The sequence below is a fragment of the Manduca sexta genome, chromosome 22 (assembly GCF_014839805.1).
Source record: "Manduca sexta isolate Smith_Timp_Sample1 chromosome 22, JHU_Msex_v1.0, whole genome shotgun sequence".
Lineage (NCBI taxonomy): Eukaryota > Metazoa > Arthropoda > Insecta > Lepidoptera > Sphingidae > Manduca > Manduca sexta.
The window spans coordinates 2,550,135-2,622,223 of record NC_051136.1 but is presented as its reverse complement, the minus strand read 5'-3'; the positions used below and the strand labels follow the sequence as shown (position 1 = coordinate 2,622,223).

The window sequence follows — 72,089 nt, the reverse complement described above, 5'->3', positions numbered from 1 at the left end:
ATATTTTTTTTCAATAAATTACTATGTATTGTTTACTTTTGAAGAAATTGGGCTACTAAAATGATGGATCTATGTCTTGTTTTAAATTAATCACAAAATATGCAATAATGGCAAATATATCCTGATATAAATATCCTAAATATTAATATTAAGTAAAGATATATATAAAAGTAATTACAACAGATAAAACAAATTCTTAATATTCTCCAATTCTTTTAATTATTTGACAGGTTTTCTATAAAATTTACTTGACAATTATCATATTAAAAGTTAATGTAGACAGTATTAATTTTATTACCATTTATTTGTAAGCGTAATTACAGTGTAACTTTTGTGTTTGGTCGGCTTATACATTTATATGACCTAAATGATGATGTCGTACAATATAAGAGCTCTTTCTAAGTCCAGCATTCCTAATTCAATCCTTCCTATCTCTGTTTCTTACATATTTAAAAAGACTATTTTAATGTAAATCCACTAGAGATGTCTTCCGCTTATTCCATTACATTCCAGAATATTTATAATCTAAACATTGTACTCTGCATCAAATGAAATCCTGTATTTCTACGCTATTACATCTTAAAGAGTACTCAAGACCGCTGGCAAAAATACAAAATCATACTTGAACGTAACTCAGTTAGTTTGTGGAAACTTGGGAACCGTGTTTATATTACTGGCTACAAATCCAGCACAATGTATCTCTTATACAAATTGAAGTTAAAGTTTGCTATTGCCTCTGGAGAAATGTGACGTGACAAAGTGCCGTAACGCTTTGATGCGATGAAGTCCGAAATGTACTGGATTTGCTTGAATTTTGGGTTTTGGTTTGAACATTTTCATCGCGGCTTCAAATGGGAATGTCTGCGCTATGTTAAGAATAGCTTATGTTTACTGTAAACTGTGCCATGTGATCTATGAAACTTCCAATTATATTTAGTCGTTACGGTTAAAAAATATACTCGATTTATCCATATTTACATTTAAGTTAGATACTCCTTGTCGACTATATTGGAACCAAATCGTTATGTTATCATGCTTTAGCTAGTTGATTAGGATAATATAGGCCTGATTAGTAAAGAAACTGGTGCTTTTATAAGAAATAAAATCGAAGACCATCTTTACAGGGTTATTTTGACATTGCGTTACTAAATGAAACTACATACTTATCTTCTTGAAAATAACATTTTACAATAAGTTACTTGAACCGTGGTAGCAAAATAAAAAAGTGTAAGTTTCAAACAAAATTAATATACAAGAAATGTAAAAATATTTTTATGTCACTACTACTCAAATAGAATTCGTCGCCGCGGCAAAATCACACTTTCAGTCAGAAATACGCTCACGCACACCCCATATCCGTACTAAACTAGAAAATAATGAAAAAAACAACTAGGATTTTGGTGAAAATATTCCGTTACTCGTGAATAATTTTTGAAACAATGTTATCAAAGGTAGACGAGTATGTGTTATTAATTAACACAATATTAAAATGACCCTGTAAAGTCCAAAACATATCAAATGAAATAAATTTATTTTGCGTAAAATATAGTATACAGTATAAATTATAATTATATATAGTAAGTATAAATTATGATGTTAAATATCTTACATGTACATCATGTTTCACCGTTTCAACGGTATGCAAAAACTTTATATACGTACTTATAATTAGAGAACGTAGTTACGCAAATTACCTATTATTTAATAATAAAAAAAAATATGCTGCTTTTACAGTTGTTAGTCGTTATCTGTATAGTGCGCGATAGCCTAGTTGGTTGTGGAACGGACTGCCGAGACGAATGTCCGCAGGTTCAAATCCCAAGGGCACACACCTCTGACTTTTCTAAAATCATGTGTGTATTCTTTGTGAATTTATCGTTCGCTTTAACGGTGAAGGAAAACATCGTGAGGAAACCTGTACATCTGAAAAGTTCTCTATAGGAATTTCGAAGGTGTGTGAAGTCTACCAATCCGCACTAGGCCAGCGTGGTGGACTAAGGCCTAATCTCTCAGTAGTAGAGGAGGCCCGTGCTCAGCAGTTGCCAAGTATATAATACAGGGCTGATATTATTATTTATTATTATATATAAATGGTCTATCATGCTACTATCATCACAATATAATGCGTGACAACATTAAGTATGCCAATATTACTATTCAGGCCAAGTTCGATAATGATAACAATAATAAAATAATTAATATCCAATAGCAATACAATTACAAAGAAAGGACGAAGTTGGTGATTGTGCAGGAAGCGTATGGCACGAGACGATAATTATAGATTTCCAGTATCTAAGGAGGAAATGCCTCGCAGACCTGCACGTTTTAGTAGACTTACTGGCGTCTAAACAGCAGAATTCATTAACAATCCAAATATTGATGCAACGTGCGGATTATTTATTTTATTTACTGATTTGTCTCTAAGTAAAATCCTTTCTGGGTCATACTTGAAAAATTATACATTGTTGACGAGTTTTGCTGACCTTACATTAATACGAGATGAGCCGGAGGTAGGTGAAGAATCTATGCACATAAATGAAAAGGAACTATCGATTCTTGAATTTCTGTTACTTTATACACACTATGTGTAACTCTATGAAAAGGCAGATTCTATTTATTAAAAATCTTGATAGGATGTATTTATCTTATCTATATATATAAGAATGAATCCCTATTTCCCTTGGTCACGCCATCACGCGTGGACGGCTGGACCGATTTTACTATATTTTTGTTGTGTTTGTTATTCTCAGGAGAAGGTTCTAATGAACGAAAAAAGTTTTAAAAATGCGCGCAAAATTAGAAAATTTAAGAAAACTTAATGAAAATATTAATTTTATATAACTGTCAATTGTTTGAAATAACTGTCAGCGATTGACAGAATGTGCGCTGCAAATTCATAGTTAAGACGGGACAAAGTCTGTCGGTTCAACTAGTAATCTACCTATAATAATAATAAATATATAATAATAATATCAGCCCTGTATTATATACTCGCCCACTGCTGAGCACGGGCCTCCTCTACTACTGAGAGGGATTAGGCCTTAGTCCACCACGCTGGCCTAGTGCGGGTTGGTAGACTTCACACACATTCGAAATGCCTATAGAGAACTTCTCAGATGTGCAGGTTTCCTCACGATGTTTTCCTTCACCGTTAAAGCGAACGATAAATTCACAAAGAATACACACATGATTTTAGAAAAGAGAAAGTGGAAACAGAGGTGTGTGCCCTTGGGATTTGAACCTGCGGATATTCGTCTTGGCAGTCCGTTCCACACCCAACTAGGCTATCGCCGCTTAACTAATCTACCTATAATATAATCTATAAATTTTTCTGTATTCAATATTGATTTCTTATGAATATGCGAATGTTAGTCACTAAAATAAAACTATTTCACTTATTTTATCGATGAGATTTTGCATATAGGCTCTTTTTTATCCCGGTAATTTATTCCTATGGGGAATAAGGACATTTGTACCCGGCTTTTACACGGTTGACGCCGCGAGCATCGCCTAGTTGTTATATAAATTGCATCACAGAATTTCCAGGAATTGCTGGAAGTCGCGTACTTCAATTAGACTAGAGTGATGCCTGCAAGTGTCCCGGCACCATATAATATATTCAGGTGTACCTTTTGTGTGATGTGACTGGTCTAGTGTACAGTCAAATCAAAATCTTTATTACATTTATCTTATAAAAATGTTCAGTCGAGAATTATATATTTTTTTCAATAAATTACGATGTAGTCTTTACTTTTGAAGACATCGGGCTACTAAAATGATGGATCTAAGTCTTGTCTTAAAATAATCACTTAATATGCAATAATGGCAAATATATTCTGATATAAATATCCTAAATATGAATCTTAAGTAAAAATATATATAAAAGTAATTACAACAGATAAAACAAATTCTTAATATTCTCAAATTCTTTTAATTATTTGACAGGTTTTCTATAAATTTTACTTGACAATTATCATATTAAAAAGACAATATTAATTTTATTACCATTTATTTGGAAGCGTAATTACAGTGTGACATTTGTATTTCGTCGGCTTATACATTTATATGACATAAATGATGATGTTGTACAATATAAGCTCTTCCTAGGTCCAGCATTCCTAATTCAATTCTTCCTATCTCTGTTTCTTACATATTTAAAAAGACTATTTTAATGTAAATCCACTAGAGATGTCTTCCGCTTATTCCATTACATTCCAGAATATTTATAATCTAAACATTGTACTCTGCATCAAATGAAATCCTGTATTTCTACGCTATTACATCTTAAAGAGTACTCAAGACCGCTGGCAAAAATACAAAATCATACTTGAACGTAACTCAGTTAGTTTGTGGAAACTTGGGAACCGCGTTTATGTTACTGGCTACAAATCCAGCACAATGTATCTCTTATACAAATTGAAGTTAAAGTTTGCTATTGCCTCTGGAGAAATGTGACGTGACAAAGTGCCGTAACGCTTTGATGCGATGAAGTCCGAAATGTACTGGATTTGCTTGAATTTTGGGTTTTGGTTTTAACATTTTCATCGAGGCTTCAAATGGGAATGTCTTCGCTATGTTAAGAGTAGCTTATGTTTAGTGTTAACTGTCATATTGTAGGCTCCAAAATATCATCCTTTCTTAGATTTGATTATGATATCTCTCGTCGTCTATCCCGGAATCAAGTTATAGTTATGTTATGCCTTTAGCTAGTCGATTAGGATAATAAAGCCGTGACTAGTAAAGAAACTGGTGCTTTTAAATAAAATAGAAGACCTATACAGGGTTATTTTAACATTGCGTTACTAAATGAAACTACATGCGTATCTTCTCTAAAAACACTTTACAATACGATACTTCAACCGTAGTTTTAAAATAAAAAAGTGTAAGTTTCGAACAAAATTAATATACAAGAAATGTAAAAATATTTTTTGTCACTACTACTCAAATAGAATTCGTCGCCGTGGGAAAATTACACTTTCAGTTAGAGATAGACTCACGCACACCCCATATCCGCACTAAAGTAAAAAATAATGATAAAACTAAAACTGTGATTTTTTGGTGATAATATTCCGTTATTAATGAATAATTTTTGGAATAATATTAGCAGGGGTTGACGAATACGTGTTATTCATTAACGCAATACCAAAATGACCCTGTAAAGTCCAAAACATATCAAATCAAATCAATTTATTTTGCATAAAACATGGTAAATTATAATGTTAAATATATTACATGTGCAACATGTTTCACCGTTTCAACGGTATGCAAAAACTTTATATACGTACTTATAATTAGAGAACGTAGTTACGCAAATTACCTATTATTTAATAATAAAAAAAAATATGCTGCTTTTACAGTTGTTAGTCGTTATCTGTATAGTGCGCGATAGCCTAGTTGGTTGTGGAACGGACTGCCGAGACGAATGTCCGCAGGTTCAAATCCCAAGGGCACACACCTCTGACTTTTCTAAAATCATGTGTGTATTCTTTGTGAATTATCGCTTGCTTGAACGGTGAAGGAAAACATCGTGAGGAAACCTGCACATCTGAAAAGTTCTCTATAGGATCTTCGAAGGTGTGTGAAGTCTACCAATCCGCACTAGGCCAGCGTGGTGGACTAAGGCCTAATCCCTCTCAGTAGTAGAGGAGGCCCGTGCTCAGCAGTAGCCAAGTATATAATACAGGGCTGATATTATTATTTATTATTATATATAAATGGTCTATCATGCTATTATCATCACAATATAATGCGTGACAACATTAAATATGCCAATATTACTATTCATGGCAAGTGCGATAATGATGACAATAATAAAATAATTAATATCCAATAGCAATACAATTACAAAGAAAGGACGAAGTTGGTGATTGTGCAGGAAGCGAATGGCACGAGACGATAATTATAGATTTCCAGTATCTAAGGAGGAAATGCCTCGCAGACCTGCACGTTTTAGTAGACTTACTGGCGTCTAAACAGCAGAATTTATTAACAATCCAAATGTTGATTCAACGTGCGTATTATTTATTTTATTTACTGATTTGTCTCTAAGTAAAATCATTTCTCTGACATACTAGAAAAAATATACATTGTTGACGAGTTTTGCTGACCTTACATTAATATGAGACGATCCGGAGGTAGGTGAAGAATCTATGCACATAAATGAAAAGGAACTATCGATTCTTGCTTAAATATCGTTATAATGCGGTTCACAAAAACTAGATCTCAACTCCGGAAAATAACACCACATAAATCCCTAGGGAATTTAATCCAAAACCGCTACCCATGCTGAATTTCATTCAAATTTGTTACCAATGCTAACGTAATCACAGTGAAAATCTAATAAAACATAAATTCTGAAACACATTAATTAGCTCACAGTACATTTGATACCAATGGCAAAAATGGCACGCGTAATAAATTTTACGATTCAATTTTAAAAGCACCAAAAACATTTAATATGGAATGTACATTGACCGAAATATATGATCCGTGACAAATAAGTTTAATATCGATGTCGTTTATTTATAACATTGCTCGGGATCTCAAGTCAGATAGAGCCCGCGTAAAAATAAAATACAAATCAACGCGTGTTCTTCCAACTTTCAACAAGTTTAACAATCTTGAAACTTTAACCGTCAAGATCTTTATTCAAATCTTTTTTACATTAACAACTTGAAGCTTGACAACGATATCATTAATTTATTTTCTACTGAAAAGTTTGAGATTCTGCTTTAAGTATTCGGTAGATCAAATCTTTCTATATCTATTCCCTAATATAACAAGTACCGAAAGGCTCAAATAATTAGTCCTTCTCCTGTCTATCTCTGATTCAAACGCAAACCTGGCTCAAAAACGAAAAAAAATCTAACAGATATCCAATACAATAGGCACAAACAATGCCTATAAAAAGTAAACACTTCACCCACATTTAACATTGCAAATCGATGCGTACTTTCAAAGGTACAATGAACTGAAAACCTATTAACCGTGGAACACTGTGTCGGTAGGTGGAATGCGAGGGCTTAATATAACCATTTCGCGTGTGTTTCCATACTTCCGATAGTCGGTTCCATTACAGCTCAATTGCTCGGTGCATTTATGTGATTGTAACGATAGTTCAGTTGTGTTTATTGTATTCTTTCAGTTAATTTAGTCATAATATTGTTTGGATATTGTTTTGTTTCGTAAACAACTAGCTCTCGTCTGATCCTTCAAAAATTTTGATGAGGAAATTAGTGCAACTTATATGTGCGACGGCATAGTAATATCAGCCCTGTATTATGTACTATCCACTGCTGGTCATGGGCCTTTTCTACTGCTGAGGCCTTAGTTCGCCACACTGGCATAGTGTTTATTAGCAGTCTTCACATACCCCCAAAATTCTTATAGAGAGTTTATTAGATATACGGGTTGGTCACGATGTTGCCATTCAACGTTAAAACCAATGATAATTTACATATAATACACACATAACTTTAGAAATGTCAGAGATACTTGCCCTTGGGCATGGAACCTGATGCATTGATCTGGACAGTCTGCTTCACTCCCAACTAGGCTACGGCGCAAGTGAGACGCCATATCGAGCACAATTTCCAATTCCAGGAAATGGGCGTGTATGTTGCTCTGCATGGCACAGTATCGTCGTTATTAGACATTTGTAGTAGAGTACCTTTTTCAGTATAGCTTTTTAGTTTATCCTGAAATATGACGTATGGAAGCAAATAATTAACACCCACATCAGCCCATTGCTAACCGAAACGTTGCGTTAATCGACAATGAATATAGGGCAATCAGAAAAAAGTTCATTTGATTTGACTTATATTATAATTACTTATTTTTTAACCGACTTCAAAAAAATGAGGAGGAGGAGTAATTTTAATTAGACACCAACTCCAAAATTGGTATCCAATATATACCTGTTATGTGAAATTATTTATTGGTTTTGAGTGGTTTTTGAAGGCGGTTTAATTTTTTGTTAAAATTATTTTTATTTATTTAATGACGCGATGAGCATATCGCTCGCCTGGTGTTAAGCTATACGACCGTCCATAAACAGTAGCAACACCATACATAACTTTTAATTACACAATACTTCGGAGCACTCCATTGCGCTCGTCTTCCTAAAACATCAATGTTCATAGTAGCATCTTAGTGTTAAGTCTTAAAACTTCCAGTGATTACGCATGATTGTCCTTCAAACTGAAACTCAACAGGTTATGCACTGCTCCTTTCCCGTAGAAATAGACATCGCAATGGTATCTATCAAGACGGTCCCTCGTGAGAGACCTACCATCAGTCTCTCATTTAATATATTAGAAATTCCTTAATTGTTCAGTCAGGTTATGCTAGTAATGAAATTCTAATTCCAAACTGATTTATTGTAATCAAACAGAATTTAATTCTGGACTCTAATGTACACACTATAAATCCATTTAACCCAGGACTGAATCGAGGATTAGTTGATTTAATTCACATTATTCCAATCACTAACCACGTGGAAGTGAAATCATGAAATTGATTATCTGATAACATCAAAAAGCTATTTCGACCGGCGGTGGGTTAATTTGATAATCCTTTTTGCTAAGCTGTTTTTAATTAATAGATGTTAGATTTAAACTATTTGGTGCATAAAACCACTAGTGCAATGTCCTGATGATAGACTAGTTAAAGGTACAGTCAGCAACAGAAGTCGTTGAACATAATTTGTTTCCAATATTTCCTAATCATTATCATTTACCATAAGTTGCTGATTAATTTAAAAACAAAACAACTTGTCATAATTGAACTACAAAAGTAGCTGAACGCTGTCAAACCATTAACTGCTAAACATTACTAGCGACAATTTTTATGATCTGTAATAAATACAAATGTGGCTGAAATTAGCAAATTCTTTGTTTTATATGCAAGCTTTTTTTTCTATTCGTTAAATTGAACCCATCAAGCTTCAAGACACCAATATCGCGAAGCGCAGCGCACCGCGTTTTTTACTATCAAAACATTGCCGAATAAATACAACAGTCCAGGATGTTAAGATAAAAGTCGTGCTTTATATTTACCCTGGATAGAAAGTAGCGTATAGGGCTTAATAGTAATGTAGCTTCCTATTAGTGAAATATTTTCAAAATCGGTTAAGTAGTTCCTGAGTTTAAAACAAATTCGAACAAATAAACCCTTTAGGTTTATATAATAGTAAATATTGAAGTTATGAACCAGAATTAAAAATTTTTAAGTATGGACAAAACATCATAATATATTAGAAAGTAATATTATAACATTAATAGGAATAGGTTAATTACATTTTAAACATCCTATTTTATAGAGCACTGGCCGGTTTAAAAAACAAATGTGTAAATTCAAAATTATTCTGACAGGAGATTCTCCTCGAATTTTTCAACGTAAACGTCAGTTTATTTTTCATATTTTTTAATGGTGTACGAGCTTTTGCCCGCGGCTCCACCCGCGATATAAAGTTTTTCGGGCTAAAGTTTTCCCTTATAAAAGTCACGTTATATATTTTCCCGTAAGCCTATGTTCTTCCCAGGGTATCAAACTGTCCCCATACCAAATTTCATTTTAATACGTTGGGTAGTTTTTGGGTTTAACACGTTCAGGCAGACAGATACAGCGGGGGACTTTGTTTTATTATATATTTATGTAGAACTTTTTAAGAGGAACAATCCCGTCATACATCATTGTTGCATAACTTTAACCGTTTAAGCAGCGCACGCAACAGAAGCTCTCAAAACTAATAAATTTTGCCCGGTTTTGCAACATGTTTCGTTACTGCTCCGCTCCTATTGGTCATAGCGTAATGATATATAACCTATAGCACTCCACTAACAAAGGGTTATCCAACACAAAAATATTTTTTCAGTCAGAACCGGTAGTTCCTAAGATTAGCGCGGTCAAACAAACAAACAAACTCTTCAGCTTTATATAATAGTATAGAAGTATAGATTCAATAATGAGATTCATCAACTAATGTATTGTCAAATTATACAATGTTTAGCGACTTTTGTAACATTGAAATGATAACCTTAATCTGTACTCTTCTTTGGTAAGTGATTTATGGTCAGTTTCAATGTTCAGGTGTTTTGTAAATTAGTATTTGTTCATCGACTTTTGTTGCTGACCGTACTATAAATAAGTGATTCCTAAACGAATTTCGGCCACGGCGGCCAATCTTAACGGAGATCAGCCAAGTTCGCAGGAGATATTATAGTACACAACTGTGTGCGCAATACACAGGTGCACTCTGTTTCTTCACTCTCATAGCCCGGTGAGACGACAATCCAACATTACCGGAGAGATCAGGCGCTTTATGTGTTTTCTGAGGCACCGGAGTATCAAATCCTCAACTTCCTGACTCCGAGCTGCGATTGAGTAATTTTTAAGGCGGAAAATCTTAGTCTCAATATTTTCGCCTGACCTGGGATTCGAACCCAAAACCTTAGCGCGGTAGTGGTACACGTACCATGAACAATTACAACTACGCCACCGAGGCAGTCGAATTGTTATTATAAAAAAAACGTGAAGTATTAGATACTGTATAACAGCACATAATGACCTATAAACATGTCATTAGTAACATTAAACAAGTAATCAGACACAGATGTTTGTATTCTCGTAATAATAATCATATAATCAATATTCAAAATTGACCATATAATAGACATCATAATATAAAACTTATGTCAAATTAAATTGACAACCAAATTCTAATCTTAATCTAAAAATTAAGCGGCGATAGCATAGTTGGGTGTGGAACGGACTGCCAAGACGAATGTCCGCAGGTTCAAATCCCAAGGGAACACACCTCTGACTTTTCTAAAAAAAATCATGTGTGTATTCTTTGTGAATTTATCGTTCGCTTTAACGGTGAAGGAAAACATCGTGAGTTAACCTGCACATCTGAGAAGTCCTCTATAGGAATTACGAAGGTGTGTGAAGTCTACCAATCCGCACTAGGCCAGCGTGGTGGACTAAGGCCTAATCCCTCTCAGTAGTAGAGGAGGCCCGTGCTCAGCAGTGGGCAAGTATATAATACAGGGCTGATATTATAATCTAAAAATTTAATAAGTAATGCTTGCCCTAACATAATTAATTATTTTTCATTTATACACATAAAAAAAATTGCATATCAGTAAATTTGACAAAAGTTGATTAATCAGAAATTACTATTTAGGATTCTATACTTTACAAAATTTTTTGCAAATAAAGGATTTACTATTACTATTTACACTATCAAAATAAACATTAAAGAGCAGGACATAAGATTACAAACCTTTCGAAAACAATGAGAAAATCTTCCTTATTGATCCGACAAAAAATGGTTAATATTTTTCGCGCTTCTGATATTTTTTAATAAGTAATGCTATCCACATTCCATCAAATACGTCCTGTAAGTACCGTGGATGCGAAATCTAAGCTCTTTAAAGTTGCAAGCGCGTCACGAACATCATGACGTCATACACTCATTCCTGAGCCGGTCAGAATAAAAAAGGAACACCTCTTGTTGAGCTGGCTGGATTATTTTACAGGTTTTTAGATTTTGAAGTGTATTTCATAGTAATAATAGAGTTAAATATTGGTTTTTGATAAATGCCTTATTACGAGGAACTAAATATACAATTTTGTGTTGCTCTAGAATAAAAGGAGCCCATATCTTAATCTAGGAAATGGTCTATTTTCTAAATGTCACTCAAAACATTAAAAAGGTTCTACACTTTCTGCTCAATAACATTCATTCATCGAAACATCTTTTGCACCTATAGTATTAGTAAATACTAAGAAAGAAGAATTAAAAATGTTATGTTAAACATTCAACAAAGATTCTAAGAACGTACAAAGATTTTTGCATCATTTATAACCAAAGTAAAATATTGCAACCAAGTTAATATATTGATGACTTGGGAACCCATGCAATGGCTTGATTTATTGCTGCTTATAAAATTTGTTGTGACATCGCAAAATGATAAATTGCACGAATGAATTTAAAACGTCTTCTTTGGTTGAAGAAAAGTGTTTTGAAGAATCGACTTGAGGTCAGTACTTGGTATACTTAATATTAAACGCTTCTAGAGGTACCTTGTTTATTCAGATAAATAGAATGTCGAGACGGAGCAGTGAAATATTAAAATACACCTGAATTTTATCTGAATTTTATGATATCATTATTTTTATCATATAATTATTTTATTTTATATTAAGTATATATTTTATAGTATAAGTATATCTGTATTTAAGTAGAATGTTTGTTTTATATAATATATGTATTGTCTTATTTATTTTTATATACCTACACCCACATTGTCTCATCTCTGCATCACCCAAAGGTTGACTGTTAGAAAATGCCTCAGGCATTAAGTCCACCTGTATACATTTACTGTATATAAAGTTTAAATAAAATAAAAATAAAAAATATCAAGAATATACGCGATGATTTGTTTTAATTAAACATTTTTGAATAATGGATAGTAGGAACAATTTATTTAGATTTAGGAAATTTAACGGCTCGTAAAATCTTACTATTAATGTTATTATGAATGCAGAAATTTACGATGATGTTTGTATTTATGTTACAATTTAGCGCACACCCGACGTTAGACCACCCCGTGACCACGAAGGCTGCAGTTAGAAACGTCAGGAGAAAATTATAATATAAAAACCGCGATAAAATACTTTTATTTCAATGTCTAACATTCGCGTATAAGAAATCATTAAGTTAATGCATTAACAAACGGACTTATAAATAATTACACACACATGTATAATACTAACTTATATATAAATATACAGGGTCAATTTTGACACTGCGTTACTAATTGAAACCACATACTCGTCTTCACCTTTGCTGACATTGTGCCAAAAATCATCCATTAATAACTAATACTTTCACGAAAAATCCTGGTTTTAGTTTTCACATTTATTTATCATTTTGTAGTTTAGTGCAAATATGGCGTGTGCGTGAGTGTATTTCTGACGGAAAGTATGATGTTGTCGCTGCAATGAATTCTCTTAGAGTAGTAGTAGTGGTTTTAGGGCACGTAAAATTAAAATTACTTTTTATTAATATTTATTTTGTTCAAAACTTACAATTTTATAATTTTACATCTTCGGCTCAAATATTGTAAGGTGTTATTTCCAAGTAGATAACTAAGTGGTTTTATTTAGTAACGCGATGTCAAAATGACCCTGTATATGCTCCAGGATTTATTTATATAACTAGTACAGAACGAAATCAATAGTGTTAAATTTGAAACAGTAACTGCATAACATCGCAGATAAGACCCGTATCCTTGCCCGCTCGGTGTCTTCATCGGACGTTCACCTATTAATGTGGATTGGGTGACCTTAGCTCACAGTTCAGTCCTTGATAATCGAGCTAAACCTTACGATTGCGATTATTCGCGAATCGATTATGTGTCACAAACGAACTTATAATTGTTTAGTTTGATATGGAAAAATAATTATTCTGAGATATTTTTATTTCCACAACCAAATAGGCTATCCGCCGCAGGCTTATATTACCGCAGGTTCAAATCCCAAGGACACACACCTCTGACTTTTCTAAAAAATTATGTGTGTATTCTTTCTGAATTATCGTTTGCTTTAACGGTGAAGGAAAACATCGTGAGGAAACCTGCATACCTGAGAAATTCTCTCTAGGAATTCTCGAGGGTGTGTGAAGTCTATCAATCCGCACTAGGCCAACGTGGTGAACTAAGGGTTAATCCCTCTCAGTAGTAGAGGAGACCCGTGTCCAACAGTGGGAACAGTATATAATACAAGGCTAATATTATTATTACTATTTTTATTTCTTTCCACCTGGCGTCATATCAGCTTGCCTTTTTTTTCACTTGATAACAATCCAAAAATTACCATCAAACTAGACACATTTAATTCTTAGTGGAGTTATGCTTGCATTGATTTATCTAAAATAGCACTAGCGTATGCCGTTTAGTGGCTGAATTAGACAAAGCGACGATACCTACAATTTCGCCTAGAAACTCCGGAATAGAATTCCGAGCAACTTTCTCCTCTATTTACGGTGCTCTGCACTTCGTTAGACTCAAGGGAATATGAAATAAACATTATAGTGCGAACAAATGAAGGAAATTACTTAACTTCAAGTGACCTTTGAAGCTCTAAATCCTTTGACTGAGACGGTCGGAAACGTTGGCTTTAATGTGTTCCGATTTTCATGTATGACGTTATGTACGTTTAATTGTTTCCTTTAGTCTGTAATGTTAATTCCTTTGAGTAGTAGTTGGTGAGTTACAGGCCTGGTGATTTAGGTTTCAAGTCGAGGGTTCGATTCTTAGGTCTGGAAAAATTTGTGTGTATTTTTATATGAGCATACTGGGCCTAATAAGTAGTGTAGGGCCGAATAGTGCCTGACGAGATGATTACCCCACCCCAGTTGACATAAATATGCCGACCTGAATGAAATAAGCGTGACTTGATAGACTATTATACGCTGTGAAAGGTGACTTCGCTAAGTACTATTAAATTCTTAAATAACAGAGCATGAACTTTTGACGTAGACAGAGCGTGAACCTATGACGTAATTTAGGAAAGCATTTAGCTCTTATTAACAGAACAAAAAGACTCAAAATACACGCTGCTTTTTTAATATTTTCGTTTGTTGCACTCACAAAGGAGAGCAGGTATAACACTGGCCATATAGGAAGCTTTATGAAATAAGATCTCTTTATGTGAATACGGTGCACAAAAATTCAGAATCAGGGCGGAACTGAATTCACGGTATCTGACACGAGCGGTGTTTACTCCGCTTACAGTTGTGGCCAAGGAATGTGGGTGTACTATTTTATTTTCAAAATTTATTTCTACTGTAATTAATTTTAATTTCCAATACGTATATTCTTATGTATCACTGTTTCAAAATGGTTATTTCTATTGCAATTGATTATAATTGGTAATACTTATAATAATTTGTATTTATCACTGTTATATCTGACTTTCTTTTAACATAAATAATAGGATAGTTAGAGACAAAATATTGTGAAAATTCTAAAGATGATTCAATAATTTGTATTAAATTAAACTATCATAAATACCAAGTTTTTGATTTACACATTAGATAATGTTTATTCCAAAATATTGCACAGAAATACATTTAAATTCTAAAGATGATTGTGTTAAATTAAAGTCTCATAGATATCAAGTTTTAGATCTATACATTAGATAGCGTTTAATCCAAAATACTGCACAGAAATACTTTCATTCCATCAAAGACATTACACATTGCTGCGAGCTAAATCCGATGTTACAAAACTATTTACCACATTAAATCATAAGCCCAACTTAACTTCCTCAACGCAAACATTTCCACAAAAACCTTATTTCAAATAAAATGCATTCTACAACAATTCAATAGCAATTTGAAAGAGCATTGATAAAAGTTTATTGGAGTTCGCGGAACACTTGGAACGCATAAAAGTTTCAAATGATATTGGCCCCGAGTGTATAATGCCACGTATCCGAGCTGTAAGAAACAGAACCTGTTTAAATGGACCCCGACAATTAACTTCCAGTTTTATTGCGTGTATTCTGTTACTATTGTTATCTCTGGTATCTCATATTCGTTGTGTTTTTAATTTTCGTTTAAATAACAAGGATTTTACGTACCGAATTTTATTTAGAATAATAAATAATAATAATATCAGCCCTGTATTATATACTTGCCCACTGTTGAGCACAGGCCTCCTCTACTACTGAGAGGGATTAGGCCTTAGTCCACCACGCTGGCCTAGTGCGGATTGATAGTCTTCACCCACCTTCGAAATTCCTGTAGAGAACTTCTCAGATGTGCAGGTTTCCTCACGACGTTTTCCTTCACCGTTAAAGCGAACGATAAATTCACAAAGCTAAATTTATAGCTGAGCATTTATTTTTATTTTCCGCATTTATAATATTTTTTAAATTGACTTACATGTTTAAGCAAAACTGAAAAAAAAAACAGTTATAAACAGGCGATTACTCTAATAATTCATATCTTGCCAATATTTATTGTTTTATCGATACTTAATCATAGAAAAATCCAAATCGAAGATAACACAGTCCCCCATCGGAATGCGCTAAGCGTAGTGTTCCGGCTGAGCGACCGGAAGTCCGGCACACGGCGCGCTTCCGGCCCGTCACGCCGACCGGGCCCTGCGGTTGGACCTCTGGCGGAGCTTTTTTACAAGGGTCGCGGAGGTAGGGTTGTGACGATTTATTAGTTATCGATTATTGCAAATAGTTTTAGATGAGTGTTTATATTTTACTAGCTGACCCGACGGACGTTGTCCTGTTTTAAACTGTCAGAGATTTGTCAATATATTAAAGACCTAATTTAGTGCAGTAGTTTGAAAGTTATACGCGTACAAACATTTCGGTAATTAATTTTTATTTATATAGATTTATTCAATAGTTATACGATCGGATTAGAACTATAACATTATAACCAATACAATGGCTATGCTAATGGTATTCGCTATTATGTATAAAAACTTTTGCCATCGCAATATCGAGTGTTTAAGTAACAATAATAGTTAGAACTAAGTGGCATTACTCCAGCTCAGGTATTAATAAGTGAAAATATTCAAATGAAGGTCCTCAAAAGTTTTAGTAGTGACTCTTTAAATATAATAATGACATAGTTATAAAAATAACAATTTATTGCAAAGGATCCTCAAATTTCTTATTTTAATGCACTTTACATAATTTTTTTGTTATTGTATTAATCAATACAAATCACATACTCCAGTTTTGTAAACGATAATATATTTTATAGTGCTAAATACTTACCTATAAATATATTTCAAAATAATGTAGTGATATTCAAATATTGAAATTCTATTTTACGATTTTATTTAATGTTTTGGTATGATTCTGGTGATGCTATTATCTTATTTGATGTTATCGCCAGTTACGTACATGTCATTAACTTCCGCCCATAAAAGTTACAGGTTAAATATTATATACTGTATATTTTTGACTTACAAGTGAAAAGGAATATTTTAGATAAGAATTTATAATAACTTACAAATTAAAATATAAATATATTTTTTTATATCGATACTAGCATCCCACCCCTACCTGCGGACAGATAGTGGGCGTTATCCATTTATACGAATGTTCCGATATGTGGTTCCTATGTTTGCCAATGTCGGGACAAATTGAATGACGCTGCCTTTTATACGGCTCCTATAGTTTTTGCCCCCGTCCTAAATACTATCCCTTGGGCATAGAATAAATTATGGGGGGCATTTCTCTGTTCTAATCAAGTAATATGTTTTCGGCAACGTCATAGTTTTTCCCTGAGCGGATAGTATTGATATTCAATGATTAATATATTATTTTTGGTAATGTATATAAGTTCTTTATGCATTATCTAAAATAATGGATGGGCTACGCCGAGGAAGCGACTACTACGTGAAAGTGTAAATAAAGAAAAAAAAAATGTAAAATGTATGTTATGTGAAATTTATGTGAGAAGTAGAAATAAAGGCTTATTTATTTATATAAGTTCTAAAAATAAAAGCGTAGTTTCATTTAAAAAAATTTTTTTTAAACGCGTTTCTTTTATATTAAAAAAATGTTTATTTAAACGTAAGAATCTTTCGAATAAGTAACCTGATAAAATTGAATTATTTTTGATGAATTATTAAAATGTCTGATGAGGAATATTTGACAATAAAAAATCCGAACAGTGGCCAAAATTATTTTCACTAAAAATAATTTCTGATACGGAATTTTGATACTCTTGGGAATTCATTTTTATTTTGTTTACACGACACGTGATCGCCACTATACAGGGTGTGTTATATTAAAATGGAACACCTGTTTGAACGGGTTAGGGGCAATATATTAACATAATGAGGAAGGACTTTAAGGAAATACCGACACATTTAATAAATTTATAGTATATTCAAATGATTTGTTTGTAATTATTTAATAGATAATAGCAAAATTTTGCAAGTAATTAATAAAACGTTTACTTTCAGCAGTATAATGATGCTAAAGCTTGTAATATAAACTTAATGCTTTTAATATAATCAACATTACTAAAAAAATCGATTGCATTGTTTGCATTATTTTGGAACCAAACCCAGCTAAGCTATCCCCCTTTATCTGCTTCTTACTTTTTAAATTATAAGACTTTGCACTACATCGCATTTATCTCTCTGAAAAAAAAACTCATAATTCCTAGTGAAGGAAAAAGAAAACACCAAACGCACTGCACTCAACTTCCTTACACATTAAACATTTAGTATCATTCTGCCTCAGTGACCTAGTTATAATCCGTACGCGGAACGAGTAAGATTAGGCGCTGAAATCCTGGGTTCTAATCACGGGTCAGGCTAAAAATAATTGTGACTTATGCATCTTAAAAGTCACTCAGTCGCAGCTCGGAGTCAGGTAGTTGCGGTGTGATATCCCCGTGTCTCGGAAAGCACGTAAAGCAATCGGTCCTGCGCCTGATATCTCTCTGGTCTTGTCGGATTGCCGCCTCACCGGACTATGAGAGTGAACGAACAGAGATTGCACCTGTGTATTGCGCACACAGTTGTGCACTATAATATCTCCTGTATACCTGGCTATTCGCCGTAGAGATTGGCCCCCGTGCCCGAAATTCCGCTAGAAGGGATTCATTGATTGAAAAGAGTCATAGGCGGCGATAGCCTAGTTGGGTGTGGAACGGACTGCCAAGACGAATGTCCGCAGGTTCAAATCCCAAAGGATACACCTCTGACATTTTTTAATCATGTGTGTATTCTTTGTGAATTTATCGTTCGCTTTAACGGTGAAGGAAAACATCATGAGGAAACCTGCACATCTGAAAAGCTCTCTATAGGAATTTCGAAGGTGTGTGAAGTCTACCAATCCGCACTAGGCCAGCGTGGTGGACTAAGGCCTAATCCCTCTCAGTAGTAGAGGAGGCCCGTGCTCAGCAGTGGGCAAGTATATAATACAGGGCTGATATTATATATTATTAAAAGTGTCATTATTAAGTTAAGTTAAGTGTCATCGCTTATCAGCGTGTGTAGCGTTCAATGACTCCGTTCAAGGAAATCAAGGCCCGGACGTTTGTACCCATAAATATTAATTAGGGACCCTCGTGTTGTCAATGGCGGACCATTGTTGAGGTCACTTTATATGATTTTAAATAGTCTTTAAATAGATGTTATTAAGCGATTTCTGATTGATGGATGTCATGAAGGTAATCGGTCCGATTCCTGCTACGAAATTTTTTGTGATAATTTTTTGAGTATTAATATGAGATGTAGTTTTATTGTTTTTAATACTACTAAGAATTGATAATTTGGCGTGGTTATAAGACTATGTACTACTTTTCGAAATATGGACGAGTTGGGGTAAGACCGGATGGCAGGGTTATCCCGTTATTTGACGTTTAATGTTAAAGTGTAACTAAAACTAATATAGGGCCGAATAATTTTGCTAAAGTATAGACGGACACTTTAGCCTGTATTGATGGTATTAGAAAATTTTAGGTTTAGCAGTGATATTGAAACAACGGAATTACCCTCTGTTCCGGTATTACCCCATCTCACCCTATTAAATACTCAGTACCACACACTCATATCGATTTAGCAACGTAACTACTATGAAGTAAATTTTCTAAAACAAAGATTTTATTTCCAATTGTTTTCCAATTTTAAAATGTCCGACAAAATGATTTGTTGTTCTGGATTTCCCTTGAGCAATAGTTATAAAGGACAGCTGCAACTCGGAAATGTTAAGCCTTGATATACTGTAGATAGTATGTCGTCTTACTAACATAACTGTCGTTAGTGATGATTTTTTGGATGTTTTTTGATTGCCTCGGTGGCGTAGTTGTACCTAGGTTGCGAAGTATAGCCACGGCTCTGAGATCCCGGGTTCGACACGTGTGAGGCAAAGTGATATTGGTATTTTCTCATTATCAACCAGGAGTCTAGATGCCGATAAATTTGCTCCCCATTACATCACAGGACGGAACACGTGACAATATATGTGTCTTGGTTGCATCTCTGCTGTCTTTGGTGATGAAGGCGTGATTTGTTTATTTGCATACTTACGCTGGTAGTAGAATATATTTTATATCCACCCATGTTGCAACCACTATACACAACGTGTTTAAATCCACCATAGTAGCCTACGTAAGTGTGTCGCGTTCCGGGATCAGCCTGTGTATATCCGACTTCAACAGGCTGGCAAAATTATGTCGACTGTCGTGGGGTAATCATCTCTCGTCGTCGACATTCTATTGGATCCGCTCCACTTACCATCAGGTGGAGTGGGGTAATGGTTTATAAATAAAACAAAGAAGGATTCCAGGATGAACAGAGATATATATTACGACAGTGATGTTACAAGAGCCAACGACACAGAGAGAGGGTAAAGCTAGTGAATTTTTTTTTTGTCAAAATGTCATTGGTGACGTGCTTGTTTTCTATTTATATATTGCGTTTACAATAATTGTCTAACATGGAGTTCCTTTGCTGGACTCGTATAAAAAATCACGTTTACAATATCAGCTAACAATCTACCCAAGCCCTAACAAATCATACCAAATTCAAGACTAATTTAGACAAAGACGCGATATTTCAAAGATATTTGAAACATTCATTTAATTCCGAAGTGAATTTAAACATAAATGAAGGAAGTTCTGTAGTCAAACAGTCTGAATTCCCATAGTTAAAGTTGCATTAATTGTTGCTTGCTTCTTGAAACTCGCCGTGAAATTGCGCTTTATTTATAATTTACTCCTTTTGTATTCATCAAGCATTGCATAAGTAATATTGTAGTTATTTATTAATACTTCACTTTTGTTGGGCTTTATCTTTATGAGGACTATGAGAAGTGTATTTGCGAAGCTTTGAGTAGGTATAATATAATAATAATGAGCCTTTATTCAGATAAATTACGTACAAAAATTAAATAACTTAGTTTGTGTGTGGGTCCTTATCTACGTGCTTCACTTTTTTTTATTGCTTTGAATAAAAAAAAGTGAAGCACGAGACGAGCTTGCCGTTCGCCTGATGATAAGCGTTACGACCACTCATAAATAGTAGAAACACCATCCAACACCTTGAACTACAAAGTATTGTATGGTACTCCACTGCGCTCGCCATCCTGTGACATGATATGTTAAGTTTTTATATTGTGACGGATTGCCGAGACAAACGTCCACAGGTTCAATTCCTAAGGGCATACATCACTGACTTTTCTAAAATCATGTGTGTATTCTTTGTGAATTTAGCGTTCGCTTTAACGGTGAAGGAAAACATCGTGAGGAAACCTGCATACTTGAGAAGTTCTTCATAGGACTTTTAAGGGTGCGTCAAGTCTACCAATTCGCACTAAGCCAACGTAGTGAACTAAAGCCTAATCCCTCTCAGTAGTAGAGGAGGCCCGTGCCCAGCAGTGGGACAGTATATAAAACAGGGCTGATATTATCTTATTATTGTTGGCACATCTTTTATTTAAATAGGTATAAACAATTATTAAATGAGAAACAGATTTTATCGCGGTTTTTATATTTTAATTTTTTCCCGACGTTTCGACTTTGCTGCCTTCCTGGTCAGGGGGGGAACAGATTTATTTTTCGGCTTTGAGATTTGTATCAGTTATTATTCTGCGAAATGACCTACATCTATTCACCCGCATGATTTGAGGATGACTCAAGCGAAAGAAGGAAAGGAAAGAAGGTACTATCTTCGTCCTTAACTAATTGTAACCGACGGGACGGTATTGGCATAGTAAATGTAAATTAGTGATGAATATGGTTAATCGGCGGCTAATATCGCCCGGAAGACGGTGCTAAACGTGCGCTCTTCGCGTCAATGAATTCGTGACACATGGACGGAACGATCTGACAGTTTTTATGTAAGTTAATGACAATTTTTTGGTTTAATGTTAACTCAGTCTTATTTATAAACTTGTTTTAGTGTTAAGAAGTAGTTAAGAATTGCTTAAATAGCTGTTAAAAACATCACTGATTTCCTGGTTTAAACCTTATTAAGAGACAAGATGGCGGGTTTTGACTTACAGCTGATCGTGTAAATTTGTGTTTTAACTATAGCTTTGCGATTTTTTAGAAGTAACTGTAAATGTTAAGAATGTAATTTTATGTGCACCAATGCTATATATAGAGACAATAGTATTGTCTCAGTTAAATTTAAAGTGTATCGGTTAGTTTTTAATTATTGATGATTTTGTAGCTGATTGTATTTATATACCTATGTAATATATAATAAATTATACATAATAGTATAGTATAATTTATTATACAATTACTTCGCATTTGTATCTTCCAAGAAGGTCTAAAAGGATAATAAAATAAGTAATATCCCATCTTAATAGTATGCTACATTTCACCTTCGTGGCAAACAGAAAATAAAATGAATGAACATTTTTTATTCTTAACCAAAACAACAAACAGCATTTAATATTTTCACATAGCCTTTTTTTACAAATACAATAAGGCGACACAAAATCCTAATCGATATTATATATTCGATATATTTGATAATTAATCGATTCGCAATTAAGTATAACAACTTTTTTTAAAGACAAAACAACGTGCACATTTTTTGCATGAAAAAAAATCACCAAACCAACGTGCCAGTGTGTAACGAGTATTAAATAAATTATCCAATATCAACACAATACAGCGAGTACTTCCGATATGGTCTGTTGCTGCCGAACGACAGTTGCTTGGTTAGTTACCGGCACAAGTTCGAACCCCGCACACGTTGCGGTCACTCGCGATACGGTGCGCACGTGCAAGGATTGGACGCAGTGTTTTTGGATTTACAAAATAAAATGTTGTGGTTATTGAAGTTATCGATTATCGCGCAATGTGAGTTTTTATAATTTTTTTCTGTTTTCAAATATGGAATTTATTTTAATTTAAAATAATTATTATTTAAATTTAGAATAGCTTTTTATGTGATTATTTTTTATTAGGAGACGTGTTTCCTGTGAGTATTTTTTTTTTATTTATGAACGCATTATAGAAAACAGTTTTATATTTATTTATATTGTTAACATTTTCATTTAGTAATAAACTAAACAATTTTGTGGTTAATGTAGTCTAGAATTTTAGGACCAATTTTTGTATCCGTCATCGTAAGAAAATAAAATTAACTACTCTACATTATATAAGGAACTCACACGCAGTATTTCACAGCTCTAGATCCAGTTAATGAGGCCGTATCGTTATCAACAATTTTATACTGTTAAAGATTTTTTTTTTTATTTATACCAATTTTATATACATCTTTAATTTTCGTCTCTCTTCTATGTATGTATTACCTATTAGTGGAAACTGTGTTGGATTAAGAACCTTAATTTACATTCATTTATTTTAAGTCATAATTTGTTCTGTTTGTTTCCCAAATAAATAAATAAATAAATCTTTCGACATAAAATAGTTTATTACTCATTAAGATTAGGGACAAAATATTTTAGGAAAAAAAAAATTTTATACTCCCCATTCATAAATATTATATGTTGATAATCATTCATAGAATATATAAAAGGGAGAAAGACCGCGCTAATAAATTAGTGTAAAAATCATAAGTGATAATTATTAAAAATGATGAGACTCGTGTCCTTTCACATTAAGTTCATAAAGTGATATCACCAGGTGGGTCAATGACCTCTGTATCTGTACTCTCAGGAATACTTCGGAAACATTACATGTTAAGAAATTACATTTTAAACTTCAGTTTCACATACTTTTATTTACTTATAAGACACGATACGTTCGCCGATGTAGCCTTTAACTTGTTAAGCATCTGTGGTTACAAAAATAGTTCTGAGTTAAATTGTTTTGTACTTTTTAGTATTAAATCATTGAAGTTTTTATACATTGATTGAAACACTTGTTTTAAACAAATTTCTAGTTAAACGTAGTTATATATAATATCAGCCCTGTATTTTGTTATACTGTCCCACTGCTGGACACGGGCCGTAGTCCACCACGCTGGCCTATTGCGGATTGACAGACTACATACCTTTTCTATTCTTTCTTCCTAATTCTTGGAGGCTTTCTCATATATGTAATTTTTCTACGATGTTTTCCTTCGCGGCGAAAGCAAGCGATAATTCACAAATCATACCCACATATCTTTAGAAAATTCAGAGGTGCATACCCTTGGGTTATGAACCTGAGGACATTCACCTCTGTAGTCAGTCCGACTCCCAACTAGGCCATCTTAACAACATATTCAAGAATATTTTGATGTCAGAAAACCATATTTTTTTATCGATATTATACACATGTTCTTTAGTTAAAGAAAGCATAACAACGTTTTGAAGTCCCATTATACATACTTATTACATTACTATACTCCATTGCTTGTAGGTTACTCATGTCCACTCGGATCGTACTGAGCTCTGCCTGGTATGCGATTTCAAACGAGCCGACATAACAATGTCGACTGGCGCGAAGTAATAATACAGAATCGCATTCCTAAGATGCGTCGACCTTCACTCGCTTTCGTGAAATGCGTGGCGCTGCCGAACCTAGCTTACATTTGTGGGAATAGTTTAGTGAGGAATAATAATATCGCCTCAGTCGCCACTATCTAGACTTGATAGCGAACCTTTAATGGCTAACGTGCTATGAATTACAAAAAGGCCTGAAATGTGCTATTGTTATATCTGAGTGCAGTTTTAGTGACTTTCTTTTTGATTTTTTCTTTAGGGTCTGTCCAAGTATTACGTAACGCAATTTATAAAGATTTTTGAATAGAGCCCGTTATAAATATCAACCTTATTTGAAAACAATCTTAAAGATCAAATTATTATTTTGTAACTAAATACGTACGTGTCACCTAATTTGAATAAGTTGTATACTCTTCTATTTGGATTCTGACTAGCCATTAGATCCACTGTAATGTAATTTAGATTATTATTGTCAGTAATCTGTTTAGTGTATCTTTATAAATAAATAAATTAAACAATATAAACTGTATCCATAAAAGTGAAATGAACATAACTTGTATATTTTTCAAAGTCTGACGAGAACTTTTCAAACTTTGCGTTGAAATACACTGCAATTGCATGGAATATAATATCCATTTGTTAGAACTGAATAGGAAATAAGTCTATTATGGGATTAAATATTCAATGGACTATGATGGCCTGTGTTGCCATCGTGACTTGAATTAGTGGAAATGCATTACGTTATTTAATATATTGATTATTTATTGTTTAGTTCGACTGCCCAGCCTTCGTATTCTCTAGAAAGAAGTGCATATAACTATAGCATTTATCAAAATCAATTCGTTTTATACTTAACTCACGACCTGTCCCAGTTTCGTCTCTCGCATATGCCTGCGTTTTTCTGTCCTATTATCTCTCTGCGTGCACTTAGCAACTGTGAGCGAACGCGTTCAGCGCACGTAAGTCGTTGACCGCTTGAATTTACTTTGAGCATCATAGTTTTAATTTTGCGATATCTCCGAAGGTATTCATTTAAATTGCATGGTGTTAAAGGCAATAATAATGCGCATGAAATGCTTAAGTTAACTAACTATTTAATTTGATAAATAAGATATATTTTCCGTATAAATGACTTTCTAATTACATTATACCGCGGTATAGCTGTGCGTGCCGAGCGGCCGCGTCAGCACTCGGCGCCACCTACCTCTGTTCCGCCTTCAAACACCGCGAACAAATATTCTAAGGTTTGCGCCTGCGTCACGGGCCATACGATTGCTTAATACTATATTTCAGATCTTGGCTATATTTATATGTAACCTGTCAGAATTCACTGAAATGGCTCATAGATGTGTTGAAGTAGATTGTTAAAATTAAATCTGTATAACATCGCATTGGTTTCAACTGTTATGGTGTTATAATACATGTATAAATAAATAAATAAAAAAATAAAAAAATAAAAAAAACATATGTGACCATATTAAAATGGGTATAGTATACTATTCTTAAAAGATAGATACATGCATCACAGACTTTCCTATAGACTCATAAAAGAGAAACAATACCGCCAAACATTGTTTTGTTATATCTCAAAGGGATTAGGCAGAGTTTAATGAAAGCTCCCAGTCAACATAATTTTTTCCATCTTAACAATAATCGTCACATTTCAACTAAGTTAAAGAAAACATTACATTTCCCCCTACTTGCCAGCCCGAGCTGGTTACTTCGGTTTGTACCTTGTCTTTTGTATAAGTTTTATCCCTAATTTAAAATGTCCATAGTTATATAAGTAATTTTAATAGTTGTTTAGAAATAATAATTATTATTATTCTTTGTTTTGACGTATCATAAGTGCAACTTTGTTCGCCTACGTGATAAATAAAGTATTTTATTTTTTTTATTTTATTTTATTATTTATGCACATAAAACTTTCCTGTGAAACAGTGGTGAAGCGTCCATATAACCTGATTCCTACCGGCTTCCCTTTTAGGTTTATTTGTGTTCGTCTTCGTTTTTGTTTTCTATTAAATTGGCCGCGATATGTTAACTAAAGCATTTTTTGCTGCATCGGGTTAAATAATAATAATAACAGCCCTGTATTATATACTTGCCTATTACTGAGCACGGGCCTCCTCTACTACTGAGAGGGATTAGGCCTTAGTCCACCACGCTGGCCTAGTGCGGATTGGTAGACTTCACACACCTTCGAACTTCTCAGATGTCTCAATGCATCGGGTTACTTAAGAAAATTTTCACCCGTCGCCACTGCTGTGAATTACTCCGTCTATTGATGCAAACCGTATGAAGATCCGTTTAGTACTTTCTAGTTTATTGCGTTCAGACAAACAGACGGGGCGAGGGACTTTTTTATATTTTATTTATTTATTTAAATACATTATAACATTACAGTTAACACTAATGCGATGCTATAACTAATATTTATATTATAATATGTAAGAATGGCTAAAAACATCCATCATCAAAACAATTTATAACATGCATAATAAATACTTATTTACAAAACAATGTTATGTTGTGATTGTAAAGTTATTACAAAACAAAAAGCAAACACAGATCGCCTGTATGACCGAAGGGGTAGGCAGAGTTGCAGCCATTGCACCTACTTTTGCCATGTGCGTTTCATTCCATGATAAGAGACAAGCCTTTCACCATATCGGACAATAATTCCAGACTCCAGGCTGATAGAACACAAAAATCAAATATCACTGCTCGACCCGGAATTTGAACCCGGGACCTCAGTGTTGTACCGCGCATGCAACTATTCCACCAGACTAGTCAATAATGCTTTGATTTGAAGAGTAAAATTCGTTTCCTTGTACATTTATAAACACTTTTGAATAAATTCATGACTTCCATTCTTAAAAAAATATATTGGAAAATTATAAGAAATATAATGTGAATTTTATATTATATAAAAAAAAAAACTATTAAACGATTACTACTTTTTTGAGTACACAGTGTAGTAAAATTGTATTGCACACCGGTACCTAACCCGGTAGAATGTTTTATATATAAACATTTTGTTGCAACTACATTTAGCAATAAAACATTTGTATTTGTATTTGAAAATAAGTGAAACTATTAGTTGTTCAAGTCAATAAATAGGTTATAACAGGATGAAGATAATATCATTGCCTTTTGACCCGCATATGTTAAGATAATAATATATTTATTGCTTAAGTATATATTGATAAACTTTCATTCATGTTTCTATGTGATAAAACTATCTTAATATACTATCAAGACAGTAATAATAGCGACAATAATTTAATTTAACGACTTCATAATCACAAACAAGGTATATGTGTGCCGTGCTAAGCGCAAAAGCGGTATGTCAGGGAAACCTTATTTTGAGATAATCACAGTTTTGTAAATATAGTTTTATATTTTTTTATGTAAAAATGAGAGAGAGACACTCTTTTAAGGTTTTTTTAACAAGTTCTAAACAAGATACAGTTATGTAAGTTCATTGGATGGGTATTTCTTTAAGCTACCTGATGACGTAAAAGTCAAGATTTTGTTTTTTTTTGAGATACCGCTTTTGAGCTTAGCTCGGCTGTATACTAAGCTACGTTTTGTAGTTTTCTCTTAAATTATAAATTAAATAAATTTGCTCGTGCCTTTGCCTCCGTGACAGAGTTTTGCTGGGATGAAAGTCCTATTATATATTTTTTCGGGTTAAGAAGTAACCTATGTTCTTCCCAGGGAAAAAAAAACTATTTCTCTTTGAAATCTTATCGTAATCCGTTCGACTGTTCTTGATTCCTACAAGTGGATCTTCCCATATTATAATCTATTTAATTACATCAAAAGATACCTTACTAACTACAACTATAATCACTACATAATATAAAACAAAGTCGCTTTTTCTGTCCCTATGTGTGCTTAAATCTTTAAAACTACGCAACGGATTTTGATGCGGTTTTTTTTAATAGACAGAGTGATTCAAGAGGAAGGTTTATATGTATAATAATAACATCCATTACATATTCAGCATTGCACCCGTGCAAAGCCGGGGCGGGTCGCTAGTTAATTAACAAAAACATACATAAACATAACAAAATCGCACCTTCAGCACAATAACTCTTAATTTAATTAAACTTTTTTTTATTTTCCTTTGTAAGCACGAAAGGGGATCTACTACAAAAAGACTTTTCACCCATGATTACTGTTTTACTATCATTTATTTTCCAGAAACTATCGACAGGACATGACAGAAAAATAACCTGTCCATTCTAATTTTGACAGGTTAATGAAAGACAAATTGTTCTAATGAATGTTAAGCGAAGTTGTTAAGCGACACTAAAGGGGAAAGGGCCTTAAGCCAAGTTTATTCGCTTATAAAGCAAGATAGGACAGTTTGCGGAAAGTGGCAATGTTTGATGTAAACTCAAATTAGGTCCGATGGTTTAAAGAGGTTCTCACGTGGCTTTATGTTTTCACTTGAAAGGGCTGATGATAAATTGCGGATTTTGTGGCGTTTAGCTTTATATCTTTGAATCTTTCACTGCAGTTAAATAGAAATATAGACGTAAACATGGCTTTACTAATATCTTTAGATATTTCTGAAAAAAATAATGTTTATACTAACTAAAAAACACGTTGAAACACAATATAAATAAGAACAAACTTCATAAAACACAAAACAGTTAAGAAAAACAAACGGCAAAAATAACACAAAAAACATCATAAATATACACGATAAAAAAAGATTAACAATAATATTATCAGAACTATGAACAAAGAAAACATAAAAGGTAAATAGGTTTCTGTACGTACAAGTTGTAGACGGATTTAGTTCAGTACATGCTTCGCAAGCTGGTACTAAACTTTTTACTGTCAATAAACTCGAAACGACAATGAAGGAATGTTACTACGTAATTAATTAAAAAAAGATTTTCTTCCCTGCTTTGCCATAAGCAAAGTCGTTTGCCTGATGGTAACCGAAACGAGTGCAGCACATAAATTTGAATTAAATTTAATTGTACGAATCGGATAGCGTAATATGAAGTAACACCGTTATTGTCCATATTGTCCAAAACATCATACCTCTCCAAATTTTCTTCTGCTAAGGACAGCACCATGCTTCTTCTAATATGATGAGTGCTCTTGTCTACTTCCTTTCCATCTTAAGATCTACATTTACCAAGTGTGTAACCCTCTGAACAACCGCATTTGCCGCATTTAATATACACAAATCTCCTACGTATAACCGAAAATATAACCAGACGAATGAGATCCTTCTCATCTCTAAGAAACTTTTTGACATGCAGTATAAGTACAAAATCTGCATCTGCATACTGAACATACATTTTCAACAAAATTTCACCCTCTATTTCAGAAGCATTGTGCCCTAGCACAAAAGATCAGTTTTTGGAAACAATACAGTCTGGAGTAAGGCCAGTAAATATAACCAAGCTAAAGTTTAAAGTTTTTCAAGGCGTTGTGAAGTGTCCATGACCAATGTTTGAAAAAGGACAGTTTTAGACAAAAAGGACAGTTTTAAAAAAATCTCATTTTGTTTGTTTTATGATTAAAAAATGGGATGATTGAAAAGGCCTTTTTTACAAACTGACAAGTGTAATTAGCATTACATTTTCATTTAAACTTAAATATTACGAATAGTTAATAATTATTAGGACAAATTATTACTTACTATTCATATTGGTAGATAATCACATAAAAAAAGAATATGTTAAGTACTCATTTTAAAAAATTACATTTATATTTTCTTACATAAAATATTTTCAATGTAGTGTGTTTTTTAATTTATAAATTAAAATAATCGTATTCGCCACGCCATGACATTTTTTTGTTTCTTTAATAGATTCTTTTCGCTTAATGTCCTAATAAATCTGCCTAAATCAAAACGTGTGGTCACAACGTACATAGTTCTAAAGCGTTATCCTTAGCTGATAATACTGGTTTGTTTAAAATTCGGCTTTGTGAAGAAAATGACCTTACACCATTCAGTAACTTTGTTAGACTGTTAAAGATTATAAGATTTAAGAATGTAAAAAATGATCTTTCGCATTATTATAGTGTAATATTATTACTTATACGTGTTTCTGTTCTAATTTTATAGGGTTAAATGTAGAATGCGGGGTTTATGCGATCTTTGCTTAGTATAAAGACTTTTAAAAGTTTATTAAGGCAACTAATAAACTCAATTTAATCAAAGTTCAACATAAAACTATTTTTCGGATTTCATCGCGGTTTTTATATTTTAATTCGCTCCTAACGTTTCGTTTAAAAGAATTTATAAGTAATCACAATCAGGAGTTTGCTTTCATCTATTTAACGTATGGCTGATTAGGTCATGAGCCGTTCAAATTTAGATGAAAAAAATCATAACCAAACATGAAGTGATTCTATTATACTTAACTGCCTGTGAAATTTTAAAACATATAATCTGAAACTATATAAATAAGGAAACTACTAGAATATACTACTGGTATATCACCTCATAATTAGATTCCACGCAATCGAAACGTAGTGTCTGTAACTAGAGCGTGACGCGAACAAAGAAGCTTGACTATGTATTTAACCATCTCTGACGTCTACATTTATCGAAGTAACAGAAAGTAAAATCGAATAGGTACTTATTTTTATTTAGATCCTTATTTATTGCATTGATGTTTCGCACTTTATTTTATAATATAAGCCCTGTATTATATACTATCCCATTTTTGGGCACGGGCATCCTCTCCTACTAAGAGGGATAAGGCCTTAGTCCACCACGCTGGCCTACTGCGGATCGGTAGACTTCACACACCCTCGAAAATTCCTATAGAGAACTTCTCTCAAGTATGCAGGATAAGAAACTTCTCTCACGATGTTTTCCTTCACAAACATATATCCATCCTCACAAACTTTCGCATTTATAATATTACTAGGATTTAAAATCTATATTTTGACGCGAGAAAGTCTTATAACTCAGTATTGTAGATCTTACCTAGTTATTTATTAGTATCTAGGTAGGAACTAACCACAAAGAATACCATGTTTTTTTAAAAACTCAAGCATTTTCAATTCCATTTAGTAGGACCCTTAACGGATATGTTTTCCAGTAGTGCAAAACCAAATGGAACCAAAGTGAAAACCAATAGTATACAGGCCCCTCTGAAGCTCGTGAGTGTATCTAGTTTTTATTTGAGTAGTTTTGACAGGAATTGGAAAAAACTCACAGAATATTTTCGCATTAACAGCAAATATATTTGGAAGTCTTATTACCTTATCTATACTAGAATGTTCTTAAGCACTAAGTATTATATTGTTTTCTACGTCTAATGATTTTTTGTAACTTTTACTGAAAGGATTCGAATAATCGGGAGAAAATAATATATTATACCGCGATAAAATCCGTAAAATAGTTTTATTTGATGTTCTATGTCTTTTATTGGTTTAGAATAAAATTTAACATCTCACGTCTCAGGATGGCTAGCGCAGTGGAATACCAATCAATACTTTATAATTCAAGGTGTTGGATGGTGTTTCTACTGTTTATGGTCGTATCGCTTACCATCAGGCAATCGGCAAGCTAGTCTAGTCATACAAAGCAATAAAAAAAGAAATTAAATTAAGATAATCGTCTAAAACATTATTTTAATCCAAATACCCTGCATACCTTAAATCCTTAAATCTTCATCAACTATCAAGCCCAAGTGATATATTAATCACGGCAACATTGTCTAAATAACAAAGGTGTTTTGAAAAGTGTCGTCACCGCGCAGGCGGATTCCCAGTGTAATTGAATTTCAAATACCACACGTGCCAACCGAGAAATACATTCATCCATAAATGATAAATCACGAACGTCTCTCAAGAATTCGGCGTAAATTAACGTCAGATCGAAATTATTGTGAGGATTTTTCTTTGGAATTAATATGTTTTATTCTTTGGATGTTGGTGGACTGATGTTTAGGGGGATTTTACTGATATTATTTACCTTACTGATTTTATTACAAGGTTTAGCATATTAATTTTAAGTTTTGTAGTTATTGCTGTTGACAGCAAACGAGTATTGTGTCAGGAGGTCCTGATGCTGTAAAGGTTTTGTACATTACTAATCGTGAATTGTGACCCAAATAACACGATGTATGACTAAATTAGTTAAACACGAGCTAAATCCCACAACCGAAATTATGTTAATTTTTTTATTGCTTTGAATGACGAGACGAGCTAGCCGTTCGCCTGATGGTAAGCGATATAACCGCGCATAAACAGTAAAAACACCATCCAACACCTTGAATTATAAAGTATTGTTTGGTATTTCGCTGCGCTCGCCATCCTGAGATATAAGGTGTTACGTCTTATTATGTTCAGTATTTATACTGGCTAAAAACACAACACTGACTTCACACTGTTGCTTGGGGGCAGAAGTAGACATAACACAAATATTAATTTTGACGATTATATCAACAGGTCTTGACTAGGTAGGTTTTGTGCATCTATCTAATTATGAACTTAATGGATACGTCTATACTCTAGAGGAATCATCATCTACTGACACTGTTTTGATTATCATAAATATGAAGTCTATGAAAAGACTTTTAGGGACTCAACAATATATCTTGCGGGATATATTTCTTTTGTTTGAAAAAGTCAGCTTTGTAAATACGATGGAAACACTTCATTCAATTCAAAAGAAAACTTATTAATGATTTAGACCGGGTCAAAACAATTTGAATATATCGGTGGCGTAGTTGTGCTGCATGCGCGGTACGACAGCACTCTAAGGTCCTGGGTTCCAATCCTGGGTCGGGCAAAGTGATATTTGGGTTTTCTGCTCAGTATCAGCCCAAATTTTGTACCCAATATGACGATAGGCTCGCACCCTATCAAATCATAAAAGAAACACACTTGGCGAAAAGTGGGTGCCCTAGTTGCGCCTCTGCATACCCCTTTGGGGATAAATGCTTGATGTGTGCGTAAAATCAACAATTTCCAACACATTCTGTAACAAGGAACCGTTAATGATAAAACGAACCGACGACAATCCAATTATTTTAACAACGATGAATAAATCCGATTTAATAATTTATCACGAATCATTCAATGTACTTTCATATTTTAATCGTTAAACTAGCTTTGGCTACGACTTCACATCGATCTGGTTTGTGAGAAAAATATTTTTAATTGGGCTCATTATAATTTATCGCGTGTTCATACTACAGCTTTATGGTATGAGGCTTTTGCGTGAACCTATACTGTTTTTATAACATAAGCATATGAATAAGTAGGTCAATTGATTGTTAGTAATAAACATCCACGAGACACCAGAGTATTCGTTACTGCGTTGTCAATTAAATAAAAAAAAATTAACTCTGAAAGATCACATTATTAACAAATCATCAGTCATGTTCTCAAAAAATCATAACACAATCAAATTTATTTCACATGTTCACCATAATTCAGCATTTATGAGGAAATAAGCTTATCAATTCAGTATAAGAAACTTTGACACAGTACACAAAAGCCTATCGATTCACTAGCCAAGCTTAAATATTAAAAAACCAAAGACCTTGTGACGTCAGATAAAGCCGGTATCAGTGGAGACACGCTTGAAGACAATATCACATGTTATGCAAATCGAGTGGATAAGTTTCGTGGAAGCTCGGGAACGCTTTCGACACTCCCGAGTAGGGTGACGTTGTAAATTGAGATTTACAGGATTTTCCTGATGACAGGCCAATGTGGTTTATTTTTACGTCTAACAAGCCAGCATCAGTAGTTCTTTTGTCTGTTTAGGATTGGATGAGTTGGTTAGCAATGAGTACCTAATTATTCTCATTCTTTGATAGGTGAGCAAACTACGAATTAAAATAAATAAAACATAATTAGTATGCATTTAGGATCACATTCGAACTTCGTGCTAAAGTTACACATTAAATTTTTAATGTGGTTAAAATCCTCAAAACTAGGGATACATCTGATACTAAATTCGGTGAAGTAAATATGATGAAAATAAATTGAATTTCTAGAAACCAATGAGTCTATTGGTCGCCGTCCACTGAACAATTGGATACACGCATGGCTAAACTCTGTAAATAATGAACGACCAACGGGTTTTCATGTGTTTGTTTTTATTATTACGAAATCTTGTTCTGAATTGTTCGTTTCACTTGTATTTGTTTATGTTATGTTTGTATACGTATTTATATTTTATCTTTACTTGCGTAATACACCTACTTAGTGTCCGTACGTCACCCAGGGTGCCTCATTGAAAATCAGCGCTGCGGTATCAGACTGGTACTGCAGCAAGAAGCTGAATGAGGGTTCCCATTGTTGGCACAATAGGTATAATATATTTCTTTTTAATTTTATGTTTTTATTCTTTATTTGTTACTATGTGCACGTTATACTGTTTGTGTGCAATAATAAAATCTTTTCTTTCTTTCTTCGTATTTCTTCTTTCTTTAAATCTATAAGAATCAAATTTACCACAAATGACTACCACTACAAACATCTTAGAATAAAAAATCAAGGGCCATAAATCCAATATAAAATAACACCAGACACTACAAACTTAAAAAAACTTTTTATTGAAACGTGACGCGACGGTAAAAGTAAAAGTTCTCCGAAAGCTACTAACGTGGTTACCGTAATGCATGGGAAAGTTTTAACTCGCCTTCAGTTACTTTAAAAATTCAGCGGGCGGAGTGACGCTGCAGAGTGGCTCCTATTAACATTAAGCAAGTCACTTTCGAGATCTTCCCAGTTTGGGAAACTTCAGATTGTTCTTAGGAATTTGACATTGACGGCTTGATTGACAATTTTTTTGTGATTATTATAAGTGAGTTGGATTTTGATAGGTTACTTTTTATTGGATATGCTGGGTCTGCGATTGTTTATGATTGTTTCTGTTTCTCTTGGTCACGCCATCACGCGTGAACGGCTGGACCGATTTCGCATTTTTTTTTTTGTTTTTGTGTTTGTTATTGTCAGGAGCAGGTTCTTATGAAAGAAAAATTCAAAAAATGCTCGGAAAATTAGAAAATTTAAGAAAACTTAACAAAAATATTAACTTTATATAACTGTCAATTGTTTGAAATAACTATCAGCGATTGACAGAATGCGCGCTGCAAATTCATAGTTAAGACAGGACAACGTCTGTCGGGTCAGCTAGTTTACAATAATATACAGGGTAATTTTGACATTGCGTTACTAAATTAAACTTATCTTTTTGAAAATAACACTTTTTCTTTTTAGTAAAATAAATAAAGTGTAAGTTTAAAATAAAATAAATATCGATAAAAGTAACTATAATACAACACACACGGGCTATATTCACACAAAAATACAAAATGATAAAAAAATCTGAAAAGTAAAACTGGGAATTTCTGTGAAAATATTCGTAATTCATGATTTTTCGCACATTGTTAGCAGAGGTAAAGACGAGTATGTGGTTTCATTTATTTACACAATACCGAAATGACCCCTGTATATATATTTTTTTTTAAATTTAAGTACACAAGTTACCCATCGACATCCTTTTAACCGTTTTTGGTTCATCCAAGATCAAATCGACAAAGAATATTGCAATGTTTATTATTTTTTTTATTAAAAAAATTATGGTATCGCTCCTGATTATGTTGTTAGCATTTTAAGCGATTTTGATTAAAATAAAAAGAAATATCTCTGACTAGAGAAATACTTTGAGCAATATATCAGCAACCAGTGACCAACTGCCAACTGCGAACTGCCTTGGTCTATCAAATGCTCAATGTTTTTATAGGAAAATATGTCACAAATACCCTACCCACCCTACGTAAAGTACCGAATCTGCAAATTTGCATTTTGCAGATGCAATACTTTGCGTAGGGACTGTGGAATATACATCGCTTGTTTAGTATTTATTACCATGGCGATAAGCAGATCCTTATTGTCTTAAAAAATGCAGTTAATTTAAATAAGGACCATTTATTATACCCTATGCAAAGTATTGATTCTGCAAAATGCATTTTTTCAGATTCAATACTATACGTAGGGACCGTCGAAATATAACCTAAAATAAGTAACATTAAATCGACCAGATGTAAGACGCGTGCTCGTGCAAGCAAGACTCCGGTGTTTTTATAAAAAAAAGCACCTCGTGCCATCGAAGCGTGGAACCTTACGCGTGCCTATGCTTTACTTGTTATAGCAAAAAATAGCACATGGTTGTCGATATATGCAGGGTATTGCTCTTGCTCAAAGGCCAAGCAAATGGTTGTCGATATAATGCTCTTGTAAAAAGGCCCGAGGTGGTCAACTTTTTTAAAATGCATCTGTCAGTGGAACTGTCATCGATGCAAAAGGACTTCCAAATTAAAAAAAAAAGTATATGGACGTTTTCACGCATAAACAATAAAATTTTGTTTTTTTTTATGTCGGGCTTCAATTATGTTCCTTTTTTTATTTTAAAAACATTTAATGCAGATGAAAATGTAGATGACATAAACAATTGTTTTCTTTTTAAACTTCACTGCTTTAAAATACAATAATAACGTACCTAGTTACTGCATCTGAGTTAAAGTTCTAGAAAAGCATAGTGACTCATATAGCGAACATGCCATAAGTTAAAATGCAGCCAACCGCATCTCCATATCAGCAAAAAGACCATTAAAACGGGTGTTTAGGGAAGACCGGGGATAGTTGACGAAATTTAATTTTTAAAGCTTATATTTTCATTAATTTTGTATATAATGATCTAAAACCTATAAGTTCGAATGATATACTAATAAGCTTTGGAAAGAAATAGTAAAATCTCGCTATTATTTATGATATAGTGTACAAAAGCTAATCCGGAAAACAAAATTAAGTATTCCATGCCATGGTGAATTATTCCATCGGATAAATTTGACCTACCATGTAATTAATACTAAATATAGAGACAAAAATTAAAAAAAAAACAAATATAACAAAATAACACCAATGAGCTTTATTTAAACAAAATGTTCATTAAAATAAACAATCTAAAGAAAAAAATCCGTACCATAATTATTATTTGGACATATAGAAATATATATCTTCTACTGGCAGAAGGGTGTACTTATTTAATTCCGCATGATTCGGATTTTTTTTTAATCAAATTTCCCAAAAACAACTCACATTACATATATACTATGTTATAAATAATATTATGAGCTATATAATTACTAGTATATAGCATTTTTCGATAAAAAAAATATTTCCTCCCGAACGCCGTGTGAACGCGATATCGCATTCGCAGTATTGGTTTGGACTTTGCAGGCAGGTAACGGTTTTTAACATCTATCAGGAACCCGGTACACTTTCGAGTAGACCAAGTCTTTGACCGTTAGTCAACCTGCACTTATAGTAAATTTTTCCCCGTCTCACCTAAAGAACGATATGGTACTATCTCTTCTTGCTATCAACGGTCATACTCCGATGCGCGCGCGCCGGCGCAACGCACGCGTCGTTTGTTCCAGACAGTTCACATCCATATTGTGTATGTCCTCTCTCTTTTACTCCTTAAGAAATTGCTATTTAAATTTTGGCCGTCTCACTCTTGGTTACTGTGCATTTATTGGGTGCCACGTGCTATAAGAGCAGGTGTTACATTTTAAAGGGTCTTTTTATTGATATAAGTTATTATAAGTAATTGTAGGAAGTAAAAATAACTGTGTGAGGTAAGATTTTTTTAGACATTACAAAAGATTTGTTAACAAATTATTGCTCACGGCTTTATTCGCTTAAAGAACTTCCCGAAATAAATCTTACAATGTAGGCTTTCCAGGGAAAAATGTATTTTATATTATTAATCAAAAATATGAATTATCAGCTTACCAAAATTCATCCAAATCCATTTAATATTTCCGAGTTGATATAACAAACACCCAAACATTTGCACAAACTTTTGCACTCATGCGCACTATACGGTAAGATTAAATACTAGTGCATTACCTGAATGATGTTATGTAGGTCGCCTGAGGCGTAATCGGTGATTGAACCCGTCGCGACAGCGACTGCTGTCTCATCTGTCTCGTACTTGCGAATAGCCTAGGAATCAGCCGGTGTATCTGTTGCATCTCTTTATATAAAAATTTAAATATCTGTTTGTGATTTTGAATTAAATGGGTGTTTTTAAATTGAAATGGTTATTTTAACGTCACTAAAGTTTTATTTTGTTTTTTTTTTTCTTGTCTTATAAATAGAATTTGAGAGAAAAAATATTTTAAATTTAAATAATTAAATCATGTTAATCAGGAAAAATGTATGCAAGCAGAAGGTAGTTGTGTATAATTTTTACCACTATTTAGCTGTGAATAAATTATAGTCTTAAAAAAAAACTAATTTTGAGTATAGCTTGAATAAAATATCTGCTTTGAGGTGCCACGTATACTTTCTCGTTTTTAAGTTAACGCTCTCACAACAAAATTAATTCCATACTTCACCTGACGATCTTTTTATTTTCCTGAGCAAATTATAACTAATTAATGTCTTTTTAAACATTGCCTCAAAAAAATGTTGCAGAAATTGTGTACTTCTTGGTTAAACTTTTCGGCGTCTACGATTTACGATAGATGCAAATTAAGAATTAAGCAGATCAAACTTTGAAATTTCATATAGTACATATTTTAGTTGACATTATTTGCAATCTACATACAAATGAAAAAATCTCTAACTCAGTTTTTGATATGCAACTCGCATTAAAATAACTTTTCTTAGGAGTATGTCTAGTCAAAATCACAATTGATATTTCGCCAGTAATCTTACATTTGCGCAAGTATAGCACAGGTCGTTGCTCCCGTGCTGCTTGGCTGCGCACCCTTCCGATACGCCACTGCACATATGCACTATCCGAGAGTTCATAATTCTACCAAAATCTTCCGCGTCGATACTAGAAAGCAAGTCGTAACTCGTTTCGATTGTGGTAGGTCTTGTTTTTATAATGGTCTTGTAGCTTTTGATCTGATAATAGTCGCCGCCTGGTTAGTAGGTTTATGTATGTACTTATGTAGGTTTGTAAAATACTTAATAATTTTCCATTTGTTTGTATTATGGAAGAGCGCAGAAGCGATGAAAATTTAGAAAAACTGATTGTGGTGGGGAACACCGAAGGCAGAAGATTTCGCGGTCGCATACCAACGAGATGGACCGACCAAGTAAAAACATACTCCTGTAAATTCTACACAACTGCAAGAGACGCATTGGACAGAAATCGGTGGAGGCAGATTATCCGCTCCAGATGCAACCCTGATGCTGACCACGATCCTCAGATATGAGGGACCGACTAGAAAGAGAAAGTATTATGGAAGGCTCTAAAGTTAAATAAACGAATGATTAATTAAATCGAGTGAGTTCCTCTGGAATCTGCCGCTCCCAAGGGGCTATCGCCCATAAGCCGCGGCTTATACGGCCTATTTACAAATCCAGGACTGGATTTATGAAATTTGTGCTTTTATTTAAGGGACCTATTTAAACATACAGCAGTTTATGCTTGCACGTGTAAAGGAGTGTGTGGAGGATAAATAAAACTAGCAAATCTCAACTGACAACTTTGTAAATTATTTTAAAGAACTTACGTTTATACCTTACAAAATACATGAAGTGTGCATTCCATAAATATTATGTACACACACGTAACTAATACAATAATATGCAAAACTTGGTATGATGAAGTATCTGTTAAGTAGAAAGATAATGATTTAAGATTAAAGTATGTATAATGCATAATATATTAATCGAAATACTTTATGAATACATGCAAAAGGTTTAGGAGAATTTTGTTCAATGCAGCATTCATTGTCTTTACAAATATGTATACAGCGTGGCGTTTCTTAACTCACTACGACTTAATCTTACCCATAATTACAAATGCGAATATTTGTGAAAATGTTCGTACGTTTCTCAGAAGTAAACGTAGTAACCGCTGAACGGATTTGGATTAAATTTGGCATACGAATAGTCTATGACTTGGATTAGCACATAGGCTGCTATTTATTTCGGTAGTTTCCTCCGGTGGGTTATTTGTTTATTTTTTAAAAGATGGCGCTGACGTTTTACCGATAGCGATTTGTATCGAAAGTGATTTAAGCATTTTTATAGCGCGATAGGTTTTTAAGTGGCCGAAGCTGCTAGCAACACCTAGATAATAATAAAATTCTAATATCCACTTGAAAATAAATTCAACTGAGATCCCCGTTAAATTATGTCCAAAAACCATAATACTAAAGAAAAACATTTCCTTTTCCGGACACAGCACTCCACTGCACCTGATGCTGAGTGCAGTGAGTTTAAGTAAAATGAAAAAATACACATTTCTTTTAATATATACGTTGTATCTTAGAGTGAATTGGTTCAAATGTATGCTCTGGTTGTAGAATATATTTTATATCCGCCCGGATAGCGACCACCATACACAAGATGTTAAAACCCACCATAGTAGCTCACGTAAGTGTGTCGCGTTCCAGGGATCAGCCTGTGCATATCCGGTTCTAACAGGCCGGCATAATTGTGTCGACTGCCGAGGGGTAATCATCTCTCGGCAGTCGACATTCTATGGGACCCACTCCACTTACTATTAGATGCAGTGGGATAATTTTGCCGTGCACGAATAAAAAAAATAGTTAGTTAAGGTAATACACACATTACTTAAATAACGTATTCGCGTAATAATTTAAACAAATACAACAAATTCTATCATTGTGTGTGACGCCTCTGTCAGTACTAATTTGATTAGTGGATAAAAGTACAGTTTGATATTATCGTAATTTTTAAGTAAGTCAAAAATAAAACCATATGTACTTCGTTTTTTAGAGACACACTGTGTGGAATGTGCATTCCATAGACTTTGTATTATGCTAATGCATTCTGTAGCTCCGCGGGAGCGCCTCGCCTGCGTTCGTCAGTCATTCGCCATCACGCGCCACGTTAACTCATTTAATATAAGACAATATCGAACACATTATACTGTTAAGTGATTTTATATTTGGGTCCTATATAGACTAAAGGATGAACCACCTCTGAACTTTTATTTGTTACATTTTGAGAGTCAAGTGGAGGATTTCAAAGAGCATTCAGAACGCAATAATTCATACCCGTAATCCCCACAGTTTAATCGTGACAAAATAAGCCGCTAAACTTTAATAAAACTTTTAAACAATTTGTTACAAATAAATATTATCAGTGACTAGGACTCATAAGCGAACTCAATTGCTGCCGGAACTAAAGAGAGGGAGCCCACACAAGATATAAATACATAGAAGACAAATTACTCTTTTAAATTGAGTGGGCGCCTTAATAATTTTTGTCCTTATTTCCAACAAATCATTACGCAATTTTTAGCTGTCCGTCAAAACTCACACGCGAAACCATTTGCCTTAAATCTACTTCAAGAAAAAAAAATCAAAAACGCAAACAAAGGACATGTTATTACATATTGCTGTCACGGTTTAAAACTCTGGTAATACGCGTTGCGTGCAGTATTGCACGGAAAGTTTCCTCGACGTACAGTCCGCCGATGATTGCACAACTGTCAGCCAACTAATAATTAAAAGTGAATTCACCACGGACTCTATTTTATGGACATTTCCCCTGACTATTCATATTGAATTGTAAACAGTTTGTATAGTACAATTTCTACGTTAACTTCGATATTATAGGTTTGTTTTATGTCTCAGTGGCGTAATAAGGTAGTTGAAGACTTTTTAAATTCATTATTATTAGTGTTCTCTTCTAAAATCTAGCGGAAAAGTAATTTTTAAAATACACACGGTAAATATTTTTTAAACTGAAATTAAGTGGAGCTGTCGCTTAAATTAATGGCAAACTGTGACGTCACCGAGTGTGACCAATCATAACGCTGCGTGCGTGAAAAAGAGAAAGCGTAATAACACCACTACGGCCCCACCTTCCGCTCACAACAATATTTCAAATATGAAGCATGGCTTTATTTTTCAACTAATTTTGATGCTTATTTCACAAAATAATTTATTGTTCGTATTTTTCTGTCACATATATAAGAATGTATAAAATCAAACATAGAAAAGTGCCCAATCGTATTTCGTGCGTGGTGCGACTCCGCTCTAAGTTCTCGGGTTGGGATCCCGGGGCGGATACAATTATATCACAATTAGTTTGTCCAGAATAAACCCAGAGACTGGAATTTGTGTCTAGTAGGTTAATAGTAATAGTAAGCTCGCCGCAATTATATCATGGGACGGAAAATACCTGGCGAAAAGTGTCATGATTGCAACTCCCTACCCCTACGGAGACAAAGGGTTTGTGTTTTATTTTATGGTCGTATGGCGTAAGATTTAGCAACTGTTAGTTTCTAGTGTCTCAGCAGCAGCGACAAGGTTTGCGCGACGCCTTAACGCAATGAGTAGAGGTCATTACCCAGCAGTGGGGCAGTATAAGTCTGATACTGCATTTATATATACTTCTATCTATCTATGCTATTATATAAAGCTGGAGAGTTTATTTGTTTGGAAGCAATAATCTCAGGAACTCAGGTTCTAAATGCGGTAGGGTTGGATAGCTCATTTATTCCATTTATGATACAGATAGCTTCAGACCCTGGGAAGTATAGGCTACTTTCTATCCCTGGAAAAAATATAGCGGGACTTTTTTCCCGGAAAAACTCACATGCGACCAAAAGCTGACATTATAAAGTAGAAATGATACACAATAATAAAACAGGTGATGGAGCTTGCCGTTCGGTTGAACACAAACGACTCACAAAATTGGGAATAATTTCATGATCGCGGATATCCTTGAGTCAATTTGTGTCAGACCGTGAATGATACACGTATATCGCTTTCATAATCTTCGTCATATTAAAGAATATTATTTTAGTGTATTGCTGATATCCATAGCTCGCCATCAAATATATCACTTCCTCGTTTTTTCTGATGCTTCAGTTCACACCTTTATTCCTAAACGGTAAGGCAGAAGGCTATGTACTCTTTATTTACCTTATTTTTCATCCGCCATAATAATCAATTATAGATAGGAGACGAGTAAAGGTTTATGAATTCTGTTCTGGTCTACTTTTTTATGTGTTGCAAATCAGTTATCTCAAAACGATCTCTAAAACTCGCTTACGCTTACTGGTATTACTGCCGGATGCGGAGATTAACAAAATCAAATATATGACACATATAATTAGTTATTTTCAAGCCTTTGGAAATATTTGGTGCTGCATGAGAGATTTTCTAAGTTTTTATAAGTCCGTTTATTTTTTATTGTAAGCAATGTAGTGTCGTATTTATTCAGAAAGACTAGTAGCTGATTATTACAATTAACATTAAAAGTCAAATGCCGTTTCTAAGCGACATAACTATACGAAACATTACTAAAAAATATGAGGCAACCATATGCACCCAAAAAATGGGTGATTCTGATATCTCAAGGGGTGCTCTATCTGGACCTCCGCTTGATACAATTTTTGGGACATCCTGTATTATATATAGAAACTAATGACGGACTAACATTAATAATTTTAATATAACAAAAATGTTGTAATATGTTATGATTTTCAAAATATTACTAAGAAAATGCTTATGATTAAATGTGTTTGATTAAAAATGTGTATTTAACTATTATATCGGTGTTTTCGACTAATAAAACTACTTTTGCGCTCAGTGATACCTAATATAATTTCACACGCGCTGACCCGGCACGCGGGGTCTCTGCGGGTCCAGTTATTATTGATTTGCCCAAGGTTTTTTATCCTCTATAGCCTGGGGCCATGACTCTTTATTAAATTGTATCATTGAACTATTGGATTCGCAAATAGCCCGAAGAGTACGAGTAGCGATTTCGATTCGTTTGTTTTTTATAAATGAAAAAAGAATACCCGTGGCTGTGTAACCAATCTTTTCTTTTTATTGATTTAAAATTATTGTTAAAATAAAACTATTTACGATTTTATTGCAGTCGGTCTTTGGCTGCCAGGCTTTAAGACATTACGAGCTCAATTTGCGTAGATTGGACCGTCAATAGCTAAAAAAAATGTATAATTGTAAAATGTAGGTAGATATCGTAACTTTCATTATCAGACCAACGCCTCAGTCTGCCCTGTGGCCATGAAGGCAGTCTTCGAAACGTTAGGAGATAATAATAATATAAATAAACGCGATAAAATCCGAAAATAGTTTTGTTTCAATGTTTAACAACATAAACATAACAAATCGTTAAAAGTATGCAGGTTGTCTGAGAATATAATAAAAAAGCCAATCGGTTTAAATTCATTCGACAATTACATTATTATATGAATGAAATGTGTAACATTTTAATGGGTTTTTTTTTTATAAACCAACGTGGCAATCTGTAAATGTCGAAATCATTAAACGTCTTACTTATAAAAAATTCTCAAAGCTATACTTAGTTAAAACATAAATTTACTCGATCAACTGTAAGTCAGAACCCGCCATTTCGCCTCCAAATAAGGCTTAAAATAGGAAACTGATGATATTTTTGACAGCTATTTACACAATTCTTAAGCACCTCTTAACGCTAAAACAAGTTTATAAGTAAGACTGATAATATTCAACACGGTTAGGTAAAGATGCACAAGAACATGTTATATTCTCAGACCACAATAACTTAACCAGGCTTACAAACGTAGGGTCGTGTTAAAAAAAAGAAACATAACCTAATATGTCTCGTATGCTCAACATTTTCAGTTGTCAAAATGATTAACCAAGAATTTGCCACCTTTTTCCAGGGGTACAATCAGTAAGAATCGTGAACATGAGGGTTCCAGAAGCTATCCAATACGGGACAAGAGACAAAGTGACCCTGGACTGTGAATATAACACCAGAAATGTCACAGGGCTGGTGGTGAAGTGGTTTTATAATGACAGGTCGCAGCAAGTCTACCAGTGGATACCACCACAGAAGCCGCAGGCTTTGGGGCTGTTGAAGGATAAGGTAAGGCAATTGATGAAATTAATACAAATGAGAAGTCCTATTACCTAGTCGTCTGATCATGAGATAGTCCATAAGTCGTAATATCGCCAGACAGAAAGAATGACATGACAGTGTTGACGCCGTATAATCACTACATAGTATAAAACAAAGTCGCTTTTTCTGTCCCTTTGTATGCTTAAATCTTTAAAACTACGCAACGGATTTTGATGCGGTATTTTTTAATAGATAGAGTGATTCAAGAGGAAGATTTATATGTATAATAACATCCATTAAATAGTGGAGAAATACTGTTATTTTGTTATGTTATACCCGTGTGAAGCCAGAGCGGACCGCTATGTTTTTATATACAACGTTCACAGTTTTTCTGTAGTGTATTTAGTATCGGCATTGCACCCTGCGAAGCCGGGGCGGGTCGCTAGTTATTTATAAATGGTTTATACCAATCACATTGATTTTTTGTATACGTGCATGGAATAATTATCCTACTGCACCTGATGGTAAGTGGAGTGGAATCCAATAGAATGTCGACTGACGAAAGATGATTACCTCTCAGCATCCCACACAATTATGTCAGTCTGTTAGAACTGGATATAGACAGGCTATGGCACTATGGCGGGTTTTAACACCTTGTGTACGGTGGTCGCTACCCGGGTGGATTGAACCATTCAATAAGTTAGGCTTAAGCTGTCATTTAAGAGATTATTCTCAGTGTCAAGGGTCCTACGTAAACAAAAGTAAGCTGTCAAAATCCATGACGTATTGTGACTTGAAATGTAATTTCATGTGATGTTAATATGGGTTTATTAAAGAGCGACTATCTTATGATAACGACCTTGATTTGACAGTTTCTCAATTGATATCGCATTTTGGAGCGAAACTATTAAAATTAATAATACGCCCCCTAAATATTATAGGGCAATTCTGCCGTGTTAAGCGCAAAAGCAGTATGTCAGGGAAATCTTATTTCGAGATAGTTTTATAGTTTTTTATGTATAACTGAGATAGACGAACTCTTTTAAGGTTTTTTATAACAAGTTCTAAACAAGACACCGTTATTTAGGCAAGTTCGTTAGATGAGTATTTCTTTAAACTATGTGACGACTTAAAAATCAAAATTATGTTTTTTTTTTTGAGATACCGCTTTTGAGCTTAGCACGGCAGAATTGTCATCTTCAATAATATTTTGTTGAAATATTATTTACATATTTTTATTTTCCTGATCTCTAAATGACACGAATCCCGGAAAATTCAAGTCTCATAATAGCCAGTAATATCCACTATAACATCCATAATTTCCAAGTTCATATAAGCACATTTTTTCAGCTGGATCTAAATTTCAAAGTGTCGAACGATCCGTACACGCAGCAACGCGCGCTACGTATCGTCCAACCAGTGCCGGAGTTAACCGGTAATTATACCTGCGTGGTGTCCACGTTCCTGGCTGAGGATGAGAGGACGCGCCCCATGACGATATTCGGTGAGAAAACTTTTTTTCAGATAAGGTAAATTGACTCGTCTGCACATACTGGTGGCAGGTCTTTCGTATGTGAGAGTCCGCCTGGGTAGTGGGTAGGTACCACCGCAATGTCTATTTCTTCCGTCGTGTAGCAATGTGTAGTCTCTTGTGTTCCAGTTTGAAGGAAATTGTAGCCAGTGTAACTACTGGACACAAAAGACTTAATATCTCATGTCTTAGGATGGCGAGCGAAGTGAAATAACAAACAATATATTTATAAATTACTTTAGTAATGTAGCGACCGTGTTTGTGTCAAACAGCGATCGCTTACATTTTGCACTTACGAACAGTCGGGATTCGAACCCTGGACTGAGCAACCAGGAGCAGAGTAAATATACAACTTGAAGCACGCCGCCATAGCACACAGCGGCATCACGCGCCATCACCCCTCGAACCCCGCTCGAAAGCCTACGGATTGCGCCCGCGTCCATCGCTCCGCGCTCCCACAGTGCCATAGTAACTTTCTCACGGAGTTTAAGCGCGCGCGGGCGCGGCTCGTACGCTTGAGCCTACACTGTTTTTGCATAACACCTAATGTAATCTTCGGTATACTAAAAGTTAATTATATTTGGCATTATTTTCGTGCCCCGATGAGGCACTTAAGCCATACACCCAAGCGATAAACTTTTAGTTCGAAGTAAATAATATATCCAATTATTAAATTAGCATTACATCGCAAATAATTATATCAATAGATACGTTAGCATCCATCTTGGGTGGGCGTGGCTAAGCTGCGGCTGCGCATCGTTGACGGCCATATTGCATAGTGATCATACGATGTGGCGCGTTCGGTCACGCGAGTTACTTACCTACTCGTTATATAAGAATACCGCATTTGAAATGTTCATGTTTATAATTTATTCGCATCTGTATACCTCGATCACCTGAGTTCAGTGTACTGGTTACTGCAGACAGATATTGATTTAGCTTTATTAGGCTGTCAATTAACTCGTGCAGATCAAGAGAATAAGTTGGAGCAGGTCAATAAATAAAATGTTGTTTATTTGATTATCTATTTGTCATCACTACATAGTATAAAACAAAGTCGCTTTCTCTGTCCCTATGTGTGCTTAAATCTTTAAAACTACGCAACGGATTTTGATGCGGTTTTTTTTATTAGATAGTGATTCAAGAGGAAGGTTTATATGTATAATAACATCCATTAAATAGTGGAGAAATACTGTTATTTTGTTATGTTATACCCGTGCGAAGCCAGAGCGGGCCGCTATGTTTTTATATACAACGTTCACAGTTTTTCTGTAGTGTATTTAGTATCAGCATTGCACCCGTGCGAAGCCGGGGCGGGTCGCTAGTTAATTTATAAGTGGTCATAGCGTAGTTGGGAATGGAAAGGACTGTCGGGACGAAAGTTGCAGGTTCAAATCCCAAACATGCATCTCAGGCTTTTCGAAGTGTACGTATTACAGTAGTATTACTCGCTGTAACGGTGAAAGAAATCGTCATCAAGAAACCAACAAGTCTGAAAATTCTATTTTAAAAGTTCTTATAACTAAGAAGTCTGCCAAGTGTCTGGCAAGAGAATTCTTACTAGTAATAAAGGAAACTTTCCAACTATGAGATAATCTATCTAATCTAACTGGCATTTCATAGATTTGAGAGGTAGCACTAGGTTGAACCTTCTTAATAATAAAGGTGGCCCGTTTCCAGCAGTGGGATAATGTATTTAAACTAATCTACTTTTATTATAAATGCAAAAGGTTTGGATTTATAATAAAATTTATAATTACCTGTAAGAGGTAAACGCAGTAATCGCTGAACACATTTGGATGAAATTTCAGGCACGTGGATAGATCATGTCCCGGATTAACAATTCGCTACTTTATTCCGGTAATTTGGTCCCGTGGAAAATTAAAGGATTTTAAATCAGTTTGTTTAAATATAAGGAGCTGATGTCTTAAGATGATATTATGGATTGCTACAGTGTTATAGGAACTGCAGGCGAAAACGCGAGCATCACCTAATATGATATATACAAGGCTGACAATACGAACAAACACCTATTAACATTTTACCTTCACAATATCTCAGATCTCCGACATATTATTTATGTAGTTTAAACCTTACACAAAATTACGCATGACTGTTAACATAAAACACTGCCTAATTAACATAGAAAAATCTAGCACATTAACCTTGCCCAAATTTCATTTTTAAAGAAGAAATAAAAAAATCACAGCTTTATCAAGGTGTTTCGCTGTAATGCTAAACGGAAACGGTACTTTGATAACAGCTCAAGCCCGAGGCGCCATATCTTAATTCTAAACGACATTAAACGTTTTGTTTAATAGGCCAGCATTTAGGCCTACAAAACAGGATTTTTTTTTGTTAATTGTTAGCAATCTCCCGCCGTGTTGTTTATTGGATTTATTTATATATCAGTGGTGTATTGCGCGGTACGACTACTGCTTTCAGGGTTCAGATTTAAATCCCGGGTCGGGCAATGTAATATTGGATTTATTTTTGAAATAAAACTATTTTCGGATTTTATCGCGGATTTCATATCATTGTTTTCTTTCAACGTTTCGAAGACTACATGCCTTCATAGTTACGGGGGGGACTTATCTGCTCGGTATCTGCTCGGAGTCTGGAATGTGCGATATGGCAATAGACTCGCCTCATCATATCACGGGACGATGGCGAAAAATGAGTTTATTTCTATTCCCTTTCTATCCCTTTGAGAAGAAAGGCGTAACTTGTGTATTGTATTTATTTATTACTAGCCCAAGCTAGAAGCAATCGTCCGCACGATCATGGAATAAAAGATCTACTGCCTTTTCTAGAATAGAATGTAATCTAAATATATCCATTGCATACTCACCTAACGGATAAGATACACCTCAACAATTCCTATCTGAAAATATACATAATACACCGTTCCTAAACACGAACTTTACGAAATTAAGATGCAACATAAACGCATATACCAACCACACCGGTATCACGGCGAAGCTACCAACGCCGCAACAATACGGTTGTGAGTTGAGACGAAACGGAAATTGCTTCGCGCAACTTTACCTACAACGCATCCAAATGTAGCGCTCCGGCTCACGGGGTAAGCTGTGGCGATTTATACACCTATAATAGTAAAATAATTAATAGTCCTAGTGGTAGGATATATTTTATATCCGCCCGAATAGCGACCACCGTGTATGGTGTTAAAATCCGCCACAGTGGCCCACGTAAGTTTGTCGCGTTCCGAGATTAGCCTGTGTATATCCGATTCTGACAGGCCGCTATAATTGTGTCGACTACTGAGAGGCAATCATCTCTTGTTGGTCGACATCCTGTTGGACTCCACTCCACTTACTATCAGGTGCAGTGAAGTCATTTTGCAGTCTCAGTATCCACCCAAAGTCTAGTGCTCCACATGGCCATAGTCTCGCTTCCTATCACATCATAGGACGGAATACAAACCGCGAAAACTGGGTTCACTAGTTGCACCTCTGTCTACCCATTCGGAGATAAACATAAAGTCCCGAAATTTTAGGTTTAATTCTCCCTGTTGGCGGCTTTGGGGGCTAGATGCAAATCTGATTTCTAGATTCCATAATACTTTTTCCTTAAAGGGCATTACTCAGGCAGACTATCGGTTCTAAAAACAAAATATAGTCTACTTAGCGTGAAAATGTGTATTTCATTGATATATTTGCACCGGATAACGGCAAATAGAAGACTGAAATCTATCAAAAAATATTGAAGACTCAGCAGCGGGTGTGAAGGAAACTCAATGTGACCTCTATACACCACAATTCTAATTATTAATGCACACCTTCAACAAAACTAGAGGTGCATGAGCCAACGAGGTGAAACAAAGCGTAATGGCAGGTTGACCTGAGGGTAATGTTAACTCATTTAATATAGAAGGGAGGCCTTTGAATCGCGTGCTCGCATGAAATATCGAATTATTTACAATTATTCCTGTTAAAGTTGACGATTTTTGCATTTTTCTTTTGAATTTTTAAACGCGGTAATTTTTAGGTTATGTTAACAAAAGTGACATTAACTACAGTATGGAAGTGGTGAATGACAAATAAATCATTAAATTTCATGGTGTTTTGAGGGTAAAGTATTGGGACTCAGAATTATTGGGCCTTCAGGAATGATCTAACTGTGCATAACTCTTCAAAGCTTTCTTTATTTTCTCCTCTGGTAAGAAATTTCTAGTAAACCAACGCAGCTCTCAGTAATACTTCAAACCTGCTTGAACAAAATGGTAGCGTCACTTTTTCTTCTCGAAATTCTTCTAGAACGTTCTGTTATCCTAGTCGAGCAAAACTAAATTGTTTTCCGCATATTTCTCCTTTACTTATACGTAAAACATCAGTTAATATATATGTTCAGTTCGGTTTGAAATCGCCCCGCTCGTCCCTATTGGTCCAACGCTGAATTATTACAAGCGACGCCAAGAATGCAAATAAATATTAAAATATTATATTTATTATTAAAAGTTTTCTGGGCTTATAAACTTGCGTTATGGTTTGCTGTTGAATTTAATTACTTCAGATTAAATGTTTGTTTTTTCTGATTATTTAAATTTGTTGAAAGTAACTTTTTAATTAAGTTAACGAGGAGATTCAGCTTGCTTGCCTGTGTTATACGTAGATTAAAATTTGTGTAGATATATTAAACCAAGACATATTTTATATACGTGTTTAATTTCATCCAAATCTGTTCAACGCTTATGGTATTTAGTTCTAACAACCATCAAAACACATCCATAAACTCTTCCATTTGTAATATTAGTAAGATGTATAAAGCCAACATCATAAATCCATATAAAAGAAAACTAAAAGATACAAAAGCATTAAGAACTTTCAACTAATCCGACCCAAAAAGTAGAAACAAACCATCGAAAACGAAGCTAATGGAATACGAATAGTTATTTTGCTTATGATGATATCCATCAATATTTGAAGTCATAGAAGATGTAGAGAAAATAGATACGCCTGATTAAAAGCACTGACTAACTCACAAAACTGAATTTCTCATATACGAGCAAGATAAAATGATACCGGTTGGCTGAGAAGAGATGTTTATCCCAGATGGCATAATTGCGCCGGCTGGTTAGAAACGCTATAGTGGGTTTTACACCTTACGTATGGTGGTCGCTATCCTGGTTAATATAAGTGTCCTACTACTAGCAAATATGACATGATAGTACGAATGTACCACAGTAACTTCTATTTTTGCCACCTAAATAATCATGTGTGTTGTGTTCTTAACTTCGGTTTGAAGGACATTGAAATTACTGTTATATGTTTTTTGTTTATTGCTTTGGATGATAAGACGAGCTTGCTGTTTATCTGATAGTTAGCGATACAACCACCTATAAACAGTAGAAACAACAGTCAACACCTTGAACTACAAAGTATTGTTTGAGGTTCGATTGTGCTCGACATCCGAAGACATGAGATGTTAAGTCTCATTATGTCCAATAGTTACACTGGCTATAATGTCCTTCAAAAGTCTTATTGCAATGACCAGTGCAGTGGAGTGTGTTTACTTGGTAGTTTAAAATTCAGGAAAATGTTTCTATCATCAGCGTTCATTTTAAATATAATACATATTTACCCCCGTAAACGGGTAGTATTGATGCCGTATGTATTGATTATTGCTTCATGAGCTCCTTCCATCTCCCATATACATCTGTGTACACGCTCACAGTGTCCATTACTGGTGGCGTGTCCACAGACAGTTGAACGTGGTTTCAACACGACGCTAAGGAGCGCTACAATGCAATTGCTTTAAATTATTGAACGTATATTATGTGATAACATTCTTGGTCACAAAAATAGTTATAATCAAAACAGTCTCTTCAATTTTTTTTTATGATAAACGGATGTGAAGTTTAGTGTTATCTAATTATAATTTCTATAAAGGACGCATCAATTTTATTTTATACAATTGAGTGACAGGACCTATAAACCACTCGTTTGATTGTAAGCAACACGATTGCCCCCACAATAGTAACACTATCTAGATATTTGAATTACAAAACTGTGTGTTCCACTATGATCATAAATGTGAAATCTATAAAATAATTATCAATACTTAGGTCCTGTTTTACAAGTTTCAAGTAAATTTAATTTAACAGGTATTCTATTAAATAGCTAACGTACACAATGGTTACTCTTTTGTTACTGTTTATTTGGGAGCATATATTAGAATGTGACTTTTATATTTGGTCGGCTTATATATTCATGGGACGAGTTATATTAAAATTGTTATGCCTACCTCATCCTAGAGCGGCTCCACGACACGTCTGCGCGTGCGCAGCGCTACTCCTTGCTGACATAACATTATAATGTTAATTTTGCCTGTTCCAGTCCCTGAGAAGAAGTTTGAATTGGTTGTAGACAGACTGAACAATGTACTCCTGGATATAATATGTGTAGTGAAGGGCGTGTACCCGATGCCCGAACTCGCCATATTCATCGCCAATAGGTGAGTTCATATATCTCCTTTTTTACATTGGGTATGAATATTTATGTTAAATCCCTTGCTATCCCACCCTCCGCTGTCTAAGGGAATTGTTCAGCTACATGCAAAAGTTTTTTATGGTAGGCAACGAATTTACTGTAACCCTAGTATTAATGATGTCCATGGGTGATAGTGGCCAAATACTATTAGATGAGCAACGGCTTAGTCTGCTTCAGAGGCAATAAAAAAATCCAGGCGAGCAAACAAGTTGTGTCATGGTAACTCATCAAACAAAAACAACACCATCCAGAACTTCAAATTACAAAATACTATAGGCTTTCCACTGCGCTCGTCACTCAAGAGATAATGTTAAATCACATAATGGTCAAATTCCGCTGGCTACTTATTATTAGCCTTAACCTATCACAGTACTGTACATAAGTCTATTCGAGCACGGAAAAGTGATCCTACAGCACCTGGTAAGTGGAGTGGGGATCAATAAAAGGTCGACTAACGAGAAATGATTAGCCCTTGACAGTAGACACAATAATGCCAGCCTGTTGAACGAAGATATACTCAGGCTGATCCCGCAACGCGACACGCTCACGTCGGCCACTATGACGGGTTTTAACACCTTTTGTACAATTTCGCCAATGTCCTGCAATATATTTTATAAGCAAGTTATAATAATTTTTCGAACCCGCCCCATATATAACATCAACATGCATCCGAACTTCGAATATATCTCAGATTACAAACGTGACGTCACGTCAACCCTCACTTGAATTACGACGTTGCGGCACATCGATCAGTGTTACTATACTATATATCGATAGTTTTCAGACATGCAGTTCACTTTGGTTTCTTGTTCCAGTTTGAACTAAATATTATGTACGGTTTTACTTCAGAATATTTAGAAGATTAGTGAATATTATAAACTACTAGCGACCCGCCCCGGCTTCGCACGAGTGCAATGCTGACTATTTAATGGATGTTATTATTATACATATAAACCTTCCTCTTGAATCACTCTATCTATTAAAAAAAACCGCATCAAAATCCGTTGCGTAGTTTTAAAGATTTAAGCATACATAGGGACATAGGGACAGAGAAAGCGACTTTGTTTTATACTATGTAGTGAAGATTAATGGTTTTATAGATCCTTTCACACAAATGAATGAACTATACCTATTTATGATGTTATCTTTACATAATTTAAAACAAAGTCCCTCGCAGCACATCTAAATGCAATAAACTTAAGAACAACCGAAAGAAACTTGAAATTTGGTATAGAAATAGCTTGAGACCCTGGGAAAAACAGGATACTCTTTATTCCTGTAAAATATATAGAGATATTTTTATCGCTAAAAAAAAAGACGCGAGCGAAACAGCGAGCAAAAGCTAGTCGTAAGTAGGTTTGTACTGACTTTCTCCGAGAAAAAAAAAAACAAAAAAATAAGGTAAGTTTGTACTGATCTTTATTACAATGGGCGTTATATGGAGAATAAAAAATACAAAAGACTTCTTCCCTATTAATTCTAGGTAAGAAATCGTCGGCTTGGTTATATCCTATATGTTAATACCAGTTTTAGTTGACTACTCAACCCTAGGTGACGTTACATAATCCACCTAACCAAAATAAATATCAAATTAACTAGAATATTGATGGTTTATATTAAATTGAAAGTTTTTAAGCCGAAATATTTTAAGATTCGAAGAAGTCGTAAAGATTTAAGTCGTATAAACTTTTCGCCTTGTAATTTAAGTTTGGTTGAAGATAAAAGAATAATAATTTTGAAATGTCAATCTTTTAATAGGGTTCGTGTTTCGATTCTTTCGAATTCTTTTCTCATGAAATTATTAATTAATAACCAATTACTATGTCATGAAAGCATGTCGCGTTAAGATGCAACACAAATGAATGAAACTATGGAATTAGTTTACCATGTATTGAGTAATTAGTACATATTTAAAAAAAACTTTGACTGCCTCGGTGGCGTAGTTGTAAGTGTACACGGTACAAGTACGACTGCCGCGCTGAGGTCCTGGGTTCGAATCCCGGGTCGGGCCAAAATAATTGTGACTGGGTTTTTCCATCTTAAAAATTACTCAGTCGCAGCTTGGAGTCAGGAAGGTGTGATCCCCCGTGCCTCGGAAAACACGTAAAGCCGTTGGTCCTGCGCCTGATCTCTCTCCGGTCATGTCGGATTGCCGTCTCACCGAACTATGAGAGTGAAGGAACAGAGAGTGCACCTGTTTATTACGCACACACTTGTGCACTATAATATCTCCTGCGTACCTGGCTGATCTCCGTTGAGATTGGCCGCCGTGGCCGAAATTCGGCTAGGAGGGATTCATTCATTCACATATTTAAACAGAATACTCTTAGGCTAGATAAGGTTAGAACTTTCTTTATGTATTATATCTTTGACTTTGCGGATGAACAACACCTCAGTGCCCACCATGACCACAAAGACTGCAGTTTTCGAAACGTCGGGGGAAAACTAAATCATTAAAACCGCGATAAAATCCGAAAAATAGTTTAATATTAATAAAAAAACCACTATAAAATTCGTAAAAGAGCTTTATTTTAATGTTTGATATTCGCGTAGTTAGTTATATCTCACCTAATATCCACTTTTGAATGAACCTAAATTGTGTAAAAACACAATTTAAAAATAATAGCTCAGTTAATATCTATTTTAGTGAACCTAAATCCTATCTATTAATACGGCTCGAGATATGCAAGCACTGAGATTATGAAGGCAATACATAATATATTATAAATATATTACAGAGCTTCTAGTATTATATTATAATGTTCACTAAGAGGTATTTATTTATATGTGGAATATCCTCAAAAGGCATGTAAAACTATGTAATGATATTACTCCGATTCCTTTCTAACTAGTTCGCGAATACTACCGAATATTTACTTCCACGTTCCTTAATCTGAAAACATACGTGCGTATTTTGAAACGCAGAGACCGCGGTTAACACTACTCTTAAAAATAAAATTATTGATTAATAGCTAACAATTCGTAAACATCATTTATAATTGACGTGCCTAATTTTTTTTTAAATGTTGCGTCATGAATTCATTTAATACTTTTATTTAATTCGCTTAGGCTTTTATCCACCACGCTGAGATACGTAACTTTGAAATGTCAGAGATGTGTTTTTTTTTGTAGATCCATTAAACTTGACGATAACAAGTATCTTGAGAAGGGTTCCAACTTGCGACCTTCACCTCGGCAATGCGTTCCATTCTGCACTGGGCTAGCGACGTTATATTTGTTTAAAATAAATAAAATAAAACTATTTACGGATTTTAGCGCGGCTATTTACTTTATTATTCCACCCCGTGAGAATGAAAGCTGCAAAGTCTTCGATTCGTCTGTTAAAAATAATAATAATAACCGTGATAAGTCCGTAAATAATATTATTTCAAGTCATTAAATGAAATAATTTAAAAAACCTCCGCGTTTAGCCACGAAATATAGTACCGTATATTACACAACTCGGAAGTTTTAGACTAATAATTCAGATGCTCGGAGAAGTTTGCTAACAATCCGTCCTGATATTTGCAACCGGCAATCGCATACTGCGATTTAGTTTTATGAGAATACCTCGACTTAAGCATGCTTTAAGCAGATAAGTGATAATTATATGACTTTTCGTCTTCTGTGACCTTTCGCTAGCCTTAACAGGTGACATGATTAAAAAAGACACAAACATCCGAAATGTACATGTCTTAACAAGCCACAACACGATCACTATGAAATTAGTTAGGATCGTATAATACAACACACGCTGGTCATATCTGACGATGAAAAAAAAGAACGATGTCATAAAATTTACCCGAAAAAGCGTTATATTTGGTCAAAAGTTACATATTTATCAATTCATAATTCTGGTTTTCTAGCCTCGATAAGTCATTCATATCATACGACTTGATAGTTTTTTAGAATATACCTCAATAGTTTATACTATGTCATTATCATTCATTAAATAATTGACTCTTAACGCATATTTAGTATTTAATCAATCTTACGTGTGATCTGCATAGTATTTGTTAATTACTTCGTGTTGTGTCTATAATTTTATGCAGGGTTTATGAAAACTATAAATCGTCTTTGTCATTTACGTATAAATAAATATTGTGACTGCACACAATGTTTTTATCCTTTCTACGCACCCCAATGCTCTCTTTGGTAATATTTTAAAATGTTTTGTTGATATTATTTACTTAAATGCTAATTTATAACCCATTTTTATAAGGTTTTTAACACACGTTCAATTCGCGTCAGTCAATCCACCTTGGTAAACTCTTGAGCCTCGGTCACTCAGTAATCTAATGCAATATTGATCGTGGGCTCCTGTGTTATACTATTCTGGTCTTAATTACTTCGATCAAAGTCGATTATCATTAGTACTAGACGTGGCCAGTCACTCGTTCGATCTTAGCTTCCGTTCGGAGCATCGATTGAAACGCGATATATCGACGTTGATCGAACGCTCCCTCACTAGCGATGTTTGGTTGAAAGTTTCGATTGTGTTTGAGGTTAGTTTAAAGGATTTAAATTCGTGAGAATTTAACAATACGAGGAATTTTATTACGGAGTCCATTTTATGGAAAATGAAAATACACGATGAAATAATTATTACATTTTATTAAGGGCCTGTTTCATAATTTAAAAATAACTTTTAAGTTTAATGTTTAAGAAATATATATTTCTCATACGACTACAAATTAATCACTTTCTGACAAAACTACTTAACATAGTTTTTTATACTGACGAAGATGTTATATTGTACATTTAGAATGACATGATAAGTAAATTACAAATAACAATTTCAAACATATAAATATGAATACATTTTGTTCAATCAACATCAACAATAACTCAATCTATCGTATAAAATAGCTAATGATAGTACTCAATTAATACCCATGTATAGATTACAGTGTGACTTTTGTATTTGATCGACTTATACATTTATATTACGAGTACCTAAATTTAGTTTTATATTCAGTTTTATATTTAGAATATACTGCACTTATGGTGCAGCCAATTATTTAATGTTATGTATTTAATATGTTCATGCTGTGACAGCCTGTAATTAAAACAGCACTGCAGCAATTACTTACGGAATTGTTAAAAAAACATGTAAGGTGTGTGTTTTGTTGGCTGTTCAAATAAATAAATAAAATTTACTTAAAATTTATGTAACAAGCGTAAAGATATTTAAATATTTTGAACACTTATAGTCGCTGTCAGAAAGGCAGGATAAAATTTTCCGAAAGAGAAACCGTCACAGCATATAGGTACCACAAATATACATTAATGCAGTCTGCAAATCGTTCTAATGATCAATAGGTTTTATATGAGTCGATAAATAGTTTATGGACCCTTCGCCAATGGTTGCTGTAACATGCTTAGACCTGTATAGCTGTTAAACAACTTGATCCATCGCTCCATGTTTGCGGCGACGCGCACGCGGCGCGACGGCATATCGACTTAATGATTGGTAGATCGACTATTACCTCCCGCACCTCGCTGTAGCCCCACCTACTGAGTCATTGTTTGATAGCAACAACTCTAGCTATTACCTGACTAAAGTGAAGTGAAGAATGATATTTCGTTTTTCATATTTATTTTCACACCGATTTCGAAATTCATTAGACACACAGCTAGTTAAAAAGACTTAAAATATTCAACTAAATCATAAAATTTACCATATATGCATCATTTTATAATTCTCAAATTCTAGCGAAAGGGAACGTAATTCCACGCGAAATCCACCCTTTGAATTTTCGCGTGAATAATTGGAACAGTTCACAGAAGTTTCACTGCAACTATCCCACACGGAGCCAATTACAACCACCGCGCAGGTATTTACTGTCCGATATTGGTATTTGTATGTGTTTCCAGGAGATACGAATAAGTTCAGTGTCTGTGGAATTCTCGAATGTTCAGCTCCACACTTTACTACGTGTCAATCAGCATCAAACACACCTGCGTTTACTTTCTGCTATGTAAAATAACAATAGCTTCTGTAATTGAATAATTCTAATATTCTAAATAATTGATGAGATGCCTTTACCGTTCACCTGCCGGTGAGCGATAAGACCGCTAATAAACAGTATTTACACCTTACAGAAATTTGAATTATAAGTTTACCTAGCACTTCATTACAATCGTCATTCTTTTCTGAACTAGACAGAATTCTTTTCTGAACCCTTTCGCCAATTACGATTTGAGTGACAAATAAGAATTACTATTTACAATCACTCAAGACTTGGATCTGATACTTCAAAAAACGTTGATAATAATGATAATGGAACCCAAGATCTCAACGCATTAGGCAACTACACTATTGAGGAATGAAACCTCTCGTGATCATAAATAAGTCCGACTTTTAAGGACTTATAGATTAAAACAAGATTCCATCTAAATGAAAAAATACCTGAATTTAATCTAGCATAAAAACTTCGCAAATAAACTTCCTGAAACTTGCTACATCTTGGAAGTTAATTTCCTTGGACATATTGAATGTAAATCTGAAGGCTGGAGTAAGTTGGCACGGGATTGGATCCAGATAACATCGCCAATCACAAATAACTATTGGCGCGATTTAATCTTCGGTATACAGATTTATTCATAAATCAGACGTCTAGATTTACATGAGACGATTGGTATACATATATAGTTATTTAGATATGTTCATATTATGTAATAGATTGGTTTATATGTATTATTTTCATTTAGGTACATACGTTTACGGTAGGGTTCTCATATGTGAGAGTCCGCCTAGGTAGGTACCACCGCAATGTCTATTTCTGCCGCCAAGCAACAGTGTGTAGTCATTGTGGTGTTCCGGTTTGAAGGCCATTGTAGCCAGTGCAACTACTGGACATGTATTATTATTATTATTATATATATTATTATATATATATATATATAAGTATTATTATAGCTATCTTGACCGCGGTTTTATTGGCTTACCGGTTTTCCTCGTTGGTGGGTCGCCGTAATACCGCGGTTTTGCGAGTCGACGAGCCCGTGGGTCGCCAGGGTTGTTTAAAATTTGGCGCGGCGTGCAAACACTGTAAAAAGCGTTCGTGATACTCGCCTATATATCACAAACGACGAGCGAAATTAAAGCTGGCTCGTCGATTACACTCTTCAGCTTTCTTTCAATTATAACACACGACTTAGGGTATAAATAATTATTTTATATTGATCATATTTAAAATGTCCGTATGAGTGATCTTAAGTGTTATTTATAAATAATAATAATTCTTATAAATTGTTTAGACGTATGGTATTATAAGTGAAACTTTCTTCGCCTACGTGATAAATAAAGTATTTTTTATCTATTTATAGATAATGACGATCGGGTATCAAATTATTTTTTTACGTACACGTCAAAATTACTCCAAGGCAACTGATGGTCAGTGGAGTGGCGTTTAATAGAATTTCGACTGACGAGAGATGATCACACCTCGACAGTCGACACTATTATGCCGGCCTGTTAAAAGCGGTTATACACCAGATGATCCCGGAACGCGACATTGTTGGGTCTGAGGCGACAGTTATTGATAATAGAAAACATGCATCTTTATATGCAGGTTTTTTTAGCGCTGTTTAGTGTAATTACGCCCAGTACAATGTATAGTCGTGTTAGCAAAAAATGCTATAGTATATTTTGTGGTTTTGTTTAATATAACTCAAAATTCCAACAAACATTATGTGACGGACAGTGAACTCAACCACACTCGATAACCCAAAAACTCCTTTGAATATTTATCTAATTTCTGCTTAAAAACAACTACTTGCTTCCAAGTCAATACCCACAGCACTCTATTAGGTTTCCTTTGCTTCGACTGCAATATTTTGAAAATGTCCTCGCAAAGGGGACGGTCCGAGTTGAATTATTTCATCTCCCATGAGGCGACCTCAATCGCGAATGCTACAAAAAGACTGGTCAACTATATTATATTACAGATTTTGCTAGCGACTTCACCCGCAAAACATTACTCTATTATAATAAATGTAACTTAGATTACCTACTCTATGAAAACCCTCTATAATCGTATTAAAAGTGCAGTCATCCCTTTCAAACATAAGTAGAAAAAAAGGACGGACAAAAAATTTTAATAATAAATTGTAAGAATTAAAGAAGTAAGCTATAAATCACAAATATAATTCTTAAGGACCAAAACGCGTATATACCACTTAATAACACTAGAATTAAAAATACTAGATAAAATATACAAGGCATTTTTCAGAACTAAGTAAATGCTACTCGTCACTTAATTATAAGTCGACTAAATACAAAAGTCACACCCTAATATAATATATGCTCTGAAAAAAATGACAACAAAATGAATACTACCTACATTAGCTATTTATAACAGTTAAACAAAATTTACTTATAACTTGTTTAACCTATAGACCTAGAACACATGACTTCCAAAATAGGCTCGTGTCTAGCAGAGGAATATATATAATATTGATATTATTTTTTACCAACAGGCCACAGGAAGCCAATTCATCGATAAAGCTCGAGGAGGGCAGATACACAGCCGTAACTAGTGTAGTAGTTAGGGTGGAAGCATTCCCGCCAACAGCGGAAACCCTGTGTTGCGTGCACGTGCCTTTAGCGAACTACCATAACTGTACGAGAAAAATATTTTACAGAGGTAAGGAGATAAATTGAAGTATAGATAGAAATTTCATTTGTTCTTTATTCCAGATGGTGTTATCCCGGCCGGATTCTAGGGCCGCTTTAATTAGAACAGCTTTTGCCTGCCGCTCCGTTTCCTAAAAAAGTAGCTTCTAGAACTAAGTAGTCATGTAGCTTCTAATAAGTGGAAGAATTATCAAAATCGGTCCAATTGTTCCAGAGATTATACCCTACAATCCTAAAAACGTTTCTTCTTTACAATTTTAGTATAGATTATGCTTTCACGGCGTCAACTTATGACCATTGTAATTTAAATAACTATGAATGAAAAAATGAAATTAAAAATATTTTTATTTAACACAAAAGATCTTACACGTAATGAATATACAAAGTATGAAATTTTACAGTAAAGTACGAATTGAAACAATGTATTGACAATGATTAAACTATAATTTTTATTCACCCAAAATTCAATAAAATTCCTCAAGGTATCGATATATTTTTTATATGCATATGTATTTGATATCCATTCTGCTTGAAAAAACTAAAATACCCCATCTCATCAATTTAAAATAATTATTTATTAATAAAATCTTAATTTTAAATAATAAGAACTTAATTTTTCTTTCAGTTTTCTTAAAAAAATATTTTCTTTTCCAGATGAACCACCAACACCGCTAGTACATCCAAAATCAGCGCACACACAATCCGTACCAGACAGAGGTATATCACCGAAATATTCTAATAACATAATTTTTGAGACTTTTTTTTATAAGTATCCGATAAACTGACTTAAATGCACCTGATGGTAAGTGGAGTGGGGTCAAATAGAATGTCGACTGACGAAAGATGATTACTCCACGACAGTCGACACAATTATGCCGGCCTGCTGGAACCGGATATTCCGGCTGATACCGAAACGCGACATATTTACATGGGCTACTATGGAGGGTTTTAATATCTTGTGTACGTTGGTCTCTTCCCGGGAGGATATATAATATATGCTATCACCAGCTGCCGGCTACCAAATATTAAAATTCGGCATAGGCAAGCCACTTTTCGTTTTCTGAGAAATTGACAAAGAATGGCTCAAGTGTCAATCTTTACATAAAGTGTAGAAAAGGGATAAAAAAAAATCGAAACAACACAAAATCATTCTAAAAATGATTATTTCAAGGAAAACGAAATTAACAGTTGCTTTTACGTTGAATAATTTTGGTCTAAATATAACCATCAGAAAAAACATATTTTCTAAACTGTATACATATTATTTATGCATACTGTAAGTAAAAACTAAATTGTTTTACTGAAACGTCAGCAAATTTTTATAAAATTAATATTTGTATATATCGTATTAGTTATATCTACTGTTGTATTTGCTCACCGCAACAGATTTCTTTGATGCACCTACCTTGTTCATCTCTGCTCCACCCTAAGGTTAACTGGAAGAGAATGTCTATGGCATTAAGTCCACCTATGTACAAATTTTATTGTATATGAAGTGCAAATAAATAATAATAATAATAATATCAGCCCTGTATTATATAAGTACTTGACCACTGCTGAGCACAGGCCTCCTCTACTACTAAGAGGGATTAGGCCTTAGTCCACCACGCTGGCCTAGTGCGGATCGGTCGACTTCACACACCTTCGAAATTCCTATAGAGAACTTCTCAGATGTACAGGTTTCCTCACGATGTTTTCCTTCACCATTAAAGCGAACGATAAATTCACAAAGAATACACACATGATTTTTTAGAAAAGTCAGAGGTGTGTGCCCTTGGGATTTGAACCTGCGGACATTCGTCTCGGCAGTCCGTTCCACACCCAACTAGGCTATCGCCGCTTGCAAATAAATAAATCATATTAATATGTTAATTTAAATTGTGTTTATTGTTGCAGGTAACAGACTGGTCCATAGTTCTTATCTCTTCCTACTTATAATAGTACACCTCTCTAGAATAGTAGTGACGTGATATATAAATTTATTTCTAATTTCTAAAGTAATTTGAGAGATACAGGAATAGTTATATTCTGATTTCTTGTCCCTTCTTTTGGTTTTTGTTTCTTATTTCCAGTTTTAAAAATTAAAATTACTTCAATTTTCTGCATCTCTCGGTTACACGTTGTACTTATTATGATTATATATATATTAATATATTTTCTATTTAAATATTATATGTTTAGATATTTGGAAATTGTGCTGGGTAATTATCAGAGCTATATGTACACTAATTTTATTTATACTGATAAACAAATATCTAATATTTGAAGATAATACTGTTTCATTTGATAAATATTCAATTGGTGCAGCGGGTATCTATTATATACAGATGGGACAGGTATTTTTTATAAAGCGATTAATTTGAAATATAAGAGATGAGATCGAAATTATATTATCGGTTTCTAGAATAATTATTAAAACTACATGTATTTTACAACTACAAACTGTAGGAGTAATTAAACTTATTACTGGTGGAGTAGTTTTAGAAAACGAATTTATGTTAAAATAAATTATAGTTAAATTGTTAACTTATTTTTATGATAGATCATGTGTAAATGTATATAAAATATTTTTTTATTAAATTATGACTAAAAAAAATTATAATAAAATTATTGTTGTAACAATATTAAAGATCAATAGATTTAAGACAATGTTTTTATAGCGTAACATGATTGGAATGTATATTTTTTATCTCTTATAACGAATAATCGCTATTTTGAACATCCAAAATGTATTTCTAATCCAAAAAATCTATACCACCAAAGAAAACAATAGATTCTAGTCCATAAGGAAACTTTAATAAAATTGTCAAGAATACATTCGTTTCAATAACCAACATCCTGTACATGACCCAAATCATCCAGTCCAGACCTAATTACATGGTTATGGATGGGAAAGCTCCACTTCCCACGGCCGTGCAATTTTTTCATCCAATCCCATCCAATATGGCGTGCGAATTGGATGCACCTGCTCCTAACTGACCCGGATCAAATTTGGCAGCGTTCTGCTTTCCGGATGGATTGGATGTCGTTTGGAATGAAATCGGACACGGTTGATCGGTTTTTTAATGGAATCATTCTATTAGTGTCTATTAGTGTGTTTGACAGGCTGGGCAGTGAATGGCAGGTTCAGATAACAACTAATGTTTGTTATAAATATTGTGGGTTAGAGTGTGACGTACTACAAATGCAACTAAAACGCGTAGTAAACGTAGCCCAAACTGTAATATTAATTAAGAAGAACAATCTGATGATGAGCAGGTGAATCTGAAAGCGACACAACAATAATATTACATCATCCAAAAACAATTATCAAAAATGGACATACATGACAATATATAGACAAACCAGCATAGTATCATTCGCGCCAGATTAAACGCTAGTGGGGAAAAATCCATATTTTCTAGAAGAGGAAAAACTAATAACCGACGGCATTCCCTCACGGAGTGCCTTTTTAAAATATTTCGGATCATCTCGCGTCCCGGATGTCGCGGCCGATGTAAAATACGTCTCTCTTGGGAAATTTATTTGCGGGCGAGATACTAAGCTGTAACGATTCAATGTCCCTCATTGCGGAATTAGTATGAATGGTGATTCGACTGAATATGTTAACTGGGTCCTTATTCTGTACTAGCTTCCGCTCGCAGCTTCGCCCGCGTGGATTTTGGACTTCAAAAATGGAGCCGGTCGCGAACGTTCGAGAATGTTCGTTTTACGAAGCTACTCGCTAGGTGATTCGCTTGCCTCTATGTGCCAAGCAAGCCGCCTGCCTGTGCGTTCGCGACCTTATATATATACAAAAATAATCCTTATAGCATGATTCAGTATTCTCGCATGATAGCTTATTATTAGCGTATTTCATGGATAACTTTGGTGTTTCTATACCGATTTCTATGATTCTTTTTTATGGAATATTTAATAATGTTAACTTTTTAATTAGGGATGACTGAGAGTGTTATAAACGTAAGAGTAGTCAAATATAATGAGAAAGCTTCGAACTGCTAAGCTATCGGGAGTTACACGTGTTATTGTGAGTCAACCATAAAAGATAGACATATGCTGTCGTGGGATATTTTTTACATAATTTTAAGGAGAACATTTCCGTCATACATGATTTCTGCGTAGCTTTAACCATTAAGGTTGCACACGCGACGGTAGCTTAAAAAATGGAGTAACTTCTCCCGTTTTCCCAACATTTCCCTTCACTGCTCTGCTCCTATTAATTGTAGCGTGATGAAAAGTATACTATAACCAGCACAGGAGTATGAAAAATAATTGTACCAAGTTTCGTTAAAATCCGTCGAGTAGTTTTTGTTTCTATAACGGTTATACAGACAGACAGACAGACAAAAATTTTACTCATTGCATTTTTGGCATCAGTATCGATCCCTAATCACCCCCTGATAGTTATTTTGGAAATATATTTCATGTACAGAATTGACCTCTCTACAGATTTATTATAAGTATAGATAGAAGAAGAAGATAGATAGATGATAGTGTAAACGCGTAACGCGGCTGTGTCATGTTATCTTCGTGAAATGTGCGTGGGATGGTATTCTGTAAGCCAATTTCTATAGTCCAAAACATGATACGTTGTGTTACGTGCTTGTTACACAGTTAAAATAACGTGCGGGATAGAGAATAAGGCCCCTGAGCAGTATGACTGCCTCGGTGGCGTTGTGTTACGACATCACTGCGATGCCCGTGTTCGAATCCCGGATACTGGGTTTTGTATTTTTTTATTACTTTTGTTTTACACTTTGTATACATGGTATACAGGCGGACTTAATGCCATGGGCATTCTCTCCCAGTCAACCTTGGGGTGGTGTAAAGATGACGGAGACAGGTGCATAGTAAAAGAAAGTAAAAAAAACATAAAAAGAGTAATAATAAACAAATGTAAACGTGGTTTTTCTGGTTAGTATCAGCCTGGAAGCTCACTCTTAGCATAACGTGAGACGAAATACACATAGCGAAGTGTACCTGCCTCGGTTGGAACTCTGCCTACTCTTTCGAGGATAGTGGCAAGATGTGTCTAGTCAGTTTTGACTGATGAATGAGCGCTTGATAATAATATTACAAAAATTACATGTGGTTTTATTGTTGTCTTTCAAGTTTTCAAGAGATTATTTTTTGTTAAAAAGATCGTCTTACCTATGTTGAATTCTCTCAAACATCGGCGCCAGGCAGACGATTACTCCGACCGTCCGGAGATTTTATTTCTTGCCGGTCGACATATTTTTGGGCATCTTTTCACCTACCATCAGCAGTGAGACTACTTTGACATGCCCTCGATGAAAAAATCTGGCAACTTTAGTAACTTCTGCAAATACTGGGAATATCAACTGGCAATGTACGATGCGATATCAATCAATCAGCCTGTCGCTATCCACTGCTAAATGGAGGCCTTCCCAAGTGAGTGCCAACCATCTCGGTCTTGAGCAGCCCGTATCCATCCACTACCCGCAGCCTTTTTCAAGTCGTCGGTCCATCCTGCAGCAGCGCGTCCTACATTACTTCTACCTAATCGCTGTTTCCACTTCATCTCCTGTCTGCTCCATAGTCCGTCCTTCCTTCTGCAGACTTGGCCGGCCCACTACCACTTCAAAGTAGTGATTTTGCGAGCAACGTCGGTTACTCTAGTTCTCTGGCGAATGACTTCGTTTCTGTTCATATCTACCAAAGAGTCTGAGCATAGCTTAATTCATAGCACGATGTCATATAGTATATTATAATTAAAAACTATACTTACACTTTGCTAACTAAAAGGAAGAGCATAGAATCATAATAATATAATAATATTATCAGCCCTGTATTATATATTGTCCCATTGTTGGGCACAGGCCTCCTCTACTATTGAGAGGGGTTAGGCATTAGTCCACCACGCCGGCCTAGTGCGAATTGGTAGACTTCATACACTCTCGAAAATCCCTATAGACAATTTCTCAGGAATACAGGTTTCCTCACGATGTTTTCCTTTACCGTTAAAGCAAGCGATAATTCATAAAGAATGCACACATATTTTTTTTAAAAAGTCAGAGGTGTGTGCCCTTGGGATTTGAACCTGCGGACATTCGCCTGGGCAGACCGTTCCACAACCATCTAGCCTATTGTCGCTTATAGAATATATGCCAATGTTAATTTATTATTCAGTAAATATAATAAAATAAAAGATAAAGTAATACATTATACGCAAAATAGCTCTAAACTCAACGTAATACAAATAATCAAAACTATAAATAAATAAGGGTTGGATTAAAGTTTATTCTACAATCTGACCGATAAATGTAAATAAGGAGAATAATAAACAAGTTATGAAAAGTTTGAAAACCAACGGCCGAATATTAATCTACGTAAATCCTCTGGTAATATAAATACTCTATTAAAAGTGAAATGGACATTAACAAAAATAATTGCTATTCTGTGCTTAGGGATCGTTGTTTTAATTTTGACCTTCAGTTTACATTTGATATTGTTTTTAAATTTTTAGTATTTTTCCACAAACATTGGATAGTTTTGGAAACCACTTAGTAATAAAAATATATGATTAGTAATACGCGAGTCATCAAACCAAAGGGAACAAAAGATGAAGCCTCTACAATTTTCTTGAAATTACATCGGACTAAGTCGAACAACGGGAAAATTATCGCTCCTACTCGCTCTCACGCACTCAAAAATGGTATCGTTTCAACGTTTTTTTAAATATTGCACAATTAATTTATGTTTGTTTTTACATGTTATATTATGCTGTACAATGTTCATTGCAATTATAGTTCCAATAACAATTATCGATATTGAATATATAGCAATAGATTTCATAACGAAATGCCCTAGAACCAAATAGTGGAAATTCACTGAATTAGATAACAACACGTTAGGGAATTCAGTATATTCGTAATCCCGATGTGGTCGAATTAATGAGCTAAATGAATATATATTCTACTACACGTATGTCCAATTTAGACTCTGTTATTAATGTATTGGATTCTACGAGGTCCTATGCTCGTTAGCTATATTGGTACTAAGAGATCTGCCAGAGGAAGTAAGAGAGAGAAAGGAAGTAAAAGAGAAACAAGCTGATGGTAAGTGAAATGTATCAAGACCATTTAAAATGTCAAAAGTTTTTATGAACATTGTCAATCTTTTATTGAAGAAAGAAGGAACAATTACCTTCGCAATTTCTCTTTATTAAATAATACTTAAGCTTTAACTTTACGTATTGTAGTTTTTTGATACTGTTACGGGTCGAATTTGCTTCTAGTTAACTTTATACCTCATTAACTAGAAAGTGTGATTTTTGACAATGCTTGATATGTAAGTTGTAGCCTACAAAATATTAACATACACTCTTATATTTAATGACTGTATGCAAAAACTTATGTGTTAAAAAGCATTAAAACTTATACAACTACTGAAGATAGAATTAATCTGACTTCAAATTTGTTTTGGAGCATATTTGTGATGACTTTTGTATTTATTCGTCTTACTACTTACATACAGAATGAAACAAGCCCTGACTAGTATACAACTGCACTGCAATACATAGTTGGCACTGTATCTGGACCAGTGGGCGGCTACTAAATCAAAATAAATTGAGATATACGATCCCGTCACACCACCGACTTAGGACCGCCGGAGCGTGCTCTGTATCGAATCACTGTCTCCATGATCGATATGGTTAACGTACATTTTGCATGACATTTAGGAAATGTGCAGGTAAAGGATAAACATTATAAAGCTACTGTTTAAGCTGGAAGAACATTCATTGATATTAATGATAAAATAATTGAATTTGTTGGTAATCCTTGGAATGGTTGTCACTATATCAGATTTTTCTCACGGCAAAGTGGCCCCGTTGCAACTGATGGTAAGTGAAGGGGTTTAATAGAATAAATATGAGTTATAGTGATGCGTTAGTTTTGGTTGGTGTTTCGTTTGTTTCGAAAACTACAATTTAATTCAACACACATTTTAAATTCGTTATTGAAACCTTTCAATTTTCACGCTAAAAAGGCTAGCTTTTTACAATTTAGAGAATAAAAGATAGCCAAACACGAATTTCCAATCTAAAAATCTATGAAAATCACAATACATAATATAGAAATAAAAATCTTTACGAATTGCTTTTACTTTACTGTTTTTAAATCGAATATTATTCGCAAGGCTATATATAACAGTTTACCAAATAGTAATGTCGAATAAGATGTTTGTTCGTGCGATATCCCAATAACCGGCTAGACGTCGTAAATCTGTCTCAAACGCACAATTTTACAGCACCAATAAAATTATCCAGCTTATAGATTCCAATGTCTAATATCATTTGAATATCGCAATGTAGTGGTTTTATGGGTTTTGCGGTTGTGTTCAAGCGATAGCTGATTCCAGTTTTGAAATTTGGATGGCAGTGTTAGTTGGAGGCATGGTTTCTATAGGAAAGGTGGACTGCTTATTTCGTGAATGAGTTTTTTAAGAATAATCTTTTTAAGCATAAGGCGTTTTATAGTAATTGTTTAACCCCACGTGGTGACTGTTTACTAATTCGTTTCATAGTATTATGAGAGGTTTCTGAAAACTTAAACCTTTCCTCTCTCTTTTTTTGTTTCTTCTCTTGCATATACATAAGTTTTGTACTATTGTAGGTGCTTATCATTTTGATGATGCACTATTAATTTTTTCGGCCAATATAAAATATTTTCATGCCAGTTCCAGATTCCTTTTTTGAATATTCAAATTTCGAAAATGGAACTGGTTTTCATTCACTGAATCATTTTTGTGTTGATCTAAATTTCCTTTCCTTGCAACTATCAAGTTAACCAGACAAGCTCTTTTAAATATAATATACGTTCTTTACTTACATAGCCTTTATGCTGTTAGACGGACTTATGAACCCCAGCGATGTCTCGTTAAAGTTTAATCTAAATGTACACGAACCTCTATGGAAAGTTTAATCTAAAACTAAACAACTTTTTAATTACTAGCCACTTTAATTAAAAAGAGTTTAATATGAGAATCCTCTGTAATAAATAGCTTCGGTACTTTATCCAACTTTATGATTCCATCTTTGTGGAATAGAAATCGATTTTGAATATTAATTGAATTCATTACAATTTTGAAATATTGGAAAGCGTTGAAGTATCTTCTTTGACATTCGTTTCAAATTTCAATACAAACGATTATTTTCTTTTTTCTTTAATTATGAAATATCAAATAAATTTTTGTTATCGTTTTTATATTTTAACATGCTTAAATATTTATTGACTCCTTCAGATGTCCAACGTGACAAACTCATCGAATTATCATAAATATCAGATTCCTATTGACTGATTTGGTTCTCGCAATTGACTATATAATTAATTTTGTTTCATGCTTTTTAGTTTCCCTTTTTAATTTTGTTGGAGTTAGATGTTTTTTTACTTGAAAATTTTTGTATAATAAACATCATGTAGAATGAATTTCGTAAAATGTCTATGGGTTAGAAAATTCAAGCATTCCACTGTATCACGCATAACAAGGAATCTAGGTCCGGAGACCCCAGAGATGGCCTTATAGGTAATTGTGGAATGAACTAATATTTCTTATTTTTGCTTAAAAATGTCTATATAAATCATGTCTACTAATTTCGTATTTTACCATGCCTGACATATGGCTGCCAAACATGGTCACTGAGGAAAATAGATGAGGAAAAACTTGCAATCAGCCAAAGGAAAATGGAAAGGAGTATGCTTCAACTACAACTGTCCGATAAAGTAAGCAACACTATCATAAGAAATAAAACAAAAATAGCAGATGTAAGGAAAAGAATCAGAACACTAAAATGGAACTGGGCTGGGCACATATGTCGCTTAGAAAATAATAGATGGGCAAAGCGCATAACGGAGTGGATACCAAGGGAAAACAAAAGGAAAAAAGGAAGACCGAAGATAAGATGGAGGGATACCTTTGATCAAAGATGTGGAGGCAACTGGATGCAACAGGCACGCGTAAGAGAGGTGTGGAGGCAACTAGGGGAGGCCTACGCCGCAGAGGCGACTACTACTAAATAATTAAATTAAGTCACAAAACTTTCTAG

The 72,089-nt window shown here is 34.3% G+C and overlaps 1 protein-coding gene across 1 annotated transcript; it reads left to right on the top strand.

Moving 5' to 3' along the window:
- Positions 1-22,625: 22,625 nt before the first annotated feature.
- LOC115452657 lies at positions 22,626-64,836 on the top strand. The gene is made up of 7 exons (XM_030181237.2): positions 22,626-22,873; positions 45,161-45,366; positions 46,690-46,843; positions 53,230-53,347; positions 61,867-62,033; positions 62,678-62,740; positions 63,920-64,836. Exons 1-7 carry the CDS (start codon positions 22,837-22,839, stop codon positions 63,991-63,993), a joined length of 819 nt encoding a protein of 272 aa, XP_030037097.2. The 5' UTR covers positions 22,626-22,836; the 3' UTR covers positions 63,994-64,836.
- The last annotated feature ends 7,253 nt before the right edge of the window (positions 64,837-72,089 follow it).

Excerpts from the sequence above, each read along its gene's own strand:
- LOC115452657 (XM_030181237.2), top strand. The coding sequence starts at position 22,837 with ATGTTGTGGTTATTGAAGTTATCGATTATCGCGCAAT. Across the intron at positions 53,348-61,866 it reads GCCATATTCATCGCCAATAG|GCCACAGGAAGCCAATTCAT; the intron begins GTGAGTTCATAT and ends TTTTACCAACAG. Across the intron at positions 62,741-63,919 it reads ACAATCCGTACCAGACAGAG|GTAACAGACTGGTCCATAGT; the intron begins GTATATCACCGA and ends TTATTGTTGCAG.